The sequence below is a fragment of the Hordeum vulgare genome, chromosome 7H (genome assembly GCF_904849725.1).
Source record: "Hordeum vulgare subsp. vulgare chromosome 7H, MorexV3_pseudomolecules_assembly, whole genome shotgun sequence".
In the NCBI taxonomy this organism is placed as follows: Eukaryota; Viridiplantae; Streptophyta; class Magnoliopsida; order Poales; family Poaceae; genus Hordeum; species Hordeum vulgare.
This window is the reverse complement of record NC_058524.1, coordinates 78,785,121-78,856,188: the sequence shown is the minus strand read 5'-3', so window position 1 is coordinate 78,856,188 and position 71,068 is coordinate 78,785,121. Positions and strand designations below refer to the sequence as shown.

The window sequence follows — 71,068 nt, the reverse complement described above, 5'->3', positions numbered from 1 at the left end:
GGAACTTACCTTTTGAAATCATGTGTGATGCTAGTGATTATGCTGTTGGCACTGTTCTAAGACAAAGAGTTGATAAGAAGTTGAATGTTATTCACTATGCTAGTAAAACTCTAGGCAGTGCCCAAAGAAACTATGCTACTACGGAGAACGAATTTTTAGCAGTCGTGTTTGCACGTGAAAAGTTCAGATCTTACATAGTTGATTCCAAAGTCACTATTCACACTGATCATGTTGCTATTAAGTACCTCATGGAAAAGAAAGATGCCAAACCTAGACTTATCAGATGGGTTCTCTAGCTACAAGAATTTGATTTGCATGTTGTTGATAGGAAGGGTGCTGAGAACCCCGTAGCAGATAACTTGTCTAGGTTGGAGAATGTTCTTGATGACCCACAACCTATTGATGATAGCTTTCCTGATGAGCAATTGATTGTCATCAATGCTTCACGTAGTACACTGTGGTATGCTGATTATGCAAACTATATCGTTGCCAAAATATACCACCTAGTTTCACATACCAGCAAAAGAAGAAATTCTTCTTTGATTTGAGACATTACTTTTGGGATGATCCTCACCTTTATAAGCGAGGAGTAGATGGTGTTATTAGACGTTGTGTACCTGAACATGAATAAGGACAGATCCTATAGAAGTGTCACTCCGAGGCTTACGGAGGACACCATGCGGGAGATAGAACTGCACACAAGGTATTGCAATCAGGTTTCTATTGGCCCACTCTCTTCAAGGATGCCCGTAAGTTTGTCTTGTCATGTGACGAATGACAAAGAATAGGTAAATCAGTAAACGTCAGGAAATGCCTATGAATTATTCACTTGTCATTGAACCATTTGATGTTTGGGGTTTTGATTATATGGGACCTTTTCCAAAGTCCAACGGGTATACTCATATCCTAGTTGCTGTTGATTACGTTACTAAGTGGGTAGAAGCTATCCCAACTAGTAGTGCTGATCACAACACCTCTATTAGGATGCTTAAAGAAGTTATTTTCCCTAGGTTTGGAGTCCCTAGATATCTGATGAATGATGGTGGTTCACATTTCATTCATGGTGCTTTCCGTAAAACGCTTGCTAAGTACGATGTCAATCATAGAATTGCATCTCCCTATCACCCTTAGTCCAGTGGTAAAGTAGAGCTAAGAAATAGAGAGATTAAACTAATTCTGCAAAAGACTGTTAATAGGTCTAAAAAGAATTGGTCTAAGAAGCTTGATGATGCACCGTGGGCTTATAGAACTGCCTATAAGAATCCCATGGGCATGTCTCCGTACAAAATGGTTTACGGTAAAGCATGTCATTTACCTCTTGAGCTAGAGCATAAGGCTTATTGCGCAATCAAAGAGCTCAACTTTGATTTCAAACTTGCTGGTGAGAAGAGGTTATTTGATATTAGCTCACTTGATGAATGGAGAGCTCAGGCATATGAAAATGCCAAGTTGTTGAAAGAAAAGGTTAAGAGGTGGCATGATAAAAGCATACAAAAGCGTGAGTTCAATGTAGGTGATTATGTCTTGCTATATAATTCTCATTTAAGATTTTTTGCAGGCAAGCTTCTCTCCAAGTGGGAAGGTCCTCACATTGTTGAGGAAGTATATCATTCCGGTGCCATCAAGATCAACAACACGGAAGGTAATTTTCCGAGAGTGGTAAATGGGCAAAGAATCAAGCATTATATCTCAGGTACTCCCATAAATGTTGAAAGCAATATTATAAATACCATAACTCCGGAGGAGTACATAAGGGATATTTATCAGCCTGTTTCAGACTCCGAAAACGAAGAGGTATGTGATTCGGTAAGTAAACCGACTCCAAAACTTTTCCAGTAGGAATTTTTCTCCGTTTTGGAATTTTTAGAAAAATAGAAAAAAATTAGAGTAGTCTGGAAAGCGCACGAGGAGGCGACAAGCCTGCCAGGCGCGGGCCACCCCCTAGCCGCGCCTGGGGGATTGTGACCACCTCGTGTGCCTCCCGGACTCCATTTTCTTGCGGAGTACTCCTTCTGGTCGGGAAAAATTCATTATATATTCCCCTGAAAGGCCTGACTCTCGTATCACGCAAATTTCCTCTGTTTTCGTTTCGAGCCTGTTTCTGCCGCAGATTTAGAGCAAGATGTCTTCTCAAGATTCAGAGGGGGAGAGCTATGTGACCGATTACCTTGCTAACCCCAAGGTCTATGGGGACTAGGATCATTATGGTTGGACCACTGATGAGGAAGAAGATTATGATCCCAAGGGGAAGGAAGGAACAAGTTCCGATGAAGAGGAGTCTCCTCTACCCCAACCTGGAAACACACATGTGGAGTTCAAAAAGTCAAGCCTACCTGACTCAAGGAAGAATCCTAATATTTTGTTTATCCCTTCTCGTCTTTTGCAGGAGAGTAAGCAAGAATTATTCCAAAGGGTGTTGAGGCTTGAAGAGGAAATTAACGTTCTGAAGGAGCATAATTTTGTGCTCAAGAGGAAATTAAACAGGTTCAAGACCTCTACAACAACTCCACCACCATCACCTCCGAAGGAAGACAACTAAGCATGGGTATGGGCAATCCCCTTGGCTTGTTCCAAGCTTGGGGGAGTTGCCCCGGTATCGAATCACCATCACATCTTTTGCCTTTACCTTTTCTTAGTTCGATCCTTTTTGTTTTTATCTTCCTCTAGTAGAATAAAGTTCTTAGTGTTTTAGTCTTGAGTTTTGCTTTGTGTCACCCCTGATGTATTCTAGTTCGTGAGTCATATAATAAAGAGAGTTTTAGTTAAGGGCCTTGCCTCATGCCATGATCAAGAGAATGATAAAAGAACAAAAGCATGAAAGATCATGTAATGATCTTATGGGAAGTGATGACTTCACATATAAAAAGAATGTTGATTGAAACTTGTTGTGGGTGGACAAACGTAGACCTTGGTCATTGCTGCAATTAATAGGAAGTAGTAAAGAAGGAGAGGTTCACATATAAATATATCATCTTTGACACCATCTATGATTGTGAACACTCACTAAACTATTACATGCTTAGAAGTAGATGTTGGACAAGGAAGACAACATAATGAATTATGTTTGCTTGGTTCCGAACAATGATTATATGACTAGAGATCCTTGAGCATGTGACAATTGCTTCCACCTCATATCAACCAAAACTTCCGCACTAAGTAGAGATACTACTTGTGCATCCATAAACCTTCAACCCAGTTTTGCCATGAGAGTCCACCATACCTACCTATGGATTGAAGAAGATCCCTCAAGTAAGTTGTCATCGGTGCAAGCAAAAAAAATTGCTCCTTAAATATGTATGATCTATTAGTATGTGGAAAATAAGCTTTGTACGAACCTGTGATGAGGAAGACATAAAAGGGACAGACTGCATAATAAAGTTCTTTATCACAGGAGGCAATATAAAGTGACGTTCCTTCACGCTAAGAGGTCGCACATCCAAACCTCAAAAGCGCATGACAACCTCTGCTTCCCTCTGCGAAGGGCCTATCTTGTACCTTTACTTTTTGTCCCTAAAAGAGTCATGGTGATCTGCACCAATTCCTTATTTCGCCTTTATCTTGGCTAACGTCATATGCTAGGGAAAGATCTATATTTATATGTCAACTTGAAAGTAAGTATTCATGAATTATTATTGTTGACATTACCCTTGAGGTAAATAGTTGGGAGGCGAAACTATAAGCCCCTATCTTTCTCTGTATCTGACTGAAACTTCGATCTCATGAGTACCATGTGAGTTGTAGCAATCGTAGAAGACGAAAAGATGATTGAGTATGTGGATTTGCTTTACAAGCTCTTATTTGACTCTTTCCGATGTTATGATAAATTGCAATTGCTTCAATGACTAAAGGCTATTGGTTGTTAATTCTAAATAAGGTTCTTGATCCATATTTACTTTGTGAAGGAATTATCACTTTAGCATAAGAGATGATATGATGATATTGATGTTCTAACTATGATCATGATGCCTGCATGTCCGTATTTTGTTTTGTCGACACCTCTCTCTCTAAACATGTGGGCATATTTATTGATCTCAGTTTTCGCTTGAGGACAAGCGAAGTCTAAGCTTGGGGGAGTTGATACGTCCATTTTGCATCATGCTTTCATGGTGATATTTATCTCTTTATGGGTTGTTATTACACTTCACGGTACAATACTTATGCCTTTTCTCTCTTATTTTGCAAGGTTTACATGAAGAGGAAGAATGCCGGCAGCTGGAATTCTGGCCTGAAAAAGGAGCAAGTTTGAGATACCTATTCTGCACAACTCCAAAAGTCGTGAAAATAAACGAGGAATTATTTTGTAATTTATAAAAAATATTGGGCCGAAGAGGTACCAGAGGGGAGCCACCAGGAGGCCACAAGCCTGCTAGGCGCGGCCTACCCCCCTAGCCGCGCCTAGGGGGCTTGTGGGCTCCCTGCAGGCCCTCTGGCTCCCCTCTTTTGCTATAAGAAGGGTTTCGTTCCAGAAAAAATCAAGAGGAGGCTTTCGGGAGGAATCGCCGCCGCCACGAGGCGGAACTTGAGCAGAACCAATCTAGAGCTCCGACAGGGTCGTCCTACCGGGGAAACTTCCCTCCCGGTGGGGGAAATCGTCGCCATCGTCATCACCAACACTCCTCTCATCGGAGACGACTCGTCACCATCAACATCTTCATCAGCACCATCCCATCTCCAAACTTTAGTTCATCTCTTGTAGCCAATCTCCATCTCGCGACTCCGATTGGTACTTGTAAGGTTGCTAGTAGTGTTAATTACTCTTTGTAGTTGATGCTAGTTGGATTACTCGGTGGAAGATTATATGTTCAGATCCTTGATGCTATTCAATACCTCTATGGTCATGAATATTATTATGCTTTGTGAGTAGTCACTTTTGTTCTTGAGGACATGGGATAAGTCATGCTATAGGTAGTCATGTGAATTTGGTATTCGTTCAATATTTTGATGCGTTGTATGTTGTTTTTCCTCTAGTGGTGTTATGTGAACGTCGACTACATAACACTTCACCATTATTTGGGCCTAGAGGAAGGCATTGGGAAGTAGTAAGTAGATGATGGGTTGCTAGAGTGACAGAAGCTTAAACCCTAGTTTATGTGTTGCTTCGTATGGGGCTGATTTGGATCCACTAGTTTAATGCTATGGTTAGACTTTGTCTTAATTCTTCTTTCGTAGTTGCGGATGCTTGCGAGAGGGGTTAATCATAAGTGGGAGGTTTGTCCAAGTAAGGGCAGCACCCAAGCACCGATCCACCCACATATCAAACTATCAAAGTAGCGAACGCGAATCTTATGAACGTGATGAAAACTAGCTTGACAGAAATTCTCATGTGTCCTCGGGAGCGCTTTACCTCCTACAAGAGTTTGTTCAGGCTTGTCCCTTGCTACAAAAGGTATTGGGAAACTTTGCTGCACCTTTGCTACTTGTTACTTGCTACTTGCTACGAATCATCTTATCACACAACTATCTGTTACCGATAATTTCAGTGCTTGCAGAGAATACCTTGCTGAAAACCACTTGTCAGATCCTTCTGCTCCTCATTGGGTTCGACACTCTTACTTATCGAAAGGACTACGATAGATCCCCTACACTTGTGGGTCATCAGGCTCATGGTAGTGGAAGAATGATATACCACAAGCATGGAAAAGTAGAACAAGGTTACTAATCATCCTAAAGGAACGAGCAATTATTATCAACAGGAGTGAGCAGAATGAATCATGGATTCAAAAACCCAGAAATAGAATACCTATTGAATAAATAACATCACGGGATGTTTTTGACATCGATGGCCAGAATTATCACACCGAAAACACAAAACACAACTCGACTATTGGGCGGTTCACTAAGATAACATGGTTTCCTAGCACTTTAACAAATATGTCGAGGTAATAGAGTACCTCAACACAATAATTGGTGTGCTTTGTCTGGCCAAAAATACATTGGGAAAAAGCAGGAAGGAATTTGCAATTGCATCAGATTTTGAAATCCTTGGATAACTCGGACAACATAACAGTTGTACAGGCAGGGAATATGAGGCAATCTGCATGAAAACTGACAACATAACAACTGAATTCTTATGGAGACACCGATCCAAAAATACTACAACTTTTCTATAAGTCTCCACCATAGCAACTCGTCATCCTAACATATAGATGAGAAAGCCTAGTTCTTAAACCCCGTAGAATAAGGAAGAGGGTGACTCAGAATAAGAATGACACAAGGAAAGGAGTAAAAAGAGCCTTACGTTCCCTTCCACAAGCAATTCCCTTATATAACTAAAGAGGTGCTAGACTCAACATCGACCAGTTTGGCTTTGTTATCCTACAAGCAGTCAAGCTCTGATACCAAAGCTGTCGGGACCCCGATCCTAAGTCATATGAACCCAGTCTGTAACACATCACATCACTTTGCGTCCTCACGCACGGTAAATTCCCCCGGCCCCGTCGCCCACGACGCCACAGCCGCCCCTGCCGGTGAGCCCCCACCCCCCCCCCCCCCCATGGGAAATTAACTTGTTGTTATTTAGTTTTTTGGAGGAAGAAGAAGAAGAGGACAAGGAGGAGAAGAAGAGGAGGAGGAGGAGGAGGAGGAGAAGAAGAAGAAGAGGAGAAGAAAAAAATAAGAAGGAGGAGGATAAGAAGAAGAAGAAGAAGAAGAGGAAGAGGAGGAGGAGGAGAAAAAAATAAGAAGGAGAAGAAGAAAGAAGAGAAGAAGAAAAAAATAAGAAGGAGAAGAAGAGAAAAAAGAAGAATAAGTAGAAGAAGAGGATAAAGAAAAATAGAAATAGAAATAAGAGGAAGAAGAAGAAGAGGAGGAAGAAGAGGAGAAGAGGAGGAGGAGGAGAAGAAGAAGAAGAAGAAGAAGAGGAGGAGGAGAAGAAATAGGAAAAATGAAAAGAAGAAGAAGAGAAGAAGAAGGAGGAGGAGGAGGAGAAGGAGCCCTCCTTCTTCTCCTTCTTATTTTTTAGCTTGTTTAGCTAATTATCCTCCAAAATGACATAATAAGCTAAAAACCTTGGTTAGCTCGTGAATATTATATTCTTAGCTTGTTTTTCCTAAAAAAATGACATAATTACACACAATTAGCGTATTAGTGTTGATCGGGTGGATTTACATGTGACAGTTGTCTCGTCGCTGTGAGGTCTGCTGTGCGAAGACCTCCCCGTGCATTTTACAAGCTCCGCCCCTGCATTCGTGGGTGAGTACAAATGTCATCTCCTCCTCGCCCCTTCATTTACTGTGGGTCGGTTTTCGGATGAAACTTTCTAGATTTGGGTAATTAAATTAATTTATCAGTATGCGTGACCAGTATGCTTCTCCCATTCGAAAGGGTTATAGTTATAAATATGCATGCATTTGCTTATATTTATAACCATGATTCTTTCGAATTGTCCAACATTATCCATGGACAGCCCGAGTATGTGTAGATTGGGTTCGTTTTCCCATATGCTTTGTTTCGGATCCGATGCATAATTTCGTCAGTGCCTCCCTGTTGTTCTCCGTATACACATCCTCTCTGTTTATTGCGGAGACGTGTATCAGGAGAACAACAGGGGGTGTTGCCGAAATTTTGCATTGGATCCGGAGCAGAGCATGGGAAAACGAACCCAATCTACACATACTCGGGTGGGATTAGGACCTATCTTTACCTATTAGCATGTAGGTTGCATGGACGTAATAAAAATGGCGAACTTGATTAACTGATGAATATATATGCTAAATTATATATAAATATATTTCTTGTGTATTTAGTAGCTAGGCAAGATGAGTGATCGTGCGTGGATGTATACCGGTCACCCTAGTCAGAAAGAGATGACGAAAGAATGGTTTCTAAAAACCAAGGAATTTGTGAAAGCTGCATTTGCAAATGGCCAGGAAAGAAACTATTGCCCCTGTCCTGGATGCGACAACTATAAAAAGACGACAGAGACTGTAATGATTAAACACCTGCATAGGAGGGGTTTTCAGCCTAATTATACGGTGTGGACATTTCATGGTGAGTCTATACAACGCACCAGAGCTGAGGTGGTCCGTCGTCGCACCGACAAGCATGGTACCGGGATGGAAGACATGGTGCAAGACTTTGATGATGCTCAGGATTCGGAAGATGAGATGGAGGAATCTGCAAAGGCCTTCTATGAAATGTTGGAGTCTTCAAAACGTCCTCTCCATGAGCACACTCAGCTTTGTCAGCTGGATGCAATTGCAGAAGTAATGGCTCTGAAGGCTCAGTTCAACTTGGGAAGAGAATGCTACGATGCGATGATGGCACTATTTGGACGCTTCCTACCCAAAGGCCATGTCATGCCTGCAAACCTGTACCAGTCAGACAAAATACTTCGTGTACTTAAGATGCCCTATGAGAAGATAGATGCATGTGAGAAAGGATGTGTCTTATTTAGGAAGGAGTATGCACACTTGGACTATTGTCCCAATTGCGAGTCTTGCAGGTATCTTGTGGTAGACAACGTATGGGTGAGAACAGGCAGACCAAAATCACAGTTAGTGTTCTTCGGTATATGTCAATCGTACCAAGGCTTCAAGGTCTTATCATGGTCGAAGAGACAGCCAGACAGATGACATGGCACAAACTGGGCAAAAGAACTGAACTAGATGCGGATGGGAATAAGATGGTGGTACACACATCGGATGGGGAAGCGTGGAAACATTTCGATGGATTGCATCAGGATAAAGCGGCAGATCCAAGGAATCCTCGAGTCTGCATTGCCACGGATGGTTTTAATCCATTCGGCATGATGGCAACCCAATACAGTTGTTGGCCTGTATTTGTCGTTCCACTCAATCTCCCCCCGGGCAGATTATGCAAAGAAAGAACATATTTCTGACGTTGATAATTCCAGGGCCCAATTATCCGGGGAATAATATGAATGTGTACATGCAGCCGCTTAATGATGAATTGGAAGAAGCTTGGGATAATGGGGTCAAGACATACGATGCCGCTAGAAAACAAAACTTCAAAATGCATGTGTGATACATGTACTCTATGCATGACTTGTAGGCGTATGCGCTATTCTCACGATGGTGTGTGCATGGAAGGTTCCCGTGCCCCCAATGCAAGGCAGCTCTTCAGTTTCATTGGTTGCAGGAGGGTTGGAAGTATTCTTGCTTTGACTTGCATAGATAGTTCCTGGATCCTGATCATCAGTTTAGAAAAGACAAGAAGAACTTTACCAAAGGTAAAGTTGTCGAAAACTTGGCACCACCTGCGTTGACAGGCCAACAGATCCTGGATCAGTTAAACGCCCTCGAGCATGATCCAGAGCGTCTAGGGTATTTCAAGGGGTATAATTCAAAACACGCCTGGACTCACAAGCCATGCTTCTGGGATCTGCCTTACTTCAAAGACCTCGTTCTTCCACACAATATCGACATGATGCACACTAAGATGAATATAGGACAGGCTATTTTTGGTACATTGTTCGACATAGATGGGAAGACAAAGGATAATACTAAGGCTAGAGTCGATCAAGAGACACTATGTCATAGACCGTTACAAAACATGCGAGAAGGCAAAGGAAAGCAGAAGTGGTCGAAGCCAAAGGCCTGGTTCAATCTTGGAAGGCCAGCTATGAGGGAAATTATCTTGTGGGTCAAAATGCACTTGATGTTCCCCGATGGGTATGCAACGAATCTAAAGAGGGGAGCGATTCTTGAAAAATTAAAAATCTTTGGTCTCAACTCTCAAGAGTCATGATTGGCACATATGGCTAGAGCGGGTAATGCCGGTGATGTTACGTGGCTTTATTCCTGAGAATGAATGGCTAGTACTGGTGGAGCTGAGCTATTTCTTCTGTGTTCTTTGTGCGAAAGAATTGTCGCCTGGCGTGGTAGATGACATGGAGGAGTTTGCACCGGAGTTGTTGTGCAAGTTAGAGAAGATCTTTCCGCCGGGCTTCTTTAATCCAATGCAGCATTTGATTTTACATCTACCGACCGAGGCAAGATTGGGCGGGCCCGTGCAAAATCGTTGGTGCTATGCAACTGAGAGGATGCAGAAGACGCTTCGAGCTAAATGTAAAAATAAGCGTAGAATTGAAGCATCGATGGCCGAGGCTTTCATTAGTGAGGAGGTGGCAAACTTTGTGACAGCACACTACGAAGCCAAAAATCATCATTTGCATAATCCGAAGCCACGGCACAATGATGCAGACCCTAAAAAGGTGGGTCCAACCTCAGCCTATTGAAAGGGAAGCTCGCACCAGCCGGTGCTTCGAAACCAATAATGTTGGATGTCGAAGAATGGTGGAACATTTTGTTGTATATCTTCAACAACCTAACAGAAGTGCGGCCGTACATCGAGTAAGTTCTTGACACATTTTCCCATAACTTCTAATTCCTTTGAACTGCTCTTATTCCCGAATATTTCATACAGTCGATACGTCGCCAAATTCTCGGATGGAGCGGTGATCGAAAATGATTCCATCGAAGAGTATGAGCTTCTGGCAAAGACAGGAGGCAGCTATCCCGGTTTCATCTCTTGGTTCAAACAAACGGTAATTATCAATAATGGACCATTTCATTTCTTGTTATAACTTGTGGCTAATGCAACAATCATTCCGTATTAAACTTGTAGGCTAATTCAGAGTCTATGGACGCCGAATTGAGACAAGCCGCTAATGGTTTTGACTATAAGGTCCGTTCATTTGAGAAATACAACATCAACGGGTATCTCTTTCGTACCTTTGGCAAAGAGCTATCTATTCCCGACCGGAAATCTACAAATTGTGGTGTCTCTGCTATCGGCGAAGGTGTTATCGAGTATTACGGAAGAGTTGAAGCAATTTATGAACTTCAATTCTATGGTGAAAACCCACCGAATGTCATAGTCTTCAAATGTTATTGGTTCCAGCCGAAGGAGACTAGAAGGACTCATGAACATATAGGACTAGTCGAAATCAATCCAAACACCCATTTAGATGTTCCCGATGTCTATATTACGACTCAACAGGCGACCCAAGTTTTCTATCTACCGTGGGCATGCCAAACTGATAAGAATCTGGAAGGTTGGTATGTTGTTTATGAAGTGTCGCCACATGTTAGACCACCTCTCCCAAATGAACATGATTATGAACCTCACATTAACCCAGACACATATGATGGAGAATTCTTCCAAGAAACACGTCTTTCCAAGAAAAGTTTCAAGAACCACCGTGCTTCACCCCAGAACATGGAAGTAGACAGCGACAATGAATCCGACTTCACCCCTGAGCCGAAACCAGCAGAGATAGAACTAGAAGAGGTTACTGATGCGGATGGCCTGTCAATGCTTGACCGATTACGGAAAGGGCTTCCACAACTTCATGTCGTTGAACCCGATGAGCACGTCATTCATCAAGACATGCGTGATAGTGATGATGATGCATTTATTGATGATGATGCATTTATTGATGATGATTATTAGTTTGTAAGATTCACAACTTAAATTATATATGTACATATTATTATTCATGATAGTGATTATGTTGTACTAATTTATTTTAATCTTTATCATGGCAGGTCAAGTCCCTCCGCTGATGCCCGTCTTCTCTGCGACTGGCACGGTGAGTTTCATTTCAATGGTCATTATAAACTAGTATTAACAAGAGGAGAAGAAATCGGAAAAAACCTTGGTTAGCTCATGAATATTATTTTCTTAGCTTGTTTTCCTCTATAATGACATAATTAGCCCATTTAGCTCCTAAAAGACATAGTTAGCTAATTTAGCTCCAAGAAGAGGAGAAGAGGAGAAGAAATAGGAAAAATGAAAAGAAGGAAGAAGAAGAAGAAGAGAAGAAGAAGGAGAAGAGGAGAAGGAGGAGGAGAAGAAGAATGACCTTCTTCTCCTCCTCCTTCTCCTTCTTCTTTTTCTTCTCCTTCTTCTCTTATTGCTTCTTCTCTTTCTTCTTCAGTTTAGCTTATTTTCCCCCAACGAAGACATACTTAGCTAATTATCCTCCAAAATGACATAATTAGCTTAGTTAGGGTAAAACATCATAAGAACCTTGGTTAGCTCACAACTTAGCTAATTATCCTCCAAAATGACATATTAGCTTAGTTAGCTCCAAAATGGCCTATTTAATAAAAATGACCCATACTTAGCTAAGTTCTCTCCTAAATGACATAATATGGCCTAAGAGAAGAAGAGAAGAAGAAAAAAATAAGAAGGAGAAGAAGAGAAAAAATAAGAAAAGAAGAATAAGTAGAAGAAGAGGATAAAGAAAAATAGAAATAGAAATAAGAGGAAGAAGAAGAGGAAGAAGAAGAAGAAGAGGAGGAGGAGGAAGAAGAGGAGAAGGGGAGGAGGAGGAGGAGGAGAAAAAGAAGAAGAAAGAGGAAAAATGAAAAGAAAGAATAAGAAGAAGAAGAGAAGAAGAAGAGAAGAAGAAGGAGAAGGAGGAGGAGGAGAAGGAGCCCTCCTTCTTTTCCTTCTTCTCTCCTCCTTCTTCTTATCCCTCCTTCTTCTACTTCTTCTTATCCTTCTTCTCTCCTCCTTCTTCTCCTTCTTCTTCTCCTTCTTCTTTTTCTTCTCCTTCTTCTCTTCTTGCTTCTTCTATTTATTCTTCAATTTAGCTTATTTTCTCCAACAAAGACATACTTAGCTAATTATCCTCCAAAATGACATAATTATCTTAGTTAGGGTAAAAACATCATAAGAACCTTAATTAGCTCACAACTTAGCTAATTATCCTTCAAAATGACATAATTAGCTTAGTTAGATCCAAAATAGTCTATTTAATAAAAAATGACCTATACTTAGCTAAGTTCTCTCCTGAATGACATAATAAGGCCTAAGAGAAGAAGAGAAGAAGAAAAAATAACAAGGAGAAGAAGAGAAAAAAGAAGAAAAGAAGAATAAGTAAAAGAAGAGGATAAAGAAAAATAGAAATAGAAATAAGAGGAAGAAGAAGAAGAGGAGGAGGAAGAAGGGGAGAAGAGGAGGAGGAGGAGGAGAAGAAGAAGAAGAAGAAGAAGAAAGAGGAAAATAGAAAAGAAGGAAGAAGAAGAAGAAGAGAAGAAGAAGAGAAGAAGGAGGGAGAAGGAGAAGGAGGAGGAGGAGAAGGAGCCCTCCTTCTTCTCTCCTCCTTCTTCTTCTCCCTCCTTCTTCTCCTTCTTCTTCTCCTTCTTCCCTCCTCCTTCTTCTCCTTCTTCTTCTCCTCCTCCTTCTCCTTCTAATTTTGTTCTCCTTCTTCTTTTTCTTCTCCTTCTTCTCTTCTTGCTTCTTCTCTTTCTTCTTCAATATAGCTTATTTTCCCCAACAAAGACATACATAGCTAATTATCCTCCAAAATGACATAATTAGCTTAGTTAGGGTAAAAACATCATAAGAACCTTGGTTAGCTCACAACTTAGCTAATTATCCTCAAAAATGACATAATTAGCTTAGTTAGCTCCAAAATGGCATATTTAATAAAAAATGACTTATACTTAGCTAAGTTCTCTCCTAAATTACATAATAAGGCCTAAGAGAAGAAAACAGAAGAAGAAAAAAATAAGAAGGAGAAGAAGAGAAAATAGAAGAAAAGAAGAATAAGTAGAAGAAGAGGATAAAGAAAAATAGAAATAGAAATAAGAGGAGGAAGAAGAAGAAGAAGAGGAGGAGGAGGTATAAGAGGAGAAGAGGAGGAGGAGGAGGAGGAGGAGAAGAAGAAGAATAAGAAGAAGAAGAGGAGAAGAGGAGAAGAAAAAGGAAAAATGAAAAAAAGGAAGAAGAAGAAGAAGAAGAGAAGAAGACGGAGAAGGAGCCCTCCTTCTTCTCCTTCTTCTCTCCTCCTTCTTCTTCTCCGTCCTTCTTCTCCTTCTTCTTCTCCTCCTTCTCTCCTCCTTCTACTCCTTCTCTAAGTTCTCTCCTAAATGACATAATTAGCTAAGTTATCTCCTAAATGACATAATTAGCTAAGTTCTCTCCTAAATGACATAATTAGCCTATTTAGCTCCAAAAAGACATAGTTAGCTAATTTATCTCCAAGAAGAGGAGAAGAGGAGAAATGAAAAGGAAGAAGAAAAAGAAGAAGAAAAAGAAGAAGAGAAAAAGAAGAGAAGGAGAAGAAGGAGGAGAAGAAGAAGAAGAGAATAAGGAGAAGGAGGAGAAGAAGAAGGAGAAGGAGCCCTCCTTCTTCTCCTTCTTCTTCTCTCCTCCTTCTTCTCCTCTTTCTTCTTCTCCTCTTCTCCTCCTTCTCCTTCTCCTCCTCCTCCTTCTCCTCCTCCTTATTCTTGTTTTTCTTCTCCTTCTTCTCTTCTTGCTTCTTCTCTTTCTTCTTCAATTTAGCTTATTTGTTATATATATGTTGTTGTTGTTCTTCTTCTGACTTTCTTATTCCCATTTTGCAGATTGGATGTACTACATGCATGGAAGCTAGCATTGGAGTGCTTTAGTTCTAGTTTTTATTTGAGTTGATGAACAATGTGGAACTATATGTATATGTATATATGGATGAACAATATATGTGGAACTATATGTATGTATATATGGATGAAACTTTGTATGTGTTGGTTCTTTGGATATATGGGATGTACGTTGATGAACAAATGACATTGATGAATTTTATATGTATATCATATATGTGTTGTGACCTATATATCATATATGTGCTATAAATTATATATATATATATATATATATATATATATATGTGTGTGTGTGTGTGTGTGTGTGTGTGTGTGTGTGTGTGCTGTGAAATAGAAAAAATAAACAAAAATGTGATAATTTGAGATCTTTGCCGTCTGCCAGCTGATGGCAAAGGCCTTTGCCATCAGGCAGCTGACGGCAAAGGTGCCACGTGGCACCCAACTGTGCAACCTGGGCAACAGCAGCTGGCCATATGGGCTCTTTGTCGTCCGCTGCCTCGAGAGGCTGACGACAAAGCGGTAGGGAGGCAGACAGCAAAGAAGCCGACAGGCGCTGGCCCAACTCTGTGCTGGCCCATAGAAGCAGACGGCAAAGATGGGGAGGGAAGCAGACGGCAAAGATGCGGAGGGAAGCAGACGGCAAAGCCTCCGTTAGCCCTAACGGAGGCGTCGCCTGTCGGCTACCGTCTCAATATCTTTGCCGACTGCTCAGTGTCTAACACGGACGACAAAGAGCTTTGTCGTTCGCTTAGGGTAGGCTGATGGCAAAGAAGCTACAATGCCGTCGTAGGCTGACGCAGAATCTTTGCCGACAGGCGGCATACGACAAAGCTCTTTGCCGTCGGTGTGGACCTCTTTGCCGTCTATGATGACAGACGGCAAAGAAGCCGATTCCTGTAGTGATACCTCGCTTCCAACAGGACTGGTCCGACATGAGAGGAGCATGGCATACACTCCAATCTGCTCTATTTGTGATGCGGCTGAGGATACATGGTGACACTCCCTCCTTAGTTGCTGAATGGCCAGGTGTGTTTGGGCTTGAGGACATGAAGAGTTGCTCGAGCATGTAATATCAAACCAAAATGAAGATGCAAGGTTATTGGCTATTCTGGCTATTCGAATCCACAAACCAACATGATCTTGCTCGAGTTTTGGTGATTATGTGGGTGATATGATGGGCTCAACGGAAGGCAATTCATGAAAACGAATTTCAGAGTCCGTTGTCGACAATGTGTTTCATAAGGAGGTATTTGGAGAAGCTAGAGAATGCTACTGTTCGAGTACCGCAAGCACAGGGGGGTCAAGGTGAGCGACCCCGGGTCGATGCATGGTTACCACTGTCGAGTATTGCAGTGAAGATGAACTGTGATGGCGGCATGTCTAGTCTCGGAGAGAGAGGAGCAACGGCCGTGGTTTGCAGAGATAAGGCTGGACAATTTCTTGGAGCTTCGACAGTGGTATTCGAGGGTTTGGTCGATCCAGCCAGCCTGGATGCGCAAGCGTGTAGCGAGGTGCTAGCCCTTGCTCGGGACCTAAATTTGCAGGACTTGGTGATAGCTTCGGATTGTCTAGAAGTGATCTCAAACATCAAGAACGAAGGATCGTCGGCTTATGCATTTATTCTTAGTAAGATTTAAACTAGCGGGAACTTTTTTCTTTTGTTGATTTCCGTTTCAAATATAGAAAGAATAATTTTAAGGCCCGCTTGTTAGCTAAAAGAGCTGCGTCTTTTGCGATGGGCTGCCATGTGTGACTAGGGTTTTGCTTGTCATTTCTTGTGTTCCTCATATTCCGAACTTTGAATAATAATGATCGATTCTTTTGAGTCGAATTCTATACTAACAACAAGAGATCACTACATGTAAAAGATAAGGAAATAGTGATAGAAGAAGAGCCCGTTACGAAGAGTAAGCAAAATCCTTATATTTTTAGGCCTTTTCAATAATTTACCAGCTCCCGAAATCTGTGAAGCTGAAAAACTACAGATGTCATATTTTAAATTACACGTCCGCCAACTCTGCTCGGGGAGCGGTGGAGTGGAACGTGTCCGAACACATCCTTGGACCTGCCAGTCGGGAGGAACCACCGTCCTGGGTATTGAGCATGTGAATCATGTTATTTTGTAGGAGTAGCTCCTAGTTTACCCTTAAAAAAAAGCTCAAAACCCTCGTCTTTGTGAATCCGTCTTTGTCGCACTGCCGGTTTCGATCATGGCCGGCGACGGCGACCTTGCCGCCCGCCGCCTCCGCCAGCAAGTCGCCCTCGTCTCCGACCACGATTTCGCCTTCCAACTCCAGCTCAACGAAGCCATCCAAGCATCCCTCCGCGTCCCTACTCCCAATCGGCCCTCTTCCAGCGCCGCCGCCACCGCCTCCTGCTCCTGCCGCTCATGTCAACCCGCCCCTGCGCTCTGGTCCTCCGGAGCCGCATTTCCCCAACTCACGCGACAAGTGAGGAACCGCCGCGACGCCCATGCCTTCCGCGCCGCCCACGCCCAGGCAAACACCTCTGCCCGCGTCGCCTCCCGCGGCGCCCTCTTGGCGCGCGAGCTCGCCGACACTCCAGATCGCCGACGGGCCCAGGGAGGAGACCACTTCGAGCGGTCTCTGGATCCAAGCCGCGGCCCTCTCTTCCGCGTCTTCTACAAGGGGTTGTCGAACAAGGAGGGCGCGGGGAGGTGGGGCGTCCCGGACCCCCGCGTCGCGGTGCTCGCGGTGGCCGTCTACGATCCCCCGGGGAAGGTGGTGCGCGCCATACAGAAGCCCGTGGAAAGTTTTGAGGGCGGGCGCATGGAGCTCGAGGTGCTGGCGCTCATGGAAGGCGTCCACGCTGCGCTCGAGCTGGGGATCCGATGCGTCAACATTGTCTCCGACTTCAAGGCGCTGCACAAATATGTATGCCTTAATGAACCTCTAGATCTGTGTATCTGTCGTCTATCTTAGGCTGCTCATAGTGGGGAGTAACTTAGCCAAGTAACATGCACATGTTACTGGTCTATGTTACTACCTCCATAGTGGGTAGTAACATTTGTGGGATGTCATATTAATTAGGATATAGACTCATTTTGTATTGGTATGTGTGATGTTACTGTGACATAGCTAGTTACCACAAGCACCTCTCTCCTCATTAACTCACTGCCACATAAGCAAATTTGCATTGTAATGTGTGATGTTACTATTATGTTACTCCCCACTATGGCCAGCCTTAATGCAGTACAGTATTTCTTAATGCTGTATTTCTTACAAGGTAAGGAGGATGTAAGTACTTCTTCCTTCCCAAAATAAGTGTCGCATATTTAACACTAAATTAGTACAGATTATATACTAGAGCAAAGACACTTGTTTTGGGACGGAGGGAATATATGTCTTTTTAGACATTCCAATAGGGGACTTACACTCTAAAATATGTCTATATACATCCGTATGTAGTTCAATAGTGGAATCTCTAGAAAGACTTATATTTAGGAACGGAGGGAGTAGATGCTTATTTGAAGGGCTTGAAATTACAGATCGATACAGTCAGACGATCTGCTTGTATAAGGTTGCTGTCGCAGTATTTATGTTCGGTATTCATGCTAGGGCACTCTGACAGTTTCTCCGTGCTTCCAAGGGCGATGTCTTGCTAGAAATGTCACCTACTAGAAAATGTGAAATATAATGGATGATTTGTTGATATGGAGATTTGGGTGTCTATTTGCAATGTTCAAGGAGCTCTAGACTGCTAGAGTTGTATAATGAGATGATTAAATCATCACATAGTCCCATCCCTAGCTAAATGTAGGCGGAACATAAATTTGTAGCACTATTTCGATGCTCATTATAATTTTTTGTACATCCAGTTCCACTATCTGCTATTCTTGCTTATCGCACTGCAAGAAAAGTTGAAGCAACCGATCAGTTTTGTGTGAAATTTTCTTAGTGCAGGTGCTTCTCTCTATTGATCGTTCGTCTTTCCAATATTATCATGTTCATACAAAATTGTTAGTACTCCTGACTTCATGTTTTATGTTTACTAGGATAATAGACTAAACATGTAACATCTCTAGGAAGGGAATTTTGGTTCTAAGTTGAGTGTAGAAGTACTTGCTCACTCACGTTCTGCAATTTGCATACATGTGGAGATACTTGATGTACATGTAAACTAGTAAGTTGGTCCTCACATTAAAGCAGTTAGATTCATTGTGCGTTACCATATTTGGTGTTTCCTTTTTCTCAAGGCTGTTAGCTTGCTTTCCTTGATTGTTAGCCTATTTTACTGATTATTATACTATATTTTATATGTTTGTGTGACTTTGCATCGACTTTCAAAACTGTAGAAAGATTGTAGCTGGATATTATACTGAGTAAACATCATTAAAGTTTCTGCATGAAAATTTTCATTTCATCAAATACACCGATCTTCCATTAATTTTAGCTTCATAAGAACTTTCCTAAAAGCTAGTCTCCTGTCGTTAACTTTATTTCTGCTTTACTTGTGTTATTTGTGCATTGCTCTTTGTCAATAGTCAATTAAGCACAAGTCAAGATCAGCTCAATATGTACCATGTTGAAGAATGATGGCATGCAAGTAGGCGCCATCCAGCATACAAGACCATATGAAGTCTTCTCTTCTGTAGCTTTGACTTATCCATTGCTTCATGAATGCCAATTTATCCACCAATAGTTGAAGCAAAATTTCCATGGTTATCTACCCATCCACCTTTTCAATGAGTACAATGCAGAACTTTAAAAAAAACAGTTTGATGCAGCTTTGAGTAGCATGACATTATGCCCTGAGAAGCGTTCCACTATACTTTATCATACCTCACCGTTGTCAGTTCCGTAGCCGACACTCTCTCTGTTGATAAGTCCTCTCTTGAATACTCTGCTTACATCCAGTATATTGTAAATCTCTTTGCTTATCGTTGCATCAACCCCTCTGCATGCATATGGTCTCAGTTGAGTTATCTTTGTAGAAATTGAGTTTGCTTATACACGTTAAGAGTGCAACTTGACCTGGTCTGTTAATATTCATCATTATCTAAGATTTTTTTTATTGAAGCAAACATCATATTAGCTAATAAATATGTGTTGTCACAATAGTTTAGTTAATGAAGAGGCGTCTTTGTGTCATGCCTACGCAATTCAAGTCCTAGGACCAGTTTGTTTGCAGATATTTTGTCAATGATAGTGCTCCTATATAATTTCCTGTAAAAATAAAATGAGATCACCATCAGTCGTGGTTTATATTTTTGTCCTCCTATTATCATGTTACACAATTAGCTTATAGGACTTCTGCGCCTCCAAATTTATGAACCCATCAGAGGTTTCAAGGAATTCTGAATTGAGGTTAGGCATATTGAAAGAAAAACTAATTGTTTCGTTGCATTCTCTTCTTAGTTATGCAAAATTACCATGGTGCATCTGTATATCTTTAGAACAGTTCCTCTTGTTTGTGATCATATAGGATTGCACTGTCACTCCTATCTATTCGTGCACATTTTCTGTTTCTATCCAAAGAGACCCCAGAAATGCACCTACGTTTAGAAATGCTCTTACATTTCGCATCAGACTACAAGCAAGTGATGCTACATGGAGAGATCAGTGGGTAACATCCACTGTGTAAGCTTGACTAAAGTGCTACGTGTCTAACGTCCAACCTTGGTATAAGTTGGATATAACATGGATTTTGGTTATCGACTGATATTCTGATTACATAGCATATTAATGCAAGAATTTTAGTCTCAAGACATTCGTGATTTTGAGATCCAACCTTTGACTAGATTGTAGATCACACCCACTAAGGCTAGAGCTCTAGGACAATTCAAGTATTTTGCTTTAGTTTGAATCTTGAGCCTTAAATTGTAATTTTGGATCCATTCTTGTATCCTACAATGCTTGTTATAAGTAAAAACTATAGCGCTAGGTCGAACCATGAGCCTCAAACTCTAGATCTATTTATTTATTTTTTCTAAAACCACCTTCAGCATTAGTAATTCAAATCCACCTCCTGTTTATGTAAACAAATGCATTTAAAAAAAATCAAACTAATGCTGAAGGAGTAGATGCTATTGTAAAGTTTGGAGTGGATGTTATCACTTTAAGGGACAAAAGTGCTAAGCATGTTAGCGAGCTGAAATCTTGGGTTGTAGTAAAGTTTGTAAATTGGATAGTATCAGCCTTTTATGTTTGCTTCACCGGGCTCCAAACTAAGTATGCTAGGTATAACAATTATGGACTCCATTTGTATATATATATATATAAGTTGTTGCCAATATATTTGATATTTTAAAAAAAATCTCAAACAAGATTTATATTCGATTTAATATCGTTGACGTGGTCTAATCAATCTCAATTGTTATAATCTGGACCTACCCGTAGACTTTTCTCATCTTTCCCGTTAACTAAGAGTTTTCAGTTTTTTATATCAAACATGGTAGCTAGGTGCAGGTTATTCACTTAGCCTAGCTGTAATTTACCATCGGACCATCTCACACGGATTGTGTATTCTACAATCAGGATGGTTAAACTTACCAATCACTTTAGGCCATAGTACACACTTGTTTTCTCCCAGTTTTGATTATTTTGCTTCTCGTTTTCTTCTTTTTGGTATGCATGCTTTCTTTTTTTCGTATCGACATGTATTCTCTAGATGTGGATCTCAGCTAGCAATCTCCTGCCAAGAAATTCTTGGAATAAACCTGGTATCTACTAAACAAGAGGAGCAGCCTTTTTTTCGGGAAAACGCAAAGGTTTGCGTTTCTTTTCATTGAAAAGGGTGAGAATATGGACAGTACATGCCTACGAGAAGGAGGCTACAGGGGCTCAAAAGAAAAAAGGAAAAGGAAAGAAAGGCCTGCACAAGACTAGTGAACATCCCAGGTAAGCGGCACAATCGTCCCAAGGCCGGTGGCCCCAGCCCGAACCCAAAGGGAGGCTTCCTCTCTGATCTTTGCCGAAAGCATGGCAGTGGAGGGCCGTTCGCCGTCGAACACACAGGAGTTGCGGTGCTTCCAAAGCATCCATGCTGTGAGGAGGGTTGCCGTGGCGAGGCCCTTGCGCACCTAATACAATTTACATCACCTATGCGAGGACTTGTGTCTGCTTTACATGGACCCTTCGTCCTCCATCTTTTCATCTCTGTGCATCATGTCTCTTTATAGTACACTACATTACTCTTTGTATTTCCCGTCGTCAGGTTTGCTGAACACAAGCTCCAACAGGACATATATAAGGTGTCTGATTCCATTGTTGTAGAAGATTAGTTTGAGTTGTTCTTTTTTCTATTACTGATGTCTTAGTAATCTAAACAATTATTATTTTTATTGCGTATAATAGATATATTTAATGGTCACGTGATTGAATTCACTAGAACTGCACTGATCTTATCACCTTGTCATATTCGTCCAGATGCTTGGAACTTGGCGTCCCACAAAGAATAAGATTGAAGATATGGTAAATGAGGCTCTTTCACTGATGAGGAAATTCGAGCACTGTGAACTCTCACTTATTCCTCGAGGCCAAGTCGGTTATGCAACAAAATTAGCAACAGATTTAGTAGGTACCAAGAAGAGAGAGACCTGCGGCATCTGTTTGGAAGACACTGATGTTTCTAAGATCCACGCGGTTGAAGGTTGTGCACATCGGTTTTGCTTCTCCTGCATGAAAGAGCATATGAAAGTTAAGCTACGTGATGGATTGCTCCCAGCTTGCCCACAAGATGGTTGCACTACCAAACTAACTGTGAAGGGTTCAAAGATATTCCTGTCGCCACAGCTATTAGAGATCATGGTGCAACGTATCAGGGAAGGACAAATCCCTCCTACTGAGAGGATCTATTGCCCGTACTCCAAGTGCTCAGCCTTATTGTCTCCGCGTGAAGCGATAAGCTCATGGGGCTTAATGTACACTGCTGCTGGAGGTCTGACTTTGAGAAAGTGTATCAAATGCAAGGGTTTGTTCTGCATTAGCTGTAAGGTCCCATGGCATGCTGGGATGAGTTGCTGTGACTACAAGAGAAGGCACCCTCACGTTCGTTCAGAAGATGCCAAGCTGCGGAACCTTGCGCAGCAGCGGTCGTGGCGCAAGTGTGTCAAATGCAACCACATGATTGAACTCGCAGAGGGTTGCTACCACATAACTTGCGTGTAAGTATTTACCTCTGGCCATGCCATTCTCAGAACCATCTTTACTATGCTCAGTGATTTTTCATGTCAGGCTGTTCCTTACTCTATGGAATGTCTTCTGTGCGCTAATGCCCATTCTGGAGCCTCAAGACTTGTTTCCTGTTAACCTTTGCTGCATCCTGTTCTTTGCTTCTGGCAGGTGCGGCTATGAGTTCTGCTACACCTGTGGGAAAGAATGGAAGGACAAGAAGGCGACCTGCTCCTGCCGGCTATGGGATGAGCGCAATATAATCCATGACCGAGGAGGACGGCGATGATCGCATTGCTGACGATTACGAGGACGATAATCCAAAACTTGTATGCTAGAGAAAGCCTTGTGAGTTGTGACTTATATATCCTGGATTACGGCCGGTGTGATGAATGGTTCATCGTTGACATGACTATTTCTATCATCGGAGTCATTAGTGTATCGTCCACAATTTCGGAACCAACTTGTTTTGCCGTTGTAAGCTGCATGCTCAGCTACATGAGGTAGACAGGATGTCCTACATTACTATTTTCGCATCTCTATAGCTAGCAGCTTGTCTCGCGGAAATTGCTTTTGGCTCCCAAGCTCCATAGAGGTCTTTTTTTGAAAATAATTCAAAATTCAAACTCAAACTTTCTGGTTTTAAAACAATCTGAAAAACATCATGCAAGTAAAGAAGGATGTCATGTATATGTGTGTAAAATTTCAGGATAAAAAACGTTGAAATGCGATCTGTACAAAAAAGACAAATTCATGACCCTAGAAGATGAATAGTATCATGTGTTAAGAACTTTCAGATTTGTCTTTTTTGCACAGCTCTTATTTCAACGTATTTTGCCCTGAAAATTTACGCACATGTGTGTTACGTCCTCACATATCTCTGTATTTCTTTTCAGAATTTTTTTTGAAATGTAAAAATATAAATTTTTATGAAATTTGAATTTCAAATTTAAAGGCCTCCATGGGGAGGCAAACGTCCATTCTCCTTGTCTCGCCATCTTACTGTTTTAGTTTCTTTACTTTTGGTGTACATAATTTTGTTGTTTTTGTGAACCCAACAAATCTTTATATTATTTAACATTTTTTACAAATACGTAAAGAACATCTGGACGCATCACCCTTTTTTTTCAGATACGTAAAGAACATCTAGACGTGGTGCAAAAAAAAAGAACTTTCTTGCAACATACATATATAGTATTATTTTGAACCCTGATGGGTTGGGATACCACTGTCCCTCTAATCATCCAATCACATATTGGTTTGTATTTTTTTTTAAACAACCTTGCCAAGCTTTATTAGTGATCAAGAATGTTTACAGGCAAAAAGATCGACTCCTTTGGTTGGACATGGCGTCCAAAACCGAGTGTTAAAACATGTTTAGCAAGATTGTCAGCCTTGAAGTTCGAGCTCCTAAACTCATGAACTATGTTATAAAAAGACGAACAAACGAGATCGATCTATTATTTCATGTGAGATAGCTCGACACTCCGTCGCCGAGCACCTCTCCAGGTGGTTGACCACCATTTTGCAATCAGAGGCAACGTGGATCTCATCGACATACACGTCCTCTGTCAGAGCTTGTCCTTCACGAATAGCAAAAGCTTCCAGCGTTGCCGCCTTGGATATATATATGCTTGAACTTGGTTTGCACATGTATATAGCATTACACCACTTGATTTCTCCAAAACTTCACACTCTTTTTTTTTTTGTTCGAGTAATAACAAATAAAGGCCCATCTTGGGCGATATGGGCCTCCCCAATCAAACATTCACATTGAAGCCTGATCGTCAGCGGGTGGCTGGGTGTGCAGCCAGCGAGCTCGGAGGCTCCGCGACGACGCGGCCGGCGGAGGAGCCGCAGCGTTACGTGGTTGTGCTGCTGCCGCCGGCTCCCGTGTCTCACCCTCCTTGCTTCCCTCTTCTGCGCCTCCCCCCTCACCTCACATCGCCGGGAGCTACGACCGCACACGCGCCACGTCTGGCCTGGCCCCACCCCTCCTCCTCGCCGCCGATGAGCTGCCGCGCGGCTCCATGGGGCCGCCCGTCGCCCCCCCGCGGCCGGCCCTTCCCCGCCTCGGCGCGCCTCCGCGGCCCGTTCGGTGAGGCCGCAAGCTCCCCCCCAGCTCTCTTCCAGCGACCTCGGGGTTCTCTGATTTAAGCTCCATGTGGAGTATTGTGGGCATACTCGAGGCCCCGGCTTGTGTGCTTTTGTGACCGAGTTTGTGAGCTTTCCAGCTTTGGGGAATGGGGTGATTTGAGAAGTGGTGGATTCATTAGGTGACATTTTGTTCTCGGGCTAACCGACTGCTCACCTGGATCCTGACAGGGGGCATGAATTCGTGGAAGAATCCAATCCTCAAAAACTCGTGGAGAATCGGTGATGTCCCGGCAATGTTTGGGCTGCCGTCTGGACTGTTCAGATGCACGGCTTCAGGTGGCTCTGGGGATGGCGGGTTTTCTCGTCCTCAATCAATTGATGAAGCACCGATGCCGCTGTACCCCTGGCCAGACAAGCAGGTAGACTGGATTTGGATTACCCACATCCTTAAATCCATTGTTATCCGATGACTTTTTTTCTGTTTGATTAGCAAATTGGTAACACTATCAATGCTTATTTTACGTCTAAAGTCCTCTACTCCTTGACAAAGCATTGTTTAGCTGTTTTAGCATTGACTTGTGTATGTGGGGTTTGCAATTTTGTGCTAACTTTGTCCCGTTGAACACACTTTGGTTTGGTAGTTGGTACACTTCATTTAGAGATACCCAAATATATCTTATGTTCAGAGTAACACAGTATTTGTTATATTACAACACTCGAGTTTAACTGCTTGACGGTAAAACATTATTCATATGCAGGGATTTTTTTTGAGGAATTGTTGTCCTTACTTTTTTTCTAGACCAGGGTGTCCTTACGTTTTTGCTTCTGGAGTTCATGTCCTTCCATGCATTTTGTCTGTATGTAGGGTAAATTGTGAGTATTTATTGTTCAGCAGAAAGTTCGGTATGCTTCTGCTATAAGCCTTATGTTCCATTTACTAAATGTGGTCTCTTGTTTTCAGCGGCCACGAGTATGCATTTTGGGTGGTGGATTTGGTGGGCTGTATACTGCTCTGAGACTAGAATCTCTTGTATGGCCTGGTAATAACAAGCCTCAGGTAAAATGATGATGCTCCTTGTGCTAGAAACCTATATATTTGCCGGGTGGGTGCTATCCATTTTTACATCGAAGTAGCATGGGTTGGTGGTATTTGTAGTTTTGCACTTTTTCTCAGTCCGCATGTCCTGCAATGCACTCATGTGTGTTTGCTAAAGAAATGATGTAACATTTTACTAAGAAGGGGAAAAATGTTTCAGGTAATGCTGGTTGATCAATCTGACAGATTTGTATTTAAGCCCATGCTGTATGAGCTCTTATCAGGAGGTACTGCAATTTCAAGTGTAAAAATGCTTTTGCTGGTAATGTTATATATGGGGTCTTTTCACATTACTTCATGTTCTGACTGTTGGACTTTAATTTGGATGCCAGAGGTGGATGTCTGGGAAATAGCTCCCTATTTTACAGAGTTACTGAAGAACACCAGTGTTCAATTTGTGAAGGATAGTGTAAAGCTTCTTCGCCCTTCTGATCACTTAAGAAGAGAGCCTGGAGTATCATGCACTGGTGGAGTTGTTCATCTTGAAAGTGGCACTGCTGTTGAATATGATTGGTACGATGATATTAAATGTCATGGATTTGCAATAGCTGTCATGCTTAGGCTTTTTTAATTGACGAATTTAAGAATTATGTTTTTCTTCAGTGTTTCTTCTTTATGAATAGTTTTAGACATGGGGGCTGATTTTAATATGCTGCTAAAAGGTTTGGAAATTTCGAACACATTTTGTGTCTTGCTGACATGTGGATCTGGTCCCACCTTTTCAACCTCACAAGTGACAACGTAATTGTGCATACAAGTTTACTAGAATTGCCTCTTGGTCCATTATACTTGATTGTCATTTGGCGCCCTTTCCTTACATCAGTCTGTTCTTGAATCCGATATCAATTAAAATTTCTCATGTAGCCGTGTAGCCCACGATTCATCTTCTGTAAATACTCTATGAGGGAACTTTAGTAATAATGCAATATTAATCTGTATAATACAAGTACTTTCTGTAGCTGTTACGGTTGAAATATGTAATAAAAAGATAGTGATGTATTTTACTCCATGTTTTATGTCGAGCCTTTTTTTTGCGGGGACCCTTCCCCGGACCCTGCGCAAGCGGGAGCTACATGCACCGGGCTGCCTTTTTTTTTATGTTTTATGTTGAGTTTAGAATAAGCTAACTGGTGATATATCTTTTGGAATGGGCAGCCAGGCTCGTTCTAGCTCTAGGGGCTGAAGCTAAGATTGATGTCGTTCCAGGATCTGCCGAGTATGCACTTCCTTTCACAACTTTGGAACATGCTTTGGTAAGAATCAATCATTTTTTGAAATATTTTGAAGTTCAACTGTTTGGAATTGCTAAGTTGATAGTGATACTATTCTAAAATACATCAGCGATTTCTTGATGTATCTGCGTTAATTATATGATTTTATGGCTTTTAATGATATCTCTTGTTGACATGTTTTGGCAATTCTTTATATATAACAAGTTCGTATTGTATGACTTTTGTTGAATTGTTGATGCATCCATGTTAATTATATGATTTTATCATTTTTTAATGATATCTCTTGTTGACATGTTCTGGCAATTCTTTATATGTAACAAGTTCATGTTGTATGATTTATGTTGGATTGTTGATCATCAAGAATCGTAATGTCGCCTTGTTTTATCTGCAGAAAGTTGAAAGTGAATTGAAAATGTTAGAAAGGAGAAGGTTTGGTAAGAACTCCCCATCTATTCAGGTGGCCGTCGTGGGAATGGGTTACTCTGGTGTTGAGCTAGCTGCTACTATCTCTGAGAGATTAAAGAGCACGGGGACTGTCAAAGCAATCAATTTTCAAACAACCATCTGTCCTAATGCACCACCAGGAAATCGTGAAGCTGCTCTGAAGGTGATTACCTACACATTACATACTGTTCTGATTAGCTTCATCAGATCATCTCAGGAAATTATAACAGAAGATTAAGAAGCTTTTGTTCCCCACTTTGGTTTTTGGTGCCACTAGTAATCTTAAGACTGTAATCTGAAGTTAATAAGAACATAAGACGCTGCCTGTGCTATGTAAGACTTCTTCCCCGCTATGTTCTTTCTGAAAGACTATTGCAGCTTTAATGCAACAGCACTAACTTGATAAATATCAACCAGGCAACCACTTACTAATCTGTCACCAAACTGTTCATTTATGGACTACATAGAATGCTACCTCCGTCCTGGTTTACTAGTCTTCATCGTATTTTGAATCAAAGTTTGACCACATATCTGACTAGCAAAATGTTAATGCATGTCACAGAAAATTATATTGTTAGATTCGTATTTGAATGTAGTTTCCAATGATATCATTTTTGCTATGTATAACATATATTTTATATTAATTAAAATCATGGTCAAAATATGGCCCAGAAATACGAGGGGGGACTAGTAAACCAGGACGGAGGCAGTACAAAATAGAGAAGTGCAGGCTGCTTATTTTATTAACATTGTGCTGGTCCTCGATGCCTATTGTTTTCATAATTTCTTTGCTGAACTCCAAATGTGAGGGAATCCTATCTAACGCAGTAGTAGCTAATTCTGGTTTGGTTGCATTTCCTACCAGGTTCTCGAGTCTCAAAATATTCAACTTTTCTTGGGATATTCGGTGAACTGCATCAGAGAGGTTTATGCATCTGAGGATTCAGGTGGCATGGTTGCAGATGCAAAAGAAGCTGGTGGTGACGATAAGAAACTAGTTTTGGAACTTCAAGCTGCTCAAAGAGGCCTCCAGAGCCAGGTTCTGGAGGCTGATCTGGTATTATGGACAGTGGGTTCACAATCTCAGATCCTTCGGTTACAACCTCCCGATGCACCATATGTTATTCCTCTGAATGGCCGGGGGCAAGTGGAGACAGAGGAAACCCTTCAAGTAAAGGGCCACCCCCGAACATTTGCAATTGGTGATTCAGCAGCTCTAAGAGACCCATCAGGAAAATTTCTCCCAGCCAACGCACAGGTAAGGCATCTACTGGATTGAATCTGTCATGCTGCTGCATTGGCAGTTTAACATTACTGATGATGACCCTTTTTATCTCCCAGGTTGCTTTCCAGCAAGCAGATTTCGCTGGATGGAATCTCTGGGCGGCAATCAACGACCGGCCCCTTTTGCCGTTCAGGTTCAAATCTAGCGGCGGCTTTGTTCTTCATTTCGATAGACCAAACATTCCATTACTTTTTTGTGCTTGCCGACGTTTGGTCATTTTAGCGGGAAGAGTAAACTTGCATAACGAGCTGAGTCGAAACATTCCGTGTATTTTCCAGGTTTCAAAACCTTGGTGAGATGATGACGCTTGGTAGAAACGACGCTGTGATAACAGCGAATTTCATCGAGGGACTAACCTTGGAAGGGCCTATAGGGCATGCTGGTATGTTCTACGGACCCTTGCGGGCCTGTTTCCCCCCCCACCTTTTCTTAGGTTAATAACTTTTCGGGTAAGAGTACATTTTTTGACCTGGTTGTGCAGCTCGGAAGCTCGTGTACTGCCTCAGGATGCCCACGGATGAGCACCGGGTGAAGGTTGGAATCAGTTGGTTCGCAAAGGGCGCTGTCGATTCGCTTGCGTCTCTGCAGGATGCAGTAAGTAACATAATTGCAAGCTCCTGATGGTAAAGGGGACCTGCTAATTCATGAACTGAGCGAGCTGGATGATGTATTCGGTGTCGGTTTTATGTACAAATTTTCAATTCCGAGTGTACGTTGCACCTAACTTCTGAACATGCGGATTTTGAATAAAAGTACGTTGCTCCTAATTTGTGTGTGTGTGTGTGTGTGTGTTTTCATATCGATTTCCACATGTTTAGCATTTCCTAAGCTGAAGATGCCCAAAGGGGGAATGGAAATCCACACCTGGCTGCGCCTACGCTCACATTATAACCCAAAAAATCAGCCAAAATCAGGTGTGCTGTACTCGTATTTGTATAGTTGTTGTAGGCTGTTAGCTGCTCTAACAGCAGCACGGTGCCTTAAAGAAAAAAGTTAGGCGATGTCTGATCCAGATTTAGGGGCAGGGTTCAGTTTTGAAAGAAGCAAAAAGAATCTGAGTCTGAAACAAACAGCTACCCCCCTCTGTAAACTAATATAAAAGTGTTTAGAACACTAAAATAGTGATCTAAACACTTTTATATTAGTTTACGGAGGGAGTACTATTTTCGAACCAGCTTTGAAAAAATCAGCCGAAATCTGAATGGATCTATTTTTAGCGTGTTGGGCTGAAGCATGTGTCCGGTGTTGCTTCAGCGCTGAAGCTGATTCTGTGAATCGGTTTTGCCAGCCGCAACAGATCCGCAGCTGATTCTGCCGACGCTGAAGCCCGAACAAACAAGGCCTAAAATTAGCATCGCAAACTATCACAGTAGTGATCGCTTGCAGAAACACTAATTAGAATCCGGCCGTGGCCGCGGGGAACGAAAATCAGGGATGTGCCGTCGTGCAACAATCACGCTCACATGTTTGGTTTGTTGGTTGGCTGGCGCGTGGGTCCTCGCTGTGGTTGGTGCGAGTTGACTGGGCGTTTGTTGCGACGGATGGCGTGCAGACAGTAGTACTAAAGTCCACCTCCATTTGTTGTTGTAGGTGGCCAGCGCACTTCAACCTCCCACCCCCACCGCTCCCCCTGCCGCCACCAACCGCTGCGCCATGGATCCCGACTCCGAGATCGCCTTCGACTTCCCGCCCTACATCTGCCAGTACAAGAGCGGCCGCGTGCACCGCCCGGGCGGCGACGCCATCGCGCCCGCCGGCACCGACCCGCTCACCGGCGTCGTCTCCAAGGACGTCCACTCCGGCCCCGCCCGCGCGCGCGTCTACCTCCCCCCCGACGCCTCCGCCGCCCCCGGCAAGCTCCCCGTCGTCGTCTACTTCCACGGCGGCGGCTTCGTGGTCGGCTCCCCGGCCCGCCCCTCCACCCACGCCTACCTCAACGACCTCGTCGCCCGCTCCGGCGCCGTCGGCGTCTCCGTCTACTACCGCCTCGCCCCCGAGCACATGCTCCCCGCCGCCTACGACGACGCCTGGGCGGCCGTGCGCTGGGCCGTCACCGGCGGCAGGGACGGGGACGGGGACGGGGACGAGGCCGACCCGTGGCTGCTCGACCACGCCGACCTCTCCCGCGTCTTCCTCTCCGGCTGCAGCGCCGGCGCCAACATCGCGCACAACATGGCCGTCCGCGCCGCCGCGCCCGGCGCGCTCCCGGAGGGCGTCACCCTCCGGGGCCTCATGGCCGTGCACCCCTACTTCACCGGGAAGGATCCCGTGGGCGCGGAGGCGGCGTTCGGCCCCGACGTGCGCGACTTCATGGACCGCACCTGGCGCTTCGTGTTCCCGGGCTCGCCCGGCCTCGACGACCCCAACGTGAACCCCTTCGTCACCGACGAGGCGCGCGCCGCCGTCGCCAGGATCCCGTGCGGGCGCGTGCTGGTGTGCGTCGCCGAGGACGACGTCCTGCTCAAGGAGCGCGGCCTGTGGTACGCCCGCGAGCTCAAGGCCAGCGGCTACGCCGGCGAGGTCGAGCTGTTCGAGTCCAAGGGCGTCGGCCACGCCTTCCACTTCGACCAGCTGGGCTCCGGGGAGGTACTCAGGCTGCAGGAGCGCCTCGTGGACTTCATCAAGAAATGAGCGCCTCCGCATGGGGAATGGAGAAATCGGCATGGAAATGGGTTTCCTGGAAATAAAAGATTAATATAACTCGGACGATTTGATTTTTTGGATAATCTTTGGAAAGCTTGAGATGTAATGCGTGCGTGCAAAGTTGTATGATCATTCGTTGGTGATTATAAAACAGAGCATTTTCGATCTTGCTTGCTTGCTTGGTCGATTTGTACTGAGATGATTCTGAAAGGAAATTTGCAGGTCTGGAGGCCCTGAACGAGCTTCCTAGATCAATCGCCAAAAAGGAAGAAGGGAAAACGAGCTTGCAGATCTGGAGCCCTGGAGAGAAAGAAGGTGAGGAACAGAGAGTAGCTGGTGAGATTCAGTATGCTAGATTAAACACACACACACACACACCTTCGGGCTGGCCATAGGCCACATACATACTCACACGCACATCGTTACATGGCCTCAGGCCCAACTTCTGTCCACCTGCATCACGCAGGACCTGCGGGTGTGACAAAAACTTCCTGGGTGGGTTCCCGCAGCGGTCTTCTTTCTTATTCTGCATATTCTTGGATAGTTTTCTTACCTCTGTTTTTGTTGCTGAGCCAAGTATTCCTGAAAGTACTATATTACGTGGAGTTACATGTTGAGTTCCCATGTCTTAGCGGTCTTCTCTTTTTCAAAATTAGTATTAAATTTTGTTAAGCTTGACTCAAGTGCAGACTGGTTGATCTATCATTTCTAATCTTTTGAGAGTCAATCCTGTTTTCGAAAACTAGTGTAGGAACACCGGTGAAGCTGGAGAACGTTTGTGTTTAGTTCGATAATGAGAGCCATGTAGATGCCTGCATTACTTAACAGAATGTTGTTTTTGTGCTTGGAGCTAGGAAAGTCATTAACATTCAGATCTGACTTGTGTTGCGTGCCTGATGCATTGTGAGGATTCAATTAACTCAAAATTTCCTCCTATGGGCCGCCAATTAACTCAAATTTTGTTTTTAGTCGATCTTTTTTGTCTACTGGCTGGTGGAGTCAGATCCAAATATCTACATTTTGTTTAATAGAATTCAGCTTAATCGTTCATCAGTGTCGCTGTCGGGATAGTTATTTTTTTCTTTTGAGGGAATGCCATGATGACTCACTTTATTAATCAAATCACGGGTATATTATCAATTAAGCGCTGGGATAGTGATTTGTCATGGTCTTAGTGCACGAGTGAGGTGCACTGTTAACAAGGTTGCCTGTGATATGTTTTTTTGCTTACCTGTAAAAACTTGAATTCATACTTTTATCCGGGAGACATATTTCCCTGTATTTCTAAGATGACTGTTACCCCACCCGGTTTATTTTTAAATAATTCAATTATTTGTTGTCAATGTTGGATGGGCGCGGCAAAACACGCCTTCATGTTCTAGTTCTCTGACTATAAAAAGTGAAGACGGTGGTGGATTCTAATTCCCTCCATTCTCGTTTTTTAAGGCGTGCTACGCATTGGTCGGCAGAACTTTTTAAAAGATCCGTCGTCTCGCGACCCGTCCATTCTAGTTTGCTCAGCGCATGATTTCTCTTTGCAACAACAGCTTTGTTTCTGAAACAACGATCACTATTGTAACAAGAGCTTTGTTTCATAAATACATCAATGACTATTGCAACAAGAACTTCATTTCATAAACACATCAATGACTATTGCAACAAGAGCTTTATTTCAGAAACATTCGTGACGTTGCAAAAACATGTCTTAATATGATCCTTCTTTACAATAAGAGCTTTGTTTCAGAAACAACTATTGAAACAAAGGTTTTGTCTCAGAATAAAAATTGTCGAGCAGGGCCGGCACAGATCAACAGGGAGGGCTCCCCCGACACCGACAACATCAACGACGAGGCCATGCGTTATACTGCAGACCACTAGAATGACGACCATGCCGCGTGGATCTCAGGCACTTTCGTCGATGTGGGGTAGTGGCTCGACGATCCTGGTCTAGATGCAGGGCAGGAGAGACGTGAGCCGTAGGGCGGCCGGCTACCCGGGCGATGACAAGTGAGGCGGCGAAAGAAACGAGGAGGGGCGGAAGTGGGGCGACGAAGGCCTGCCTTGCCGGCGAACAACAGCTGTCGGAGCGGGCCGGCGGCAAGCACACGCGTACCTGGCCATGTAAGTGAGTTGCAGAAACGCTTTCGTAATAGGGATGGAGTTGCAAGAATGTGAAGTACGTCGTGAGGGTGGTTTCTGACCGGCCCATCAAACAGATCGAACAACCATGGATGCGGTCGATGCGCATGAAAAGATCAGCGGGATGAACACAAGCATTTTCCTTTTTTTAGCAGTTTAAAACACAATTACAAGGCTAAGAATATCGTCTTCTCTTCAAAACATCAAACGTGATCCATCACTTTTCACACGATGATTAGCACTAAAAGAAATGAAAGAGCTTTATTCATTGCTTTCGGCCTCTACCAGGAAAGATGGTTGAAAACAACAAGTTCATCACAGATGGTCTAAGAAACCGACTAGCTCTCCTCGCCATGGAATCGAGCACATAAACATCAGTCGACTGCATCGGCGAGACCAGAAGTCGAGAATCGACGGACAACAAATTAAAGGGAGAGATCGATATCTCGAGCTCAAACAAACAGAGGAACAACAATGGCGATAAAATTGTTCCATCACGGGAACTTCCCTTCACTTGCGTAGGAAGCCGAGGATGCGGTCCTGCAGCTCGATCGCTCTCTCGGACCGCGGCTTCATGCAGTAGAAGACGTGGTCCTCGCCGACGGACTCGAGCAGCTCCACCTCGCCGGCGTAGCCGCTCGCCTTGAGGCTCTCGTAGTACCAGACGCCCCTGTCCCGGAGGCCGTCCTTCTCGGCGACGCAGACGAGCACGCGGTCGCCGGCGATGCGCGCCGCGCTGCCGCCGGCCGCCTCGGAGAACGGGTTGGACAGCGGGTCGTCCAGCCCCGGCGAGCCCGGGTAGAGGAACCGCCAGAAGGCGTCGGCCTTGGCCTTCTCCGCCTTCCCCGTGGTCGCCTCCTTGCCGATCGCCGCCGCGCCGCTGAAGTAAGGGTGCACCACGATGGTCCCCCTGATGCCGAACCCGGGGAGGGCGCCCTGCTGCTCGCCGGCGCGCACGGCCATGACGTGCGCGATGGTGCCCCCGGCGCTGCCGCCCGCCAGGAACACGCGGGAGAAGTCGCCGCGGTCGGCCAGCCACGGCTCCGCGCCGTCGGCCGCGGCGGCCGTGGCGTGGGACGCCACCCACTTGAGCCCCTCCCAGGAGTCGTCGTAGGCGGCCGGGAGCGGGTGCTCCGGCGCGAGGCGGTACTCGAGCGCCACCGCGACGACGTTCGCTGCGGCGACTAGGCCGTTGAGGTAGTTGTGCGTCATGGGGTCGGACGCCGAGCCGATGACGTAGGCGCCTCCGTGGAAGTAGACGAGGACGGGGAGCTTGCTGCCGTCGTGGCCGCCGGGCGGGAGGAAGACGCGCGCCCAGAGGCCGTTGGCCGGGTCGATGACGACGTCCTTGGAGGCGACGCCCGTGGCGGGGTCGACGCCGGCCGGGATCGGGGGGAAGTTCATGAACCGCTCCACGCGGCCGCTCTTGTACTGGCGGACGAGCGGGAAGAAGTCGAAGTGCACCTCCGAGTCCGCGCCGCCCGTCGCCGCCATTGGTACGAGCTGGCTGAGCCCTTGTGGTCGCGTGTTTGGTCGTTCGTGGGCTAGATCGCTCGTGCCGTCGCTCCGGGGCTTTGCTCTCGGGTCTCGATCGCCGGCACTATGTAATAATGGAGTAAGTGGAGGAGTGGAGGATGCCGGATGTTGATGGACCGAACGGTTGGTGTGGTCTGTGGTGGCAACAATGGCGATGCAGCACTTTTTGATGGTTTGGTGCGCGGCAGAGCAGAGTGGTGTGCGCGAGAGTGGAGATGACCACCATACCATCCGCGCGGTCGGTGCCGATCATTGTGGGCATCGGGAGGGGTCTTTTTCAGCGTAGCTCTCCTTTTGTGCTTAAAATAATAGTGGGCTGGACCCGGGCCTTGTAGAAGACCTAGAGAAATGCTTCTGGGCCCACGTGTAGACCGAAATGGAGGCCTAGTTATTATCGAAATTAGTAGTGGGCTTTAGTCCCATCCCGTTAGTGGAGAAGAAGTTGGACCCAAGGGTCTCTCTTTTACATGTTATTGGAGAGTGAGAAGAGAAGGAGCCCTCACGCACTCCTCCACCGCCCGCCTCGACCCGACGCGTGGCACGACGGGTTGCGGGAATGAGCTTAGCCGAGCTCATACCTGCACGTTTATTTTTGTCTGTCACGAACCTATATAAGCAGGCTAACGCCAACCCTAGCCGCCACGAGAATCAGATCACATATGTCTCACGCGCTTGTTTCCTTGCTGCTGCTACCGCCGGCGACTCCATCCCATCCGCTGCGTACACGATCGTCGGGTGAGCAGGCCTCCGAAACCCCGCTTCTCCGGTTCCTGTACGGGGAAGAGGGGCGATTAGGTTTTTGGGGAGCGATCACGCGACTGCTCGCCTCCATCTGTCTACTTTCGCTACGTCCGCGTCGTCTCCGTCATCACCATGTCCACCGACGCCGACCGTGCTGTCGCCGAGAACGCCGAGGCCGACAAGAAGGCCGTCGAGGACGCCGCTGCTGCTGCAACCGCCGCGGGGACCTCTGCATGGCCTACTGGAGGGTATAACACGCTTATCCCTCTCCTGATTACTTCCGTATTAGCAGTACTAGCATCATGTGTAGATTTGTCTACTGTTTGCGTAGTACGAGCCCGTTTAGATCAGTATAAGTATGTAGTTAATTCTGTCAATGCCATGCTAGCCATCTATTTATGGATTAAATTAGTCGGAAAATTGCCTATTCACTCAGCAATCCAAAAACCTAATATGTGTAGGAATTTTCGGCAAGTGGCTTTGCTGCCGCACAGAAATCGGATAAGTTTACCGGTACGTACTTTAAGCGTTGGCAGACAAAGACTACTTTATGGCTCACGGCTATGAATGTGTTCTGGGTCACCGGTGTCTCCACGGGAACGATTGCTCCTGAACAGGAGAAGGCGTTCAGAGAGGCCACCGTTGTGTTTCTCGGAGCAGTGCTTAGCGTGATTGGTGATAAACTGATCGACGCATATTTACATGTGCGTGTCGCCAAGGACTTGTGGGAGGCGCTCTAATCTAAGTTCGGGGCCACCAATGCTGGGAGCGAGATGTATGTTATGGAGCAGTTCCATGATTACAAAATGGTCGAGAACCATTCTGTATTGGAACAAGCTCATGAGATAATATGCATTGCTAAAGAACTTGAGGTTCTGAAGTGCGATTTACCGGGCAAGTTTGTCGCGGGGTGTATTATAGCTAAGCTCCCTAATTCCTGGAGGAACTTTGCTACTACTTTGAAACATCAGAGGCGTGAATTCTCAGTAGAGGACATCATTTGCCATCTGAGTGTTGAACAGAACTCGAGAGCAAAGGATTCGCATGGAAAAACGGTGGAAGGTTCTTCTGTTGCCAATATGGTACATCAGAGGAATTTCAATTCCCACAAGCCTAAGGGGAATAATTCTGTCCAACAGAATACCGACTTTAAGAAGAAGGGTAAGAAGCCCTTCAAGAAGAACAAGAAGGGAGATGGCTGCTTCAATTGTGGTTCTGAGGAACATTGGGCCAACAAGTGATTGTGAGCAACAATGAAAGTGGTGCATCTGGGTACAGTAATTTGTTTACTGTATTTTCGGTTTGTCAATCTACCGATTGGTGGGTGGACACAGGTGCAAATATTCATGTGTGTGCTGACATCTCATTGTTCTCTTCTTACTAGGTCACAGGTTGAGGGTCCGTATTGATGGGGAATGGAGCGAGTGCTTCTGTTCTTGGTGTTGGCACGGTCGATCTGAAGTTTACTTCAGGAAGGATTGTGTAGCTGAAGAACGTGCAACATGTCCCCGCCATCAAGAAGAATCTCGTTAGTGGCTCCCTTCTGTGTAGAGAAGGGTTTAAGTTGGTCTTTGAGTCTAATAAAGTAGTTGTTACGAAATATGGACTTTTTGTTGGAAAAGGTTATGAGTGCGGAGGTCTGTTCCGCCTTTCCCTCGCAGATTTATGTAATAAAGCCGTGAACAATATTCATTCGAGTGTTAATGATTCTAAAGTTTGGCATTCACGTCTTTGTCACATAAGTTTCGGTGTTATGTCGCGGCTAGCAAAACTGAATTTAATCCCAACTTTCACTTTAGCCAAAGGTTCTAAGTGACATTCGTGTGTGCAAGCAAAGCAACCTCGTAAGCCTCACAAGGCTGTAGAGGAGAGACACTTGGCGCCGTTAGAACTCATACATTCTGATCTTTCTGAGATGAATGGTGTGTTGACTAAAGGTGGAAAGAAATATTTCATGACATTGATAGATGACTCCACTAGATATTGCTATGTGTATCTGTTAAATACTAAAAATGAGACTCTACACTACTTTAAAATCTATAAGGCAGAAGTTGAGAATCAACTTGAAAAGAAAACTAAACGAGTCCGGTCTGATCGTGGTGGAGAGTACTTCTCAAACGAGTTTGATTCTTTTTGTGCGGAACATGGCATTATTCATGAGAGGACGCCTCCCTATTCACCCTAGTCAAACGGGGTTGCCGAACGAAAAAACCACACTCTAACTGATTTGGTTAACGCCATGTTAGATACATCGGGTTTTTCCAAGGCATGGTGGGGGGAGGCTATATTGACCGCGTGTCATATCCTGAATAAGGTTCCTACAAAAGATAATGAGGTCACTCATTATGAGGAATGGTCGAAGAGAAGGACGACGCTCTCGTACTTACGTACTTGGGGCTGCTTGGCGAAAGTCAATGTGTTGATCCCCAAGAAGTGTAAGCTTGTACCAAAGACTGTGGACTGCGTTAGGGATACGCTAAGAATAGCGTAGGCTATAGATTTCTAGTAGTGAAATCTGAGGTACCTAACGTGAAGGTCGGTACAATAATGGAGTCGAGGGATGCTACATTCTTTGAGGATATTTTTCCCATGAGAGATATGCAAAGCACTTCTAGACAGGAATCTGAGAGAACTCCTAAGCCTGCCATTCCTATGGAATATTATGAACAAACACATGATGAAAATCCTGAGGAGGATGACGAGGAAACCCTTGGTAGGGGCAAGAGACAAAGGACTGCAAAGACCTTTGGTGATGATTTCCTCGTATACCTCGTGGATGATAATCCCACTTCTATTTCAGAAGCGTATGCTTCTCTAGATGCTGATTACTGGAAAGCTGCAGTCCATAGCGAGATGGATTCCCAACATAATAATTTTGCTAATACTGAAAGCATAGGGCGTCATGAACCCCAGGAGTAATTTTACATAATACAGGGAGGGCCAATGCTGGTCCAAAACAGATCAGCTTACTAACGCTACCCGGGGCAACTCGGCGTCTGGCGTGGTAACCATCGCTCATCCGTCATGTCCTGAGAACGAGATACGCGACTCCTATCGGGATTGTCAGCACGTCGGGCGGCCTTGCTGGATTAGTTTTACCTTTGACGAATGTCTTGTGCATCGGGATTCCGGTGATGCTTTGGGTAATCTCAGAGTTGAGGTTTTCCACTAAGGAGTCCGACGAGATCGCGAGCTTCGTGATCGAGGATTTCTATGCGGCTTGTGGTAATTTGTGATGGATTAGTTGGAGCACCCCTGCAGGGTTAAATGTTTCGGAAAGCCATGCCAGCAGTTAAGTGGCAACGTGGAAACTTTGTTTAACACTGGTTCTAGAAAACTTAAAGTTAACTTAATTAAAACATGCCAACCGTGTGCGTAATCATGACTGTCTCTTTCGTGAGTTCCTTCTCCGATCGAGGACACGGTGGGGTTATGTATGACGTAAGTAGGTGTTCAGGATCATTCATTTGATCATAAGTAGTTCACGTCCGTTATGCGTAGATCATCCCCCTCTTTATTCTTGTACTCGTAAGTTAGCCACCTCATATTATGCTTAGTCGCTTGCTGCAGCCTCAGCACTTAACCTTACCTCACCCATTAAGCTTTGCTAGTCTTGATACCTTTGGAAATGAGATTGCTGAGTCCCCTGTGGCTCATAGATTACTACAACACCAGTTGCAGGTACAGGTAAATGTTATTTGACGCGAGCGCGTAGACTGTTCATTTGGAGTTGGTTCTTCTTCTTCTTCTTCATCGATCTAGGATGGGTTCCAGGCCGGCAGCCTGAGATAGCAAGGATGGACGTCGTTCTTCTTTTCTCGTTTGTTTTCGTTCGTAGACGGACCCTGGTCTTCTTCGTGATAATTATGTATTGTACTGATGTGACTTTGATGTAGCTTGTGGCAAGTGTAAGCCAATTCTATATATCTCTTCTTTTCAGTACATGTACTTGTAACGATATCCATTCTTGCGAAATGACGAGATGCGCTTCTATCCCTGACGAGGCCCTCGCGCCAAATTAAGGATAGGGTCGCATCTTGGGTGTTACAAGTTGGTATCAGAGCAGTACCGACCTAGGAGCCCCCTTGATTGATCGAACTTGGCCGAGTCGAGTCTAGTGAAAAACTATTTTGAGTCATAGTTATATCGGAGAGTAGGTTTCTTTTTCTCCTCTTCTATGCTCTTGTGAGGTTTACGACTTAGGAATTTTAATTCTATTCCTCTTCTCACTCAAATTTTTTTAGGATCACGCGGATATTTTTGGAATCTATATGATGTCGATGTGACGGAGTTCTGTCTTGGTGCCTCCAGTCTGACTAGATTTCTTCCGGGGAGTTGAGCTCCAGGGGATTCTCGAGCACATCGTTATCATTCAGATTTCTTAGTATCTCAGAACGAAGGATGTTCATAATTGCTTCAATACTAGTAGTGGCGAGATAACCCCGATGTCCCCAGTATTGGTGCAGATTTTTCGGGGGTACTACCATACTTTGTATCATTGTGATCACGAGGGTCTGTAGTAGATGAAGGTCCGAGATTCTGGTTATGTGTTGACGGATGTGACACACTGGACAAGTTAGTTGTTGGAAATATGCCCTAGAGGAAATAATAAATTAATTATTATTATATTTCTTTGTTCATGATAATCGTTTATTATCCATGCTATAATTGTATTGATTGGAAACACAGTGCATGTGTGGATATATAGACAAAACACTATCCCTAGTAAGCCTCTAGTTGACTAGCTCGTTGATCAAAGATGGTCAAGGTTTCCTGACCATAGGCAAGTGTTGTCACTTGATAACGGCATCACATCATTAGGAGAATCATGTGATGGACCAGACCCAAACTAATAGACGTAGCATGTTGATCGTGTCATTTTGTTGCTACTGTTTTCTGCGTGTCAAGTATTTGTTCCTATGACCATGAGATCATATAACTCACTGACACCGGAGGAATGCTTTGTGTGTATCAAACGTCGCAACGTAACTGGGTGACTAGAAAGATGCTCTACAGGTATCTCCGAACGTGTTCGTTGAGTTAGTATGGATCGAGACTGGGATTTGTCACTCCGTATGACGGAGAGGTATCTCGGGGCCCACTCGGTAATACAACATCACACACAAGCCTTGCAAGCAATGTGACTTAGTGTAAGTTGCGGGATCTTGTATTACGGAACAAGTAAAGAGACTTGCCGGTAAACGAGATTCAAATAGGTATGCGGATACTGACGATCGAATCTGAGGCAAGTAACATACCGAAGGACAAAGGGAATGACATACGGGATTATATGAATCCTTGGCACTTAGGTTCAAACGATAAGATCTTCGTAGAATATGTAGGATCCAATATGGGCATCCAGGTCCCGCTATTGGATATTGACCGAGGAGTCTCTCGGGTCATGTCTACATAGTTCTCGAACCCGCAGGGTCTGCACACTTAAGGTTCGACGTTGTTTTATGCGTATTTGAGTTATATGGTTGGTTACCGAATGTTGTTCGGAGTCCCGGATGAGATCATGGACGTCACGAGGGTTTCTGGAATGGTCCGGAAATGAAGATTGATATATAGGATGACCTCATTTGGTTACCGGAAGGTTTTCGTGCATTACCGGAAAGGTTTCGGGCTCATCGGTAGTGTACTGGGAGTGCCGGGAGGGGTGCCGGGGACCATTAGGAGGGGAGTCACGCCCCAAGGGGTCTCATGGGCTATGGGAAGAGATAAACCAGCCCCTAGTGGGCTGGAATAAGTTCCCACTAAGGCCCATAAGGTTTGAGAAGGAAAAAACACAAGGTGGAAAGAGTTTCCAAGTGGGAAGGTGGAATCCTACTCCAAGTAGGATTGGAGTAGGACTCCTCCACCTCCAATTTCGGCAAAACCTTTAGGTTTTGAGGCTGCCTCCTCCCCTCCCTCCCTCCTATATATAGTGGGGTTTTAGGGCTGATTTGAGACAACTTTTGCCACGGCAGCGCGACCACATACCTCCACGGTTTTTCCTCTAGATCGCGTTTCTGCGGAGCTCGGGCGGAGCCCTGCTGAGATTAGATCACCACCAACCTCCGGAGCGCCGTCACGCTGCCGGAGAACTCATCTACCTCTCCGTCTCTCTTGCTGGATCAAGAAGGCCGAGATCATCGTCGAGCTGTACGTGTGCTGAACGCGGAGGTGCCGTCCGTTCGGCACTAGATCGGAGCGGATCGTGGGACGGATCGCGGGACGGTTCGTGGGACAGTTCGTGGGGCGGATCGAGGGACGTGAGGACGTTCCACTACATCAACCGTGTTCACTAACGCTTCTGCTGTGCGATCTACAAGGGTATGTAGATCGGAAATCCCCTCTCGTAGATGGACATCACCATGATAGGTCTTCGTGCGCGTAGGAAATTTTTTGTTTCCCATGCGACGTTCCCCAACAGTGGCATCATGAGCTAGGTTCATGCGTAGATGTCTTCTCGAGTAGAACACAAAAGTTTTTGTGGGCGGTGATGTGCGTTTTGCTGCCCTCCTCAGTCTTTTCTTGATTCCGCGGTATTTTTGGATCGAAGCGACTCGGACCGACATTACTCGTACGCTTACGAGAGACTGGTTTCATCGCTACGAGTAACTCCGTTGCTCAAAGATGACCGGCGAGTGTCGGTTTCTCCAACTTTAGTTGAATCGGATTTGACCGAGGAGGTCCTTGGATGAGGTTAAATAGCAATTCATATATCTCCGTTGTGGTGTTTGCGTAAGTAAGATGCGATCCTACTAGATACCCATGGTCACCACGTAAAACATGCAACAACAATTAGAGGACGTCTAACTTGTTTTTGCAGGGTATGCTTGTGATGTGATATGGCCAACGATGTGATGTGATATATTGGATGTATGAGATGATCATGTTGTAATAGTTAATATCGACTTGCACGTCGATGGTACGGCAACCGGCAGGAGCCATAGGGTTGTCTTTAAACTAACGTATGTGCTTACAGATGCGTTTACTATATTGCTAGGACATAGATTTAGTAGTAATAGCATGAGTAGCACGACAACCCCGATGGCGACACGTTGATGGAGATCATGGTGTGACGCCGGTGACAAGAAGATCGTGCCGGTGCTTTGGTGATGGAGATCAAGAAGCGCATGATGATGGCCATATCATGTCACTTATGAATTGCATGTGATGTTAATCCTTTATGCACCTTATATTGCTTAGAACGTAGCATTATGAGGTGATCTCTCACTAAAATTTCAAGACGAAATTTTGTTCTCCCCGACCGTGCACCGTTGCGACAGTTCTTCATTTCGAGACACCACGTGATGATCGGGTGTGATAGACTCAACGTTCACATACAACGGGTGCAAAACAGTTGCACACGCGGAACACTCGGGTTAAGCTTGACGAGCCTAACATGTGCAGACATGGCCTCGGAACACATGACACCGAAAGGTCGAGCATGAATCGTATAGTTGATATGATTAGCATAGAGATGCTTACCACTGAAACTATTCTCGACTCACGTGATGATCGGACTTGAGATAGTGGATTTGGATCATGTACCACTCAAATGACTAGAGAGATGTACTTTTTGAGTGGGAGTTCTTAAGTAATATGATTAATTGAACTAATTGTCATGAACATAGTCTAATGGTCTTTGCGAATTACGATGTAGCTTGCGCTATAGCTCTATTGTTTCTATATGTTCCTAGAGAAAATTTAGTTGAAATTTGATAGTAGCAAACTTTGCAGACTGAGTCTGTAAAACCGAGGATGGTCCTCGTTGCTGCGCAGAAGGCTTATGTCCTTAATGCACCACTCGGTGTGCTGCACCTCGAGCGTCGTCTGTAGATGTTGTGAACATCCGACATACACGTTTCTGATGACTACACGATAGTTCAGTACAAAATACTTACTGGCTTAGAAGCAAGGCTCCGAAGACGTTTTGAAACGTCACGGAACATAAGAGATGTTCTAAAGAGATGAAAGTGTGATTTCATGCTTGTGCCCTTGTTAAGAGGTATGAGACCTCCGACAAGATTCTTTGTCCACGAAGTAAAGGAGAAAAGCTCAATCGTTGAGCGTGTGCTCGGATTATCTGAGTACGACAATCGCTTGAATCAAGTGGGAGTTGATCTTCCAGATAAGATAGTGATGGTTCTCCAAAGTCACTGCCACCAAGCTGTGAGAGCTTCATGATGAACTATAACATATCAAGGATAGATACAATGATCCTTGAGCGATTCACGATGTTTGACACTGCAAAAGTACAAATCAAGAAGGAGCATCAATAGTTGATGGTTAGTAAAACCACTAAGTTTCGAGAAAGGCAAGGTCTAGAAGGGATACTTCGTGAAACGGCAAAGCAGTTGCTGCACTAATGAAGAGACCCCAGATTAAACCCCAAGCCCGGGACTAAGTGCTTATGTTGTGAGGGGAACGGTCACTGAGGCGGAGCAACTCTAGATACTTGGTAGATAAAGAAGGCTGGCAAAAGTCGAAAGAAGTATATTTGATATACATGATGTTGATGTGTACTTTACTAGTACTCCTAGTAGCACGAGGGTATTGGATACCGGTTCGGTTGCTAAGTGATTAGTAACACGAAATGAAAGCTACGACATAAACGGAGACTAGCTAAAGGCGAGGTGACGATACGTGTTGGAAGTGTTTCCAAGGTTGATATGATCAAACGTCGCACGCTCCCTCTGCCATCGGGATTGGTGTTAAACCTAAATAATTGTTATTTGGTGCTTGCGTTAAGCATGAACATGATTGGATCATGTTTATTGCAATACGATTATTCATTTAAAGAGAATAATGGTTACTCTATTTGCTTGAATAATCACCTTCAATGGTTTATTGAATCTCGATCGTAGTGTTACACATGTCCATGATATTGGTGCCAAAAGATACGAGGTAATGATGATAGTACCACTTCCTTGTGGCACTGCCGCTTGAATCATGTTGGTATAAATTGCATGAAGAGGCTCCATGCTGATGGATCTTTATACTCACTTGATTTTGAATTATTAGTGACATGCAAATCATACCACATGAGCAAGGCCTTGTTTTCATTGAGATGAAACAAGATAGTAACTTGTTGGAAGTGATACATTTTGATGTATGCAGTCTAATGGGTGCTGAGGCACGCAGTGGATATCATTATGTTCTTACTTCAATGACGATTTAAGTAGATACAAGAGTATTTACTTAATGAATCACAAGTCTGAAATATTGAAAAGTTCAATTCTGTTTCGGAGTGAAGTTCGTTGTAACAAGAGGATAAACTGTCTACGATATGATCATAGAAATGAATATCAGAGTTACGAGTTTTGGTACGCAGTTAAGACAATGTGGAAATTGCTTCGCAGTTCATGCCACCTGGAACATCATAGTGTGATGATGTGTCTGAACGTCATAGCCACGCACTATTTGATATGGTGCATGCTATGATGTCTCTTATCGAATTACCACTATCGTTTATGGGTTATGCATTAGAAACAACCGCATTCACTTTAAATAGGGCACCGCGTATTTCCGTTGAGATGACACAGTATAGACTGAGGTTTAGAGAAATCTAAACTGTCGTTTCTTGAAAGTTTGGGGCTTCGACACTTATGTGAAAAAGTTTCTGTCTGATAAGCTCAAACCCAAAGCGGATAAATGCATCTTCATAGGATATCCAAAACAGTTGGGTACATCTCCTATCTCAGATCCGAAAGCAAAGTGTTTGTTTCTAGAAACGGATCCTTTCTCGAGGAGAGGTTTCTCTCGAAAGAATTGAGTGGGAGGGTGGTAGAACTTGATGAGGTTATTGAACCATCACTTCAACCAGTGTGTAGCAGGGCGCAGGAAGTTGTTCCTGTGGCGCCTTCACCAATTGAAGTGAAAGCTGATGATGGTGATCATCGACCATCGGATCAAGTTACTACAAGCCTCGTAGGTTGACAAGGTTGCGTACTACTGCAGAGTGGTACGGTAACCCTGTCTTCGAGGTCATGTTGTTGAGCAACAGTGAACCTACGAGTTATGGAGAAAGCAATGGTGGGCCCGGATTCCGACAAATGGCTGGAAGCCATGAAATCCAAGAGAGGATCCATGTATGAAAACAAAGTGTAGATTTTGGAAGAACTACTTGATGGTCATAGGACTATTGAGTAAAGATGGATCTTTAAAAGGAATACAGACGATGATGGTGATAAGTCACTATTAAGAAAAGCTCGACTTGTCACAAAGATGTTTCCGACAAGATCAAACAGTTGACTATGATGTGACTTTCTCACTCGTAGCGATGCTAAAAGTCTGTTAGAATTATGTTAGTAGTTGCTGCATTATTTATGAAATATTGCACATAGGATGTCAAAACATTGTTTCCTCGACGGTTTCCTTGAGCAAACATTGTATGTGATACAACCAGGAGGTTTTGGCGATCCTAAAGATACTAGCAAGTATGCAAGCTCCAGCGATCCTTCAATGGACTAGTGCAAGCATCTCGGAGTTGGAATATACACTTTGATGAGATGATCAAAGATTTTGGGTTTGTACAAAGTTTATGAGAAACTTGTATTTCCAAAGAAGTGAGTGGGAGCACTATAGAATTTCTGATAAGTATATGTGGTTGACATATTGTGGATCAGAAGTAATGTAGAATTTCTGTAAAGCATACAAGGTTGTTTGAAAGGAGTTTTCAAAGGAATACCTGGATTGCGCTACTTGAACATTGAGCATCAAATATCTATGGAGATAGATCGAAGGCGCTTAATAGAAGTTTCAACAAGATGCATGCCTTGACAAGTTTTCGATGGAGTTCAAAATAGATCAGCAACGAAGGAGTTCTTGGTTGCGTTGTGAGGTGTGAATTTGAGTAAGACTCAAAACCCGACCCCGGAAAAATAAAGAGAATAGACGAAGGTCGTCTTCTATGCCTTGGCCGTAGAATCTGAAGTATGCCATGCTGGGTACCGCACCTGATGTGTGCCTTGACTCAAAGTCTGTTGAGAGGTATAGAGAGTGATCCATGATTGGATCACTAGCAGCGGTCAAAATTTATCCTTAGTAACTGATGGACTAAGGAATTTTTCTCGATTACGGAGGTGGTTAAAAAGTTCGTCGTAAAGGGTTACGTCGATGCAAGCTTTGACACTAATCTGAATAACTATGAGTAGTGAAACGGATTCGTATAGTAGAGTAGATATTTGGAGTATTTCCGAATAGCACATAGTAGCAGCATCTATAAGATGACATAAAGATTTGTAAACAACACACGGATCTGAAAGTTTCAGAACCGTTGACTAAAACCTCTCTCACGAGCAAGACGTGATCAGACCCCATAACTATATGGGTGTTGGATTCGTTGGAATCACATGGTGATGTGAACTAGATTATTGACTCTAGTGCAAGTGGGAGACTGTTGGAAATATGCCCTAGAGGCAATAATAAATTAGTTATTATTATATTTCTTTGTTCATGATAATCGTTTATTATCCATGCTATAATTGTATTGATTGGAAACACAGTGCATGTGTGGATACATAGACAAAACACTATCCCTAGTAAGCCTCTAGTTGACTAGCTCTTGATCAAAGATGGTCAAGGTTTCCTGACCATAGGCAAGTGTTGTCATTTGATAACGGGATCACATCATTAGGAGAATCATGTGATGGACTAGACCCAAACTAATAGACGTAGCATGTTGATCGTGTCATTTTGTTGCTACTGTTTTCCGCGTGTCAAGTATTTATTCCTATGACCATGAGATCATATAACTCACTGACACCGGAGGAATGTTTTGTGTGTATCAAACGTTGCAACGTAACTGGGTGACTATAAAGATGCTCTACAGGTATCTCCGAAGGTGTTCGTTGAGTTAGTATGGATCGAGACTGGGATTTGTCACTCCGTATGACGAAGAGGTATCTCGAGGCCCACTCGGTAATACAACATCACACACAAGCCTTGCAAGCAATGTGACTTAGTGTAAGTTGCGGGATCTTGTATTACGGAACGAGTAAAGAGACTTGCCGATAAACGAGATTGAAATAGGTATGCGGATACTGACGATCAAATCTCAGGGAAGTAACATACCGAAGGACAAAGGGAATGGCATACGGGATTATATGAATCCTTGGCACTGAGGTTCAAACGATAAGATCTTCGTAGAATATGTAGGATCCAATATGGGCATCTAGGTCCCGCTATTGGATATTGACCGAGGAGTCTCTCGGGTCATGTCTACATAGTTCTTGAACCCGCATGGTCTGCACACTTAAGGTTCGACGTTGTTTTATGCGTATTTGAGTTATATGGTTGGTTACCGAATGTTGTTCGGAGTCCCGGATGAGATCACGGACGTCACGAGGGTTTCCGGAATGGTCCGGAAACGAAGATTCATATATAGGATGACCTCATTTGGTTACCGGAAGGTTTTCGTGCATTACCGGAAAGGTTTCGGGCTCATCGGTAGTGTACTGGGAGTGCTGGGAGGGGTGCCGGGGACCATTAGGAGGGGTGTCACGTCCCAAGGGGTCTCATGGGCTATGGGAAGAGATAAACCAGCCCCTAGTGGGCTGGAATAAGTTCCCACTAAGGCCCATAAGGTTTGAGAAGGAAAAAACACAAGGTGGAAAGAGTTTCCAAGTGGGAAGGTGGAATCCTACTCCAAGTAGGATTGGAGTAGGACTCCTCCACCTCCAATTTCGGCCAAACCTTTAGGTTTTGAGGCTGCCTCCTCCCCTCCCTCCCTCCTATATATAGTGGGGTTTTAGGGCTGATTTGAGACAACTTTTGCCACGGCAGCCCGACCACATACCTCCACGGTTTTTCCTCTAGATCGCGTTTCTGCGGAGCTCGGGCGGAGCCCTACTGAGATTAGATCACCACCAACCTCCGGAGCGCCGTCACGCTGCCGGAGAACTCATCTACCTCTCTGTCTCTCTTGCTGGATCAAGAAGGCCGAGATCATCGTCTAGCTGTACGTGTGCTGAACGCGGAGGTGTCGTCCGTTCGGCACTAGATCAGAGCGGATCGTGGGACGGATCGCGGGACGGTTCGTGGGACGATTCGCGGGGCGGATCGAGGGACGTGAGGACGTTCCACTACATCAACCGCGTTCACTAACGCTTCTGCTGTGCGATCTACAAGGGTACGTAGATCGGAAATCCCCTCTCGTAGATGGACATCACCATGATAGGTCTTCGTGCGCGTCGGAAATTTTTTGTTTCCCATGCGACGTTCCCCAACATTAGTATAGGAGTTGAGTGATATATTACTCCTTGTATCCATGGACCAGATTGCATGACCAGAAATTTCGGGAGTTCTTAGGTGGGAATTCAAGTAGTTACTTATAGGACAATCTTCCAACAACTGCATGATGTTAGGTTGGGGTTCGACATATAGTTGATTCATTTGTTCACGGTCGGCTTACAACGGTTCTCATTGTGTCTTAAAGAGTCCTTGTAGCTTGTTACGACTCGGGGACGCTTTGTATGTCATGTGCAATGCCTTGCACAGGATGGCTACTATAAGGATCGAGCCCGTGTGATCCTGTCCACGAAAATATCGGACGAAATCTCTCTCATGAGTTTGTTCTGGCTAATTTGTAAGCCTCACCCTTTGTTTTGTTGGAATATGGTAATTCGTGTTGCTTCGATGTCAAGTGGTGATTTCAGATCTTTCCTAAGTGGTGTTCTCATATTTTTATAAGAGTGCTAATCCTTTGCTTAATCAATTCTCTTGTAAATTCTTGTCAACCAGAGTTGTCTTGTCAATACTTTTCAACGGTGTGCTTCTCTTCAGTCAATTCTATCCTCTCCAATTTTGCAAGATCAATCTCTCGTGTCTTTCCGGAGTTTGTCTCATCTGTCCCAAGTTGTCTTTGTTTTTCCCCACCCTCCCGCCCTTTTCTTCAGTGATTGGATTTCATCCAAGTGCATCTCATTTCATTGTTGCTTCCGCTATCTGCTCTTTTCTCTCTTATCCGGTGATTCCTTGTAAAGATTCTTAGGAGCTTCGTGTTCATTTTTATTCATTCTTGTTATCTTTTCCGGTGAATTCAATTCATTTATCCGTGTCATCATATCTTTCATCTTTTAAATTCTTTCCCATGTTAGAAATTCTATTCAAGTCTCTCTTGTTTTTCTTCCATCTCTGTTCTATTCGGAGCGTTCAAGTTATCTCAGAAGTTTCTTGTTTTCAATTCTTTCAATTGTTTCGAGGTGCTAACCACATCAAGCTTTCTTTATACCGGTGCAAGATCTCTCTTTCTGAGCAATCTTTTCTACGATGGTTTCATTGAGTGGGCCCATAACCCACAGGTTCTTCCCAGGATCTTATATAGCTCTTGTAATCTTTCCGGAGATCTTTAATTCTTTTCAACTATGACGTAAGTATGAATTTCATCAGTCATATCCCTTCTCCAAGATCTATTGGAATTAAATCTCATATTTGGCTCAACCTTTCATTCTTCATTATTTCGGAGTGTCTCAGTAATTCTTGGTGGTGTTCTCCTCGTCATTTCAGCTTTGAAGACAGAAGGTGTGTTTCTATCAAATCTTGGTCCATTCTCTTGGAGGTTCGTCATTTCAGTTTTGTGCCATCATCTTAATTGTTGTCAATTATGAGTAATCCCTTTCTTGCTATCCGGTGCATTTCTGAATTGTTTCATTCTCGATCCTCTGAAGGCCATCATTTCAGAAGATTCTTCGTTCTCAGCTTTCAGCTTTCGTTCTAAAAATCTTCTCAATTGTTGCCTCTTCGTTCGTCTCTCGGTTATTCCGGCGCCTTGTTCAAGTTTCTCTTAGGTGGCTCATGATCTCGTTATTCTCATGTATCCCCATTAACTCTTGGTATTTCCATTAAATTGTGAGTTCTCACCGGTGCTTCCGTCAATTATGCTTCATGTGGTGCATATCTATCTCTCTCTCTTCAAGTTTCTTTCAAGAAGATTAAGTGGTACGCTAAATCCGTTGCTTGTCATCAATTAAACTTGATGAAGGATAAGCTTAACAGTTCTTATTCTTGTTCATAGTATTTTGAATTCTTCTTCCGGACTGGCTCATCATATCAATGCTTATCCCATGTGCTTATCTTTCTTTTCTGGAGTTCCAAGTTCTTTTAAGTATCTCTTTGTGAGGCTTCATCTAAATCTTGGCAAGGTCATAATCTTATTCTTTTCTACCTTCATATCTTTGCATCATTCATTTGCATACGGAGGTCCGTCATGGTGGTTCATCAAGGTTTCAATCCATTCTCACGAGTTCTTCAAGATTCTTGTGATAGTAGTTGTCATTCTCTTATTCTTTCTTTGTTCCCAATGATCTAGTTTTATTCCCTTGTTCCGGAGGCATTGTGATCTTGCTCTTTTGGGTCAATCATGTTGTTCTATCAAGATCATGGCGTTCCCTTGTTCTATTTAGTTGTTCGTTATGAATCCTGTTTAATTCTCCCATCTTATCGAATTTTTGTACCCTTTTCCTACCGAAGTGCTGCCGAAATTTTCCGTGAATTCTTGCTTGTTTCTCATATCATTCTTCATCTCTTTGCAACCTTCAAGGATCGTTGGTTTCACTCGTTTGTCAAAGAAGAGATTAAGTTTTACCTCTTGCTTTCTCTTCCTCTTCCCCTTCATTCTTGGATCTCGGGTCGAGATCCTCTTGTAGTGTAGGAGAGTTGTGACAGCCCGAGACCGATGTTCCAGAAGATTCCCCTTCTATTCCGTTTTTGTCGTGTGATTATTTTTATTTGTCGCATCATCATCGCATCATGCGCATCATCCGCATTGCATCGGCATCCCGTTGCCGCCAGTTTTCAAAACTTGCATCCGTTATTAGTTGCTGGTTCTCGTCGTTGTCCGTTCTGAGCCCGACCACACACGCACGCGCCCGCGGCATCTTCAAGCCTGTTTTTAAGAGTGTGTTTAAAACTTTCTCTGATTGGGTTGAAATTTGACGTGCGGTCTTATTTTAATATAGGTAGGCCGCCTGTCAAATTTCGTCACAATCGGAGTCCGTCTGGTACCCGAACGATCGACCGTAGCGGCACCGTATTCGGTCTATCGTCGGACGTTTTCTAGTGTTTTAAAATCGCATTGTCACAGCGCACCGTTTCCCTCTCTTCCCGTCTAGCCTACTCTACACGGTCACTTAGCCTACCCCGCGTTTGAGTTCGTTCGATTCCGATCGCGTGGGCGAAAACGGGGCCGGATTCGGATAACCCTAGCCCCCTTTCCCTATATAAACACCCCTAATCAACCCCTAAAGGAAACCCTAGCCCTCTGCCTCGAAAACCGCACCCACCTACCCAGCCGCCGCATCCTCTCTCTCCTCCCACCATCGCCGGCCCGCTCCAGCCCGTGCGAGGCCCTCCGGCACCATCCGGCCGTTGCTACTTCAACAAAAGACCTTCCAATGGCGCCAGAAATAGGCACATCGACGGGAGAATACTTGGCTTGATCCTTCTGCTGCGGCTACGCCTTAAGGGACTTCCTAGGCAAGTATGCAAATGATTTCCCCCGTGGCCTTGCAGCCTTGCGTTGGTGTTCCCTCAAAGTGGAAAGGGTGATGTAGCGTAGCGGTGGTAAGTATTTCCCTCAGTTTGAGAACCAAGGTATCAATCCAGTAGAGGAGTATCTCAAGATCCTGCACAAACACAAAAGCTTGCTCCCAACGCTATGAAGGGGTTGTCAATCCCTTATAGATTGTTTGCCAAGTGAGAACTGAAAGCAACAAAGTAACAAAGCAAAGTAAAAGCGGAGGTGTAAACGATGGATGTGAATAGACCCGGGGGCCGTAGTGTTTACTAGTGGCTTCTCTCATGAAAGCAAGTAGACGGTGGGTGAACAAATTACTGTCGAGCAATTGATAGAACCGCGCAAAGTCGTGACGATATCTATGCAATGATTATATCTATAGGCATCACGTCCAAAACAAGTAGACCGATACTTTCTGCATCTACTACTATTACTCCACACGTCGATCGCTACCCAGCATGCATCTAGTGTATTAAGTCCATAAGAACAGAGTAACGCCTTAAGCAAGATGACATGATGTAGAGCGATAATCTCAAACCAATGATAAAAACCCCATCTTTTTACCCTTGATGGCAACTACTTGATGTGTGCCTTGCTGCCCCTACTGTCACTGGGAAAGGTCACCACATGGTAGAACCCAAAATCAAGCACTTCTCCCATTGCAAGAATCATAGATCTAGTTGGCCAAACAAAACCCAAGACTCGGAGAGACTTACAAGGATATCAAATCATGCATATAAGAAATCAGCAAAGACTCAAATATATATCATAGATAATCTGATCACAAATCCACAATTCATCGGATCTCGACAAACACACCGCCAAAGAAGATTACATCGGATAGATCTCCATGAAGATCATGGAGAACTTTGTATTGAAGATCCAAGAGAGAGAAGAAGCCATCTAGTTACTAAGTACGGACCCGTAGGTCTGAAGTGAACTACTCACAAGTCATTGGAGGGGCGATGATGATGATGAAGAAGCCCTCCAACTCCAAAGTCCCCTCCGGCAGGGCGCCGGGAAGGGTCTCCAGATGAGATCTCGCGGAAACGGAAGCTTGCGGCGGCGGAAAAGTATTTTCGAGGCTCCCCTAATTTTTTCCTAAATATTTTGGGAATATATAGGCCAAGGATCTAGGTCAGGGGGCGGCTAGGGAGGCCACAAGCCCTGACACCGCCGCCTTCCCCCTGGTGGCGGAGTAGGAGTTTGTGGGCTCCCTGGAGCCCACCTGGCTTGGCCCAAAGGCCCCTTGATCTTCTTTCGTTCGGGAAAAAATCATTTCGGGGTTTTATTCCATTTGGACTCCGTTCCAAAATAAGATATGAAAAGAGTCACAAACACAGAAAAAACAGGAACTGACACTTGGCACTGAATTAATAAGTTAGTCCCAAAAAAGATACAAAAGGTACATAAAACATCCAAAGAAGACAAGATAACAGCATGAAACCATCAAAAGATTATAGATACGTTTGAGACTTATCAATCGCCGCCGCCCGTAGTGCTCCAGCGCGCCCGCGCCCGAGGGAGAGCCCCTCCTCATGAGGAGATGCCTCGACCCCGCCGCGAGCCCCTCGTCGCCGGTAGGCAGCCACCCCCGCGGGTCCTGCGTCTCGGGCTTGCCTCGCCGTCGTCAGCAGCGCTCCAGCAGCCGCCGCTGTGCCTCGCCACTCCCCGTGCCGTCCTCCGCCCGCGAGCTCTCCGCCGACCGCCGCGTGCTCCGCCGTCCCCCCGTCGGTCGAATCCGGTCCGGGAGAGGACCTCCCCGCCGGTGCCTCACCCCCGCCACGCCTGCTGCCCGCCTTGAACTGCCGCCGCCGCCCTGACGAGCTCGGGAGCAGAGCGACGGGACGAAGGGATGAAGCCCTCGTCGCCCGCCCCTAGGCCTCCTCCCGCGCGGCCCGCGTGGCCCAACACCGTGCCTCGCGTGTGGTTGCCTCGGCCTGCGAGGCCTCGTGGCCCAAGCTAGCGCCGCGACCGGACCGGCCCAAGGTCCTCAGGTGAGCGCCTCGCGTATGTTCCGCCCCGTGTGGGTTTTGCTATCTTGCGCTATAAGTTTCGGCCCGTTAGTGATTCTTTAGGTTTAGGATTCATTTCTTTTTCAAGATATATATAGATTTTCAAATGCCCGTAATAACTTAACCGAGTGTCGGATTGAGGTGATCTACATATGGATCTTGTGTAAATTTTCGCGTAGATTACGATTTTGCAACTTGCATGCTTGTGTGAGGTAGTTTGACCCGCCGTATGCCTAGTTTTGCATGCTGTCTCAATTGGATAATTGCCCGTATTTATTTTCCTTGCTCGAACTCTGTAGATAAAATGCTCATGTTTTAGGAACCCTTTTGCCATGTATTTTAGAGTAGTCGTTGGTATTTTTGTACGTAGGATTCCGTAGCTAGTTTATTATTTCGCGCTTAGGACATATTCCCGCATATACGTGCGGCGTTGATTTTATGTTGCAACCCCTCATGTTATATATGTTTTCGGGGTAGAAAAATCCATAGAATTTAACTGTGCATTTAGTTTTAGCTTTTGAGCAAGTTAGTTCGCGTGATATTTTGCTATGTTGCCCTTTTGTTTTTTTCGTGGGATTTATTCCGTGCTTGATATGATTAAGTTGTCAACTAGAGAGTTGCTCTTGGATGTTTAGCCTAGCCCCTGGTAATTTTGGTCGCAATAGAAATCCATATTTAGGTGTGGTTTGCTTGCTCTAAAGTTGCTAGAAAATAGTGCTGATTTGGAGGTGCTGAAATATTTCAAGTCTGAGATTTGTTATATTTTGTTGTTGTCTTGTCATGATTTTATCTGGTGATCTATAGCTCTTTTGAGGTTGATGCAATGGAGTTAGTTGTAGACTTTAGGATTCTCTAGAATGCTGTGAATTTTCATGCCATTTGGAGTCTTGAAGCTTATGGTTTTGCTGCTGTTAATATGCCTTCAGATCAAAAACTGCAGTTTCATAAACTGTTATTTTCACTAAGTCTGAAACTGTGTGTGAGAAGCCATTTTGTGACTTCTTTTCCTAGTGATCCATGCTTCCATGCTAGGTGTTGTTAGTTGTATGTTGTAGTGCTTCTTGCCCTCTATCGTCTCATGCCTTGGTTGAGCATATTGGATTTGAGTAGCTCGTAGTTGTGGGCTGTAGGAAATGCTATGTGGCTGATTTTGGCAGTTTGTAGTGATTTCTTGTTTAGCTCGTAGTTGTTGAACCGTAGCTCCGTTGGAGATGTTCTCTACGTGTAAATTGCTTGTAACGACGCGTAGAATCACGTGAACCTATTTGTTTTGCTGTTTAACAAACATTTAAACGTGTTAGTTCAGATCTGGACAGAATTGTAATTTAACGTATGAGGTCATCCCGGAGATGCTATATGTCATTTCCGACCTCATTTAAAATGCCTAGATAGGTAGTTTAATTACGCTTCACCTCTTGCCATGATTAATAACATTTAGTATCGCCGTGTACCTAATCGGGATAGAACTAAATAATCCGTATGTGGAGTTTCGTCAATATGCAACTCGTTGCATATCGAACTTCACTTAATGTGTAGTGTCTGTTTGTGTGAATTGCCATGCCGTGACTTGCATGTATTCATCTGATCATGCATCATATGTGGATTGCATCTTGTCGTGCATATGCCGTGCTGAATATCGTGTGTTGATGCTTGTTTCCGGTTTCCTTCGTCTCGATAGAGTTCCGCAAGCGTGTCAGATTGTGAGGGTCGTTCGACTACATCGGTTCGTCTGCTTCACGGAGTCACTCTTCTGCCGAGCGGGATCTCAGGCAAGATGACCATTTCCCCAGATACAATTACTATCATTGCCATGCTAGTATTACCGTTTCTAACGATTATGTCTCGTTGCCTACCACATGTTAAATATCAGCCTCCCAACATTGCCATGAAAACCTTCAACTTGTTCACCACCTAGCAAACCACTGATTGTCTATGTTACCGCTTGCTTAACCTTGTGTTAGCGTTGCTAGTTGCAGGTGCAGTTGCTTCCATGTGACAACATGGGTTCCTTGTTATATCACCATATTAAATGCTATTTAAATTAATGCACCTATATACTTGGTAAAAGGTGGAAGGCTTGGCCTTTCTAGCCTAGTGTTTTGTTCCACCTTTGCTGCCTTAGTTTTTGGTTACCGGTGTTATGTTCCATTATTGAGCGTTCCTAACACGATTGTGGTTGTTATGGGGACCCCCTTGATAATTCGTTTTAGATTAAAGTTGGTATGGCAAGGCCCAACATTGGTACTATATTTGCCCAACATAATAATTTTGTTAATACTGAAAGCGTAGGGCGTCATGAACCCGAGGAGTAATTTTACATAATACAGGGAGGGCCAGTGCTGATGGTGCTGGTCCAAAACAGAGCAGCTTACTAACGCTACCCGGGGCAACTCGGCGTCTGGCGTGGTAACCATCGCTCATCCGTCGTGTCCTGAGAACGAGATACACGACTCCTATCGGGATTGTCGGCACATCGGGCGGCCTTGCTGGATTAGTTTTACCTTTGACGAATGTCTTGTGCATCGGGATTCCGGTGATGCTTTGGGTAATCTCAGAGCTGAGGTTTTCCACTAAGGAGTCTGACGAGATCGCGAGCTTCGTGATCGAGGATTTCTATGCGGCTTGTGGTAATTTGTGATGGATTGGTTGGAGCACCCCTGCAGGGTTAAATCTTTCGGAAAGCCGTGCCCGCGGTTAAGTGGCAACGAGGAAACTTTGTTTAACACTGGTTCTAGACAACTTAAATTAAACATGCCAACCATGTGCGTAATCGTGATTGTCTCTTTCGTGAGTTCCTTCTCCGATCGAGGACACGGTGGGGTTATGTCTGACGTAAGTATGTGTTCAGGATCATTCATTTGATCATCACTAGTTCACGTCCGTTATGCGTAGATCATCCACCTCTTTATTCTTGTACTCGTAAGTTAGCCACCTCATATTATGCTTTGTCGCTTTCTCCAGCCTCACCACTTAACCTTACCTCACCCGTTAAGCTTTGCTAGTCTGGATACCTTTGGAAATGAAATTGCCGAGTCCCCTGTGGCTCACAGATTACTATAACACCAGTTGCAGGTACAGGTAAAGGTTATTTGACGTGAGCGTGTTGATTGTTCATTTGGAGTTGCTTCTTCTTCTTCTTCTTCTTCATCGATCTAGGATGGGTTCCAGGCCCGCAGCGTGGGATAGCAAGGATGGACGTCGTTCTTCTTTTCTCGTTTGTTTTCGTCTATAGACGGACCGTTCTCTTCTTCGTGATAATTATGTATTGTATTGATGTGACTCTGATGTAGCTTGTGGAGAGTGTAAGCCAATTCTATATATCTCTTCTTTTCAGTACATGTACTTGTAACGATATCCATTATTGCGAAATGACGAGATGCGCTTCTATCCCTGACAAGGCCCTTGCGCCAAATTAAGGATAGAGTCGCATCTTGGGTGTTACAGGGAAGAGGGGCGATTAGGTTTTTGGGGAGCGATCACGCGACTGCTCGCCTCCGTCCGTCTACTTCCTCTATGTCCGCGTCGTCTCTGTCATCTCCATGTCCCCCGACGCCGACCGTGCTGTTGCCGAGACGGCCGAGGCCGACAAGAAGGCCGCCAAGGACGCCGCTGCTGCTGCCACCGCCGCGGGGGCCTCTGCATGGCCTACTGGAGGGTATAACACGCTTATCCCTCTCCTGATTACTTCCGTATTAGCAGTACTAGCATCATGTGTAGATTTGTCTACTGTTTGCGTAGTACGTGCCCGTTTAGATCAGTATCAGTATGTAGTTAATTCTGTCAATGCCATCCTAGTCATCTATTTATGGATTAAATTAGTCGGAAGATTTCCTATTTGTTTATTCCTAGTTATGTGTGTTTGATAGCATGATTTCCTTATTCTTTTTTTCTTCTTCCGCACACACACGAGATGTTCGCGAAGCTGTGCTATAAGGTGGAGCTGCTGGAGGTCAGCAGCAAGCGGGATGCAGCAACGCCGGTGTTGCGATGTCATCGCCGATGCTGCAACGACCAGTGCATGATGCGATGCAGTGTTGTAGCGACGCCGTGCTTCATGGTTCATGTCGATGTTGCGATTACCGCTGACCTACTGTGAGGCGGTGCTGCACCACCGTTGCCGTGCTGGCCGATGCTGCGGCGGCGCTGTCGTGCTGTGAGCTGATGTTGCGACGCTGCTCATCGAAAGCATCCGGTGTTGCAAGGCCACTCACCGCCTGGAGCATCGGTGCTGTGAGGCCACTCGTCAGCGGGAGCATCGATGCTGCGAGGCTGCTTGCCGGAAGCTTCCCATGTTGCGAGGGTTGCTCGCGGAAGCATCAAGTGTTGTGAGGCGTTCGCCGGCTATTGAAAAGAATATAAATATTTACCATAACAAATTCATATTATATAAAAGTAAATTCAATAATGAATGTAATGGTACTGATTTTTTAATGTATGTTAATACTTTTGTTTATAAACTTTGTCAAAGTTTACAACGCTTCATTTTGACCGAGGCTAATATGCGAAATAAATAAAAACAAAGAAAGTATGAGATACTACATTCGATTCTAAGAGCAAGTACAATAGAGCTGAGTGAGCTGGCTATAAGGAATAAACTAATATATTTTTGTTTAGTTAGAGAAAAAAGAAGAGGAGAGAGAAGGTAAGCAAGCTCTTAGCTAAGAGCCAGCTCTAACACGTGCTCCTAGGCATTTTGTGAGTATGAAAGGTGGACCATATAATAAAGAAGTAGTACACTTTTGCAATGAACTATTGTACATGTTGGCTATAAGATGGGCTATAGATGACATGGCAATGGCTTATAGCCAGCAGCTGGCTATACTATTGTACTTGCTCTAAGTGCAAAAGACGCTTTTATATTATGCAACGAAGGGAGTATCACACATCTAGAAAGGGAAACGTTTTCAGCCGGAGCGCCGGCTGGAACGTCCCGCCGGACTAGCAAGGTCCGTTCGATCTAGTGTGATCCAAACACGCCCGCAGCGTCACATGGACTGCTTTTTTTTCACCTGCCCACCGATTGCTTCAAGCGGTTCATTTGCATGTCATCCAGTCGGCTCCATTTCGGGCGACAGGGGCGGCGACAGGGCCGCCGGCGGCGACGACGGGGACGTTCTCAAGTGACCTATAGCGGGCGGTGATCCCATGACCGGCAGATGAGGTTGCTGCACAAGGATCTGTAGGGATGATGTTGCGAATGCTACAACCACGTATCACAAAAGCTGCAAGCATCCAAAAAAACTACAACCATTGATAAAAAAAGTTACAACCACGTCCCCGAGAGTTGCAACCAAACTTCGTCGGAGTTGTAGCCGGAGTTGCAACCATGATGAAAAAATGATGCAACCATTATATCCTCCGATCCTCTTTACTCTACGCATATTTTTTCTTAAAAAATCCGCAATGCTCTGGGCGGTTAGATCTTTTATTGATTCTTTCCAAGAGTGTCCCTCCACTTTCGCTTCACCTCCCTTTGCATTTATTACACCAGCTCACATGCAAAACTCAAAATCAAGGAGAGAGGGGAAGTGAGCCTGCATGCAACATTTACAACGCTGGTTCATCCCATCCATGCGTACGAGGGTAATTTTGTCCATCGAACATGTAGTGAAGCTTCTCTTGGTATGCGTGATTGCTCCTATGTACATCCGTCATTCTGTTTTGTTACAAGCGTATTGTTTTTTTTGCTACAACCGTTGACATGGACGAGTTGCAACCATGATGGAAAAATATTAAAACCATTATACAAATTTGCTACATTTATCGTTCTGTTTTGTTCCAACCGTATTGTTTTTTACAAGGGTTGCAACCATGAAAGCACGTTGCTGCATCCACAGAGGTTAGAAACGCACGAAGGCGACATAGGTGAGGGCGACGAAGGCGACGATCGACGGTGAGGGTGACCAGCGATGAGGAGGCGAGGCGAGGCGGTCGGGGCGTGTTGAGACGTCGGCTTGTGCTAGGCGGGCCTTTTCCCTTTCCCGTGAAGATAGGAGGTTGGAAACAACGGGATTTCATGGCTCATGAGGCAAATCTACGGCTCGAGCTCGACCAGTCCACCAATAGTTGGACTGACGCCCGGCGGAGATTGCTGCCCATTTATTACTCGCCCTGACGCACGACGACAGGAACCGACCACAATTCCACTTCAACGGGGAGCAGGTGAGGTCAAGCACGAGAAATGAAATCCGCGACGCGGTCCAACATCCCGGCGGCCGCCTCAGTCCCCGGTTGCAGGAGATGGAACACGTGGTCCTGCCCCGGCGTGTCCACCAGCTCGGCCTCCCCGCGCCACCCGCTCGCGAGCAGCGCCGCATGGTACGCCCGCCCCTTCACCGCCAGGAAGTCGTCGCCCGCCACGGCCACCATCGCCCTCCTGCACGGCAGCGCCGCGAGCCGCGGCGCCGCCTCGGGGCACGTCGGGCAGATCCTCGGGTCGCCCACCTCGGCGTCTGGGCGCGCGCACATGAACCGCCACTCGCGGCGGATCCTCACCTCCAGCTCCGGCGCCATGGCGTTGGTCGGGTCCCAGAAGTACGGGTGCACCAGCAGCACGCCGACGACGGCCGCGCACGGGCGCGGGAGCCCCTCGGCGGCGGCGCGCAGGGCCACGTTGTGCGCGATGTTGGCGCCCGCGCTGTCGCCGGCGAGGAACACGCGGGACGCGTCCCCGTGCGCCGCGAGCCACGGCTCCGGGCCTCCCGGGGCGGAGCCGGCGACCGCCCACGCGAGGGCCGCCCACGAGTCGTCGTACGCCGCGGGGAGCGGGTGCTCCGGCGCGCGGCGGTACTCGACGGACACCGCGAGGGCGCCCGCGCGGGCGGCGAGCGCGTTCAGGTAGCGGTGATACGTCGGGGAGGCCGCCGACTCGATCATGAACCCGCCGCCGTGGAAGTACACGAGGACGGGCAGCTTCTTGCCCCCGGATGCTGCAGCCGCTGGCGGAAGGTAGAGGCGGACGGAGACGCCGGTGGCCGGGTCGATGACGACGTCCTTGGACGCCACGCCCGTGGACGCGTCGAAGGACGCCGGCACGGTGTCGGTGCCGAGGAGGCGCTCGACGCGGCCACTCTTGTACACGCGGATGAACGGCAAGAGCTCGGTCTCAACCACGTCGGGGGCGGCGCTGGAAGCCATTCCGGCGGCGGGCGCGCTCCGTGAGGTCGAGCTCGTGACCTGGAGCGCGGTGTTGGTGCAGGACAAGTGAAGGAGAAGAACCAGGGGACGGACCATTTAAACTGAACAATTTCGAAATTTAGTATTCGAGCTGGTGGCGCGGATCGCGTCGAGCGGGGTGGGGCGAGCTGGTCGGCCCTCGCCTTGCCGTTGGTGAGGTGCGTGCGCGGCCGCGCGCCGGACACACGGGTTTGTTGTTCCGGCTACCGCCGTTGCTGCGCGCACACTGCACGTCTGCACTTTACAGGCGAGCAGCTGCCATTTTGCTGGTGGTTCACGGTGATACAGTGTGCTTGTGCTAGAGGCTGAAGCAGGAACAAGATTGGGTTGATAACGGAAGAGGATAGCAAACAAGTCAAGCAAGGTGGTTCGAGCTAGAATGACGTGGATGGCTGGAAGCACACGTGTATGCTGTCTACTCCAGTTTCCGTGCGGCTAATAATTCGTGGAAACTGCTTGTTTTCATGCGGATGCACACGCTTATTTGCACAGCCGTCTCCTCTTGCTGACACGTGTCCCAAGGATCTCACCACGGTAAAATTGACAAATTTAACCTAAAAACCAAATTAATTCACAAACTAAACTACGTTTGAAATTTTTTCACCCAGCTGACCCTTTTATGTGACGTCTTTGTCTTAGACGCCACACTACACTGTGTGGCGTCCGACGCTACGTTGTGTGACGCTTGAGACCTAGTGTGGCGCCTAAGGCATAGGTGCCACACTACACTGTGTGGCGCCTAAGACAAGGACGTCACACAATGTAGTCAGGTGCCACACAAAAGGGTCAGCTAGGTGAAATTTTTTCAAACATAGTTCAGTTTGTGAAATACTTTGCCTCCTGGATCAAAATTTGTCAATTTTGCCCCTCACCACCGTGTGATGTTTTTCAGCCACACGTCCTTAACCTTCGTGGTCAAATCGTCGACATCTTCCCATCTCCCATCTCACTCATCTCTTGCACCCCGTGGGAATTTCACCAACCATGGCTGGTCTTTATGAGCTCTCTTTTTCAAGTGCTGCAAGGTGGTTTGGTTGCTGTGAGGGGGGAGGGGGTCGGCTGCTGCGGAGCGCCACTGGGAGGCTATGACAGGATCTCGGACTACTCTGGTGATGTTGTAATGGTGGCGTCGTCCTGCGACGACGGCTCAACTGCCGCGAGCGACAACTCGGGCTGCTCCGGGCTTCGGTGATGCCGCGACGACATCTCGACGTCGGCGGCTCAACTGCTGCGAGCGACAGCTCGGGCTGCATCGAGCTCTGATGATGGTGTGACGACATCTCGATAGCGGTGGCCCAACTGCTGTAAGCAATGGCTCGGGCTGCTGCGAGCTCCGATGATCCTGCGACGGCGCTGTCGTGCTGCGACGACATCTCGGCGATGACGGCTCAACTACTGTGAGCGATGGCTCGGGCTGCTCCGGCCTCCTGCGATGATGCGATGACGCGGACATATTGTGAGTCAGTGCTGCGACGACGACTCAACTGGTAGGACGGTGCTGCAACAGCGAATTAGGCTGCTCCGGCGATGATTCGACGATGTCGTCGTGCTGCAAGCCAGTGTTGTGAAAGCCATCAACAGGTTGCGAGCCGATGCTGCGACGACGCCGTCTATTGGGGAACGTGTTGGGGAATGTCGCATGAGAAACAAAAAAAATATCCTACGCTCACCAAGATCAATCTATGGAGATCAACATCTATGAGGGGAGAGTGCATCTATATACCCTTGTATATCGTTAAACGGAAGCGTATATAACGCGGTTGATGTAGTCGAATGTCTTCGCGATGCAACCACGATCCGTCCCGCGATCCCATCACGATCTGTTTCGATCTAGTGTCGAATGGATGACACCTCCATGTTCAGCACACATACAGCTCGATGACGATCTCCACTTCATTTATCCATCAAGCGAGGGTGGAGAGGTAGATGAGTTTTCTGTCAACACGACGGCATGACGGTGGTGTTGGTGGAGCTGATCCAGCAGGGCTGCGCCATGCGCTACCGAATCAATCTAGAGGTGGAACGAACTAGAGGAGGGAGAGAAAGTTGCGCCATGACCTAATTGGGTGCGGCTCCGCGCCATGACCTTTTCGGGTGCGGCAGCCTCTTTCCTATCCAATATATATAGGAGGAAGGGGAAGGGGTGGCGCCGTCGCCTTATTGGGTGCAGAGGCGCTAGGAGGAGTCCTTCTCCTATTCGGATTCCTCTCCCCCTCCTCACTTTGGGCGCATAGGCCCATAGGGGCTGGCCGCCCGGCCCACCAGGGGCTTTTGTGCCACCTTTTAGGCCTATGTGTCCTCCCGGGGTGGGTGGCCCCTGCTACTGCAACAAAAGACCTTCCAACGGCGCCAGAAACAAGCGTGCTGACGGGAGACCATTTACTCCTCAACAACGGCACCAGGAATCCTTCTGCTACGACTACGCCTTTTAGGACTTCCTTGGAAAATATGCAAAGGATTCCCCCGTGGCCTTGGAGCCTTGCGTTGGTGTTCCCTCGAAACGGAAAGGGTGATGTAGCACAGCGGCGGTAAGTATTTCCCTCAGTTTTGAGAACCAAGGTATCGATCCAGTGAAGGATTGTCAGAAGTACCTGCACAAACACAAAGAGCTTGCACCCAACGCTATGAAGGGGTTGTCAATCCCTTATAGATTGTTTGCCAAGTGAGAACTGAAAGCAAAAAGAAAAAAAGCAAAGTAAAAGCGAAAGCAGAAACGATAGTTGTGAATAGACCCGGGGGCCGTAGTGTTCACCAGTGGCTTCTCTCATGAAAGCAAGTAGACGGTGGGTGAACGAATTACTGTCGAGCAATTGATAGAATCGCGCAAAGTCGTGACGTTATCTAAGGCAATGATTATATCTATAGGCATCACGTCCAAAACAAGTAGACCGATACTTTCTGCATCTACTACTATTACTCCACACGTCGACCGCTATCCAGCATGCATCTAGTGTATTAAGTTCATGAGAACAGAGTAACGCCTTAAGCAAGATGTCATGATGTAGATGGACAATCTCATATCTACGATAAAAGCCCATCTTCTTACCCTTGATGGCAACAACACGATGTGTGCCTTGCTGCCCCTTCTGTCAGTGGGAAAGGTCACCACACGGTATGAACCCAAAACCAAGCACTTCTCCCATTGCAAGAATCATAGATCTAGTTGGCCAAACAAAACCCAAGACTCGGAGAGACTTACAAGGATATCAAATCATGCATATAAGAAATCAGTAAAGACTCAAATATAATTCATAGATAACCTGATCACAAATGCACAATTCATCGGATCTCGACAAACACACCGCCAAAGAGGATTACATCGGATAGATCTCCATGAAGATCATGGAGAACTTTGTATTGAAGATCCAAGAGAGAGAAGAAGCCATCTAGCTACTAACTATGGACCCGTAGGTCTGAAGTGAACTACTCACGAGTCATTGGAGAGGCGATGATGTTGATGTAGAAGCCCTCCAACTCCAAAGTCCCCTCCGGCAGGGCACCGGGAAGGGTCTCCAGATGAGATCTCGCGTAAACGGAAGCTTGCGGCGGCGGAAAAGTGTTTTCGTGGATGCCCTTATTTTTTCTGGATTTTAGGGAATATATAGGCGAAGGAGCTAGGTCAGGGGGGCGCCAGGAAGGCTACAAGCCTGGTAGCCGCCGCCCCCGTGGTGGCGGCTACAGGGCTTGTGGGCCCCCTGTGGCTCTCCTGCCTTGGCCCTCAAGTCCCCTGATCTTCTTCCGTTATGGAAAAATTTATTTCGGGGATTGTATTCCGTTTGGACTCCTTTCCAAAATCAGATCTAAAAAGAGTCAAAAACACAGAAAAAACAGGAACTGGCACTTGGCACTGAATTAATAAGTTAGTCCCAAAAAAGATATAAAAGGTACATAAAACATCCAAAGTTGACAAGATAACAGCATGAAACCATCAAAAATTATAGATACGTTTGAGACGTATCAAGCATCCCCAAGCTTAACTCCTGCTCGTCCTCGAGTAGGGAAGTGATAAAGAATGAATTTTTGATGCTTTCATGCTATCTAGAATAGATGTCCTTTGTAACTCCTCTTATGTGACGTGAATGTTCAGATCCATTAGATTCAATACAATAGTTTGCTATTGACGTGGAAACAATAATACTTCAAGCAAACTAGCAAGGTAATCATGAACTTTCAAAATAACAAGGCCAAAAGAAAGTTATCCCTATAAAATCATATAGTCTGGCTATGCTCTATCATCCTTGCACAACGAATTTAAATCATGCACAACCCTGGTATTGGCCAAGTAATTGTTTTCACACCTTTAATTTCTCAAACCTTTTCAACTCTCGTGCAATACATGAGCGTGAGCCATGGTTTTAGCACTATAAGTGGAATGGAGTGTGGTGGAGGTTGCAAGACAAACAAGGAGAAGATGGTCACATTAACTAGGCATATCAATGAGCTGTGGAGATGCTCGTCAATAGATATTAATGTGAATGAGTAGGGATTGCCATACAAATGATGCACTAGAGCTAAGAGTAAGTAAAAGATCTTAAAGAAAACTAGTGGGTGTGCATCCAACTTGCTTGCTCACGAAGACCTAAGGAAAATTTGAGGAAGCCTATCATTGGAATATACAAGCCAAGTTATATAATGAAAATTTCCCACTAGCTATATGGTGGTGACAAAACGAGAGACTCTCAATCATGAAGATCATGGTGCTTAATAAGCACAAGTGTGGAAGGATAGTAGCATTGTCCCTTCTCTCTTTTTCTCTCATTTTTTTGTGGGCTCTTTTGGCCTCTTTTTTTTGTGGGCATCTTTGGCCTCTTTTGTATATGGGCTTCACTGGCCTCTTTTATTTCCTCACATGGGACAATGCTCCATCAATGATGATCATCACACTTACAACTCAAAACTTAGAACAATGATGACTCTATATGGAATGCCTTCGGTAGTGTACCGTGACAATGATCTAGCATGGCATAGACATTAATGGAAACATCATGCTAGCTATCTTACGATCATGCAATGGCAGTGTAGAAGTGGTGGCACATGTCATGGTGGTATTTGCATGGCAATATATCTCGGAATGACTTTGAAAAAGCCATAGTAGGTAGGTATGGTGGCTGTTTTGAGGGAGGCTAATGGTGGGTTTTGTGCACCGGCGAAAGTTGCACGACACTAAGAAGATAGTGATGGTGGAAGGCGAAAGTGCATCTAAACCATGGACTCAACATTAGTCATGAAGAACTCATATACTTGTTGCAAAAGTTTTAGTAGTAATCGAAACAAAGCATTCAACGCATACTCCTAGGGGAAGGGTTGGTAGGTATAAACCATCACGCAATCCCGACAGCCACACAAAGGCTGACAATCAATAGACTAATCATGCTCAGACTTCATCACATAGCGGTTCACCATACGTGCATGCTACGGGAATCACTAACTTCAACACAAGTATTTCTAGATCCACAACACCTTACTAGCATAACTTCAATATTGCCACAACCACAACTCAAAACTAATTGAGATGAATCAAACTTCTCTAACTATTCAATGCACATAGAGATGGAAGTTTTCATATCCCTTTGGATAACTACCCCTTTTGAGACTACTTTCATAGCATAGATCAACTACCAAGCCACGCACCGCCGTGCTCTAAAAATATATAAGTGAAGCACATGGAGCAAAATCAACTAGCTCAAAAGATATAAGTGAAGCACATGTGAGCTGAATTGTCTACCAAAGGATATAAGTGAAGCTCGACAAAATCACGGTGAGTGCATGTATCTCTCTCTAGGTGTTCAGCAAGGATGATTGTGACAAAAATAAAAAATAAAAGACTCCTACGATACAGGACGCTCCAAGCAAAACACATAACATGTGGTGAATAAAAATATAGCCCCAAGTAACGTTACCGATGGATTGAAGACGAAAGAGGGGATGCTTTCCCGGGGCATCCCCAAGCTTAGGCTTTTACGGCATCCTTGAATAATCTTGGGGTGCCTTGGGAATCCCCAAGCTTGAGCTCTTGCCACTCTTTATCTTTTTGTTCATAAGAACTTCACCCAAAACTTGAAAACTTCACAACACGAAACTTAAACAGAAACTCGTGATAACATTAGTATAAGAAAGCAAACCACCACTTCCTTAGGTACTGTAGCAAACTTAAATTCTACTTATGTTGATGTTGGGTTACTATATTTTCAATCTTCCATGGCTAATACCCCCCGATACTATCCATAGTTTCATCAAAATAAGCAACCAACACAACAAAAACAGAATCTGTTAACATCAGACCAGTCTGTAGAAATATGTATACTTTGTATACTTCTGGTACTTCAAAAATTCTGAAAAAATACGGCAGTCTGAAGAATTTGCTTAGAAATCAGAAGCAAAAAGAATCAACTCAAAATCTCTTACAGAAAAAGAATGCAAATTCTTTTCGTGAGCAGAAAGTTTCTGTTTTTTTCTAGCATGACCAAACGATCATCCCCGAGACTAATCATAACGGTTTTGCTTGGCACAAACGCAAAAAGAAACACAAAAAACACAATAATAACAGAATTATGAAAGTGTGGAAAACACAAAATAGAAAGAAAAAGGATAGATTCGTTGGGTTGCTTCCGAACAAGCGCTATTGTTTAACGCCCCTTAGGTAGGCAAAAGGTGATGGAATCACGTATAGTCATCTTTGGTGCTCAAACCATAAGTAGCGTGATCATTTATCATCTTTATTGGATGACTCACCACTAGCTCTAGGAACAAAAACAGACTTGATGGTCTTTTTGAGAGTGAGATTTGGAGTATTTTGCACAACGGCAAAAGCGGAACCCAAGTTGGTTATGACATCTTCTAGTTTGCCAATTCTAGAGGAATCATTAACTATATGTTCCTTCTCCCTTAAGTTTTTCAAGACCATTCCCACTTTGGATCCGCACTGAGTAATTTGATTGTGGATCTTTATGTCCAAACCCTCAATAAGTTCAATTGTGGCAATTTTGTTTTCAATAGCGTCAAGCCTTTGCGTCACGTGTTCCAAGGTCAAGGTAGTCCCATTAACCATGAGCGGGGGTGAGCCTACCAAATTCATGATAGCTCCATAGGAGTCAACAGTATGGCTCCCCAAAAAATTTCCGCCTACAATGGCATCAAGAATATACCTATTCCAAGGAGAGATTCCAACATAAAAACTGCGAAGAAGAACGGTAGTGGATTGCTTACGAGTAGATCTACTTTGAGCATTGCAAATCCTGTACCAAGCGTCCTTTAAACTTTCTTCCTCAATCTGCTTGAAATTGAGAACTTCGTTCTCAGGGGTATCATTTGGAGTGGTGGGTCTAGCCATTGATGGACTATCCCACACACAAACGAGCAGGAAGTAGGCAGGCAAAAGAGAACGACAAAAGAAAACGGCAAAAAGGCAAAAGGAAACGACAAAGGAGAAAGGCAAATGAAAACGACAAATGTGAAGTGGGGGAGAGGAAAACGAGAGGCGACTGGCAAAGAAGGTAAATGCAAGAGATGAGTTTGTGACACCTACTTGGACAGATCTCTCCTTCCCCGGCAACGGTGCCAGAAATACTTCTGCTCTGCAACAAAAGACCTTCCAACGGCGCCAGAAACAAGCGTGTTGACGGGAGACTATTTACTCCTCAGCAACGGCACCAGGAATCCTTCTGCTACGGCTACGCCTTTAGGGACTTCCTTGGTAATATGCAAAGGATTCCCCCGTGGCCTTGGAGCCTTGCGTTGGTGTTCCCTCGAAGCAGAAAGGGTGATGTAGCACAGCGGCGGTAAGTATTTCCCTCAGTTTTGAGAACCAAGGTATCAATCCAGTGAAGGATTGTCACAAGTACTTGCACAAACACAAAGAGCTTGCACCCAAAGCTATGAAGGGGTTGTCAATCCCTTATAGATTGTTTGACAAGTGAGAACTGAAAGCAAAAAGAAACAAAGCAAAGTAAAAGCGAAAGCAGAAACTATAGTTGTGAATAGACCCCGGGGCTGTAGTGTTCACTAGTAGCTTCTCTCATGAAAGCAAGTAGACGGTGGGTGAACGAATTACTGTCGAGCAATTGATAGAACCGCGCAAAGTTGTGACGCTATCTAAGGCAATGATTATATCTATAGGCATCACGTCCAAAACAAGTAGACCGATACTTTCTACATCTACTACTATTACTCCACACGTCGATCGCTATCCAGCATGCATCTAGTGTATTAAGTTCATGAGAACAGAGTAACACCTTAAGCAAGATGACATGATGTATATGGACATTCTCATATCTATGATAAAAGCTCATCTCGTTACCCTTGATGGCAACAACATGATGCGTGCCTTGCTGCCCCTTCTGTCATTGGGAAAGGTCACCACACGGTATGAACCCAAAACCAAGCACTTCTCCCATTGCAAGAATCATAGATCTAGTTGGCCAAACAAAACCCAAAACTGGGGGAGACTTACAAGGATATAAAATCATGCATATAAGAAATCAACAGAGACTCAAATATAATTCATAGATAATCTGATCACAAATGCGTAATTCATGGATCTCGACAAACACACCGCCAAAGAGGATTACATCGGATAGGTCTCCATGAAGATCATGGAGAACTTCGTATTGAAGATCCAAGAGAGAGAAGAAGTCATCTAGCTACTAACTACGGACCCGTAGGTCTGAAGTGAACTACTCACGAGTCATTGGAGAGGCGATGATGTTGATGTAGAAGCCCTCCAACTCCAAAGTCCCCTCCGGCAGGGCACCGGGAAGGGTCTCCAGATGAGATCTCACGGAAACGGAAGCTTGCGGCGGCGGAAAAGTGTTTTCGTGGATGCCCTTATATTTTTCTGGAATTTTGGGAATATATAGGCGAAGGAGCTAGGTCAGGGGGGCGCCAGGGAGGCCACAAGCCCGGTAGCCGCCGCCCCCTGGTGGCGGCTACGGGGCTTGTGGGCCCTCTGTGGCTCTCCTGCCTTGGCCCTCAAGTCCCCTGATCTTCTTCCGTTCTGGAAATAATTATTTCGAGGATTTAATTCCTTTGGACTCCGTTCCAAAATCAGATCTGAAAAGAGTCAAAAACACAGAAAAAACAGGAACTGGCACTTGGCACTGAATTAATAAGTTAGTCCAAAAAAAAGATATAAAAGGTACATAAAACATCCAAAGTTGACAAGATAAGAGCATGAAACCATAAAAAATTGTAGATACGTTTGAGACGTATCAGCCCCTTCCGGTGAACCCCCGGAACCCATTCGTCATTCCTAGTACTTTACCAGTAATGCCCGAAACATTTCCGAAACCCGTATACCTCCTTCATATATATCAATCTTCGTTTCCGAACCATTCTGGAACTCCTCGTGACGTCCGGATCACATCCGGGACTCCGAACAGCATTCGGTCACCAATATACATAACTCAACTATACTAAAACGTCACCGAACCTTAAGTGTGCACACCCCGCGGGTTCGAGAACTATGCAGACATGACTGAGACACTCTCCGTTCAATAACTAATAGCACGACCTGGTTGCCCATTGTGACATCCTTAGCTTTTGCTACAGTAAGCATTGTAATTAAGCTACAGTGATGACCATGATCAGCAACAAATCATTTTGCCAAATTAGATATGATCAAGTTGAAATTCATATCTCATTTCAAATTCCACTTCAAAAGCCACTTGAATTTTATTGTGATAAATTAAATC

At 45.0% G+C, this 71,068-nt stretch overlaps 5 protein-coding genes across 5 annotated transcripts; 3 read left to right on the top strand and 2 right to left on the bottom strand.

Annotated features, from left to right (window-relative positions):
* The first annotated feature begins 16,453 nt into the window (after window positions 1-16,453).
* Window positions 16,454-22,996, top strand: LOC123410985 (E3 ubiquitin-protein ligase arih1-like). The gene is made up of 3 exons (XM_045103905.1): window positions 16,454-17,233; window positions 21,728-22,464; window positions 22,643-22,996. Exons 1-3 carry the CDS (start codon window positions 16,550-16,552, stop codon window positions 22,758-22,760), a joined length of 1,539 nt encoding a protein of 512 aa, XP_044959840.1. The 5' UTR covers window positions 16,454-16,549; the 3' UTR covers window positions 22,761-22,996.
* Window positions 22,997-24,202: 1,206 nt separating this feature from the next.
* Window positions 24,203-29,392, top strand: LOC123407346 (alternative NAD(P)H-ubiquinone oxidoreductase C1, chloroplastic/mitochondrial). Its single transcript, XM_045100460.1, has 11 exons — window positions 24,203-24,569; window positions 24,797-24,987; window positions 25,530-25,625; window positions 25,825-25,891; window positions 25,997-26,177; window positions 26,824-26,917; window positions 27,288-27,503; window positions 28,206-28,598; window positions 28,682-28,758; window positions 28,904-29,007; window positions 29,107-29,392. The coding sequence occupies exons 1-11, from the start codon at window positions 24,218-24,220 to the stop codon at window positions 29,244-29,246; spliced, it is 1,911 nt and encodes a 636-aa protein (XP_044956395.1). The 5' UTR covers window positions 24,203-24,217; the 3' UTR covers window positions 29,247-29,392.
* An 820-nt stretch (window positions 29,393-30,212) lies between these two features.
* LOC123407347 (probable carboxylesterase 12) lies at window positions 30,213-31,436 on the top strand. Its single transcript, XM_045100461.1, has one exon. It carries the CDS (start codon window positions 30,279-30,281, stop codon window positions 31,254-31,256), a length of 978 nt encoding a protein of 325 aa, XP_044956396.1. The 5' UTR covers window positions 30,213-30,278; the 3' UTR covers window positions 31,257-31,436.
* Window positions 31,437-33,649: 2,213 nt separating this feature from the next.
* LOC123407344 (probable carboxylesterase 12) lies at window positions 33,650-35,198 on the bottom strand. Its single transcript, XM_045100459.1, has one exon. The coding sequence runs from the start codon at window positions 35,172-35,174 to the stop codon at window positions 33,918-33,920; it is 1,257 nt and encodes a 418-aa protein (XP_044956394.1). The 5' UTR covers window positions 35,175-35,198; the 3' UTR covers window positions 33,650-33,917.
* A 25,068-nt stretch (window positions 35,199-60,266) lies between these two features.
* On the bottom strand, window positions 60,267-61,852 carry LOC123410602 (tuliposide A-converting enzyme 1, chloroplastic-like). The gene has a single exon (XM_045103543.1). It carries the CDS (start codon window positions 61,434-61,436, stop codon window positions 60,372-60,374), a length of 1,065 nt encoding a protein of 354 aa, XP_044959478.1. The 5' UTR covers window positions 61,437-61,852; the 3' UTR covers window positions 60,267-60,371.
* Window positions 61,853-71,068: the final 9,216 nt, after the last annotated feature.

Bases quoted from the DNA above. Each gene is read 5' to 3' on its own strand.
- LOC123410985 (XM_045103905.1), top strand. From the start codon at position 16,550: ATGGCCGGCGACGGCGACCTTGCCGCCCGCCGCCTCCGCCAGCAAGTC. The intron at 17,234-21,727 runs GTATGCCTTAAT...ATATTCGTCCAG, and splicing joins TCAAGGCGCTGCACAAATAT to ATGCTTGGAACTTGGCGTCC. The intron at 22,465-22,642 runs GTAAGTATTTAC...TGCTTCTGGCAG, and splicing joins TGCTACCACATAACTTGCGT to GTGCGGCTATGAGTTCTGCT.
- LOC123407346 (XM_045100460.1), top strand. From the start codon at position 24,218: ATGGGCCTCCCCAATCAAACATTCACATTGAAGCCTGATCGTCAGCGG. The intron at 25,892-25,996 runs GTACTGCAATTT...TTTGGATGCCAG, and splicing joins GTATGAGCTCTTATCAGGAG to AGGTGGATGTCTGGGAAATA. The intron at 26,178-26,823 runs GTACGATGATAT...ATGGGCAGCCAG, and splicing joins ACTGCTGTTGAATATGATTG to GCTCGTTCTAGCTCTAGGGG.
- LOC123407347 (XM_045100461.1), top strand. From the start codon at position 30,279: ATGGATCCCGACTCCGAGATCGCCTTCGACTTCCCGCCCTACATCTGC.
- LOC123407344 (XM_045100459.1), bottom strand. From the start codon at position 35,174: ATGGTATGGTGGTCATCTCCACTCTCGCGCACACCACTCTGCTCTGCC.
- LOC123410602 (XM_045103543.1), bottom strand. From the start codon at position 61,436: ATGGTCCGTCCCCTGGTTCTTCTCCTTCACTTGTCCTGCACCAACACC.